Source organism: Pieris brassicae, chromosome 10 (genome assembly GCF_905147105.1).
Source record: "Pieris brassicae chromosome 10, ilPieBrab1.1, whole genome shotgun sequence".
NCBI classification, from domain to species: domain Eukaryota; kingdom Metazoa; phylum Arthropoda; class Insecta; order Lepidoptera; family Pieridae; genus Pieris; species Pieris brassicae.
The window spans coordinates 14,200,839-14,272,927 of NC_059674.1; the positions used below are offsets into that span (position 1 = coordinate 14,200,839).

General features: G+C 33.4%; 4 protein-coding genes across 5 annotated transcripts; 1 reads left to right on the plus strand and 3 right to left on the minus strand.

Annotated features, from left to right (window-relative positions):
* Positions 1-2,349: 2,349 nt before the first annotated feature.
* Positions 2,350-26,946, minus strand: LOC123715424 (Fanconi anemia group I protein homolog). Its single transcript, XM_045670419.1, has 25 exons — positions 26,636-26,946; positions 26,331-26,441; positions 25,839-26,011; positions 25,166-25,333; positions 24,599-24,709; positions 23,920-24,050; positions 23,206-23,405; positions 19,581-19,708; positions 18,779-18,993; positions 17,935-18,136; positions 16,344-16,517; positions 14,514-14,617; positions 13,037-13,191; positions 12,406-12,576; positions 11,580-11,765; positions 11,199-11,392; positions 10,648-10,824; positions 10,255-10,382; positions 8,892-9,088; positions 8,415-8,570; positions 7,323-7,521; positions 6,029-6,224; positions 5,176-5,368; positions 2,729-2,837; positions 2,350-2,472 (listed from the first exon to the last, which is right to left on the minus strand). Exons 1-25 carry the CDS (start codon positions 26,732-26,734, stop codon positions 2,369-2,371), a joined length of 3,981 nt encoding a protein of 1,326 aa, XP_045526375.1. The 5' UTR covers positions 26,735-26,946; the 3' UTR covers positions 2,350-2,368.
* Positions 26,947-28,272: 1,326 nt separating this feature from the next.
* LOC123714843 lies at positions 28,273-51,111 on the plus strand. Its single transcript, XM_045669436.1, has 12 exons — positions 28,273-28,807; positions 30,267-30,444; positions 34,899-35,002; positions 36,243-36,398; positions 39,281-39,476; positions 40,493-40,682; positions 41,609-41,715; positions 42,445-42,562; positions 44,998-45,591; positions 46,130-46,300; positions 47,137-47,249; positions 47,725-51,111. Exons 1-12 carry the CDS (start codon positions 28,650-28,652, stop codon positions 48,001-48,003), a joined length of 2,364 nt encoding a protein of 787 aa, XP_045525392.1. The 5' UTR covers positions 28,273-28,649; the 3' UTR covers positions 48,004-51,111.
* A 717-nt stretch (positions 51,112-51,828) lies between these two features.
* Positions 51,829-54,568, minus strand: LOC123715440 (actin-5C). 2 transcript variants are annotated; one of them, XM_045670442.1, is made up of 3 exons: positions 54,415-54,568; positions 53,021-53,381; positions 51,829-52,939 (listed from the first exon to the last, which is right to left on the minus strand). In XM_045670442.1, exons 2-3 carry the CDS (start codon positions 53,368-53,370, stop codon positions 52,159-52,161), a joined length of 1,131 nt encoding a protein of 376 aa, XP_045526398.1. In that variant the 5' UTR covers positions 53,371-53,381; positions 54,415-54,568; the 3' UTR covers positions 51,829-52,158. The 2 variants fall into 2 exon arrangements, with proteins under 2 accessions (XP_045526398.1, XP_045526397.1); XM_045670441.1 differs by lacking the exon at positions 54,415-54,568 and adding an exon at positions 53,811-53,961.
* A 7,294-nt stretch (positions 54,569-61,862) lies between these two features.
* Positions 61,863-63,973, minus strand: LOC123715420 (actin, cytoplasmic A3a). The gene is made up of 3 exons (XM_045670414.1): positions 63,839-63,973; positions 62,943-63,303; positions 61,863-62,861 (listed from the first exon to the last, which is right to left on the minus strand). Exons 2-3 carry the CDS (start codon positions 63,290-63,292, stop codon positions 62,081-62,083), a joined length of 1,131 nt encoding a protein of 376 aa, XP_045526370.1. The 5' UTR covers positions 63,293-63,303; positions 63,839-63,973; the 3' UTR covers positions 61,863-62,080.
* Between the last annotated feature and the right edge of the window lie 8,116 nt (positions 63,974-72,089).

A 72,089-nucleotide genomic window follows, 5' to 3' on the forward strand; every position in this document is an offset into this window, starting at 1 on the left:
CTAACTTAAGCATGTTTACGATATCATGATAGGCAAATTAAAATATTTTGCGTTGTTTAAAATAACTAACCGTAACCCAATAGGGATCGACTTTGTTTTATTCCATCTAAAGATAATCCTACCGAAGTATATCCAAACCGACAATAGAATTTAAAACTTGGTAATCAGCTTATATTTACAAACTCAAAGAAAACATATAATTGTGACTATTCTTTTAAAACTTAGCAAAAACACGTGCCACTTTCCCAAGAAATTGCTTTAGAGTAATTGTGGATGTTTCTTAGTAATAACCACTTTCTGACATTTCGAAGAAATTGTCCACTGCAAATCGTTTAATTATAAAATTAGCTGTTATAGAGAACGTTCCTGTGAATAACGGGAACCGATTTCAATTTGAATTTCCGCGAATGTCCATCATTCGCCCCTCATTCCGCGAAATCTTGCTAGCTGGTATATAATTTCTAATATACGTGCTAATAGAGGTGTTATTGAAGGTACTCGTATTTAGTTTTATAAAAAACGTAAGAACTTGTTCTGAAGTCTATTAGACATTTTTTTTAAAGAGAATTGGTATTAAAGCGTTTGTCTTTATATTCAAAAAAAAAATTCAAAATTCTTTATTTGTTCAGATATATGTACAATACAATTCAGATAGAGGCCTCCCTAGTAAGTCAGAGACCTGTGACAGGGAAGCTTCGCTCTTCTTTAAATCAACCAACACAATTGGTTTAAAAAAAAAGAAAATAAATAAATAAAAATAAACAAATATATGAATATATTATGATGACTATGTAATGTGTTTGTGAAAGACGAAACAAATGTGTGCGCGTGTTGCATGAAAAGATGGATTAATAAAAAAATTATATTAGATGATTTAACAATGCTTCTGTTTTGTTGTAGTTAAGTGTACCGAGCCAATGGTTTAAAGTTGTTTTACATTTATGGTATGTAAGATTATGAAAGCTAAGGGTTTTATTTAAACTATTATAGAGATAAGCTGAGCGATTGTTATATTGATTACGTGCAAAGATAGTCTTGCAAATTGTGTAGCTGATTATATTATGTTGGGTCCTTTTTTGAGGTGTGTCTGTTTTATGTGGAGAGGTTACATGTCTCCTAAGGACACAATGGAGAATATAGAGTTGGCGTATGGTCAGTAGTTTGCAAGACTTGTACAACTCTTCAGTTGGAAAACTTTTATTTTTTAGTAACATTATTTTTATAATTGCTCTCTGAGCTCTTTCAAGTGCTAGAACTTTGGTTTTCGCACAACCACCCCACACTGTGATACAGTAGGTGATAACAGATTGAACTAATGCTTTATACACGGTATATATGATGTTTGGTTCCGCTACATGACGTAGATTGCAAAAAATCCAGCTTAACCTACGTATCCTTTTTATTACTGCATCAACATGGGCGTGCCAGTTTAGATTTTGGTCAATAATCACACCTAAGTATTTAATCTGTTTCACCCTAAGCAGCGTGTCACAGCCGCAGTCTTCACTACAATTGCAATTTAGTTTGTGTAATTTTATGTTAAGATTGGAGGGGGGTTGGCTCTTATCACGTATAGCAAAAGTTATGAAGTTAGTTTTAGATGGATTAATAGTTAGCTGACTGCTGGTTAAGTGCGCGTTAAGTTTGTGAAGATCCGCTTCAGCGTTTTTATAAGTTTCCTCCCATGTATCCCCATAAAAAGTTAGTGCCATGTCATCAGCATAACAAGTGATGATACCTTTATTGATTTTGGTATTGCACATTTCATTGACATATATCAAGAACAGCGTTGGCCCTAAAACCGAACCCTGAGGGACGCCGAAAGAAATCGGGTTTTCATTTACGTTACTAATTAAGTTACCTAGCTTAACTCTTTGAGTCCTATCTGTCAGATAGCTGGTCAAGAGGCTGAGAAAGACTCCTCTAATGCCAATATTATCCAGGCGCTTAATCAGAGTTGAAACACAAACAGTATCAAATGCCTTTTTGAGGTCGATAAATAGTGTAAGACACTTTTGTTTCCGGTCAAGGCGTTCAACTAGGTAATTTATAATATATATTATTTATTTAATGACCAATTAGTACGCCTCTAAAGGAGTTATTCTACAAAACCAAATTTGTGTCATAATATTTGTACTTGTTGTACCTAAACCATATTCGAACTTAAAATAATGAATACGTTATCATTTCACAATTTTTTTTAGTAAGTTTCCAGCTTATTAGAACTAAAATTCGAAACTAATTTTTAAATTAGTTTAAAATTAATCTTGAACGAAGACATTTTAATGGCAAATAATTAAATGGAAAGGTTGGAAAACCACATTATAAGTATAACACTTTATTGAAACTATCATTTATTATACATTAATCATGAAATTCTCCTTCGTTTCCTTGTATCTTCATCATCACTTTGTCCACTATCACTGCCGACTGGTGATAAAATTTCCGTAGCAGCATCATTTATGTCTTCACCTGGGAATTTGAAATTGTAAAATGTATACCAAAACAAACATACAAATAAGGAATATATATATATTAATTTGGCGTTTGGCGTTTATATATATATAAAGATTACACAAACAATAATAACGGGCTAAACTAAAGGATATAACTAAATAAAACTAAATAAAATGTATGGAATTATTAAATAATATTTTTTACACTGTATACCAAAATAAATTAACTAACTGGAAGACTGAAACATTTACAAATATATGTAAATATATACCTGGATCGTTATTTTTTTCCATTTCAGCGTTGAGCGCTTCCATTAGAACGGGAGCCTTGATCCTGAAATCTCTTGCCGTTCCGAGGGAAAGATATTGTTGGAAATTCAGCTGAAAACGAATGTCAAATAAAATGTTTACTTGATATAGTATTACGGCCATACAATCTATAATATAATTAATTATGAGAATATCGATATTTTCCACTTCACCAAAGAGGATGCGACGAAATACTTGAAGAGGCGGGTAGACTTTGATTTTGTTTTATTTATTTTACATATTTTTGTCTAATAATGTAAAATAATACTTATGTTTTGGCCTTATATATTGTCTATTTTTTTGTTTTATAATATTAGGTCCTTGCATATGAAATTGGCGTTTTGTTTTGGAGGAACAAAAAGTCGAATATTTTTAAATATAATATATTCAATTAATCAAAGTATGAACCATTGTTTTCTATGAACTTTTGGCATCTCATAGGTAGTTCATTGATCCCTTTACTAAAAAAACCAGTCGGACGGGAATCAATAAAATCTGTGAAGGCGATTTGGACTGATCCCCCATCAGAGTTAAATTTTTTCCCTTGCAAGAAGTTGTCCAAATTTCGAAAAAAATGGTAATCTGATGGAACAAGGTCCGGGGAGTACGGAGGATGTCTTAGACATTCCAATTGAAGCTCCTCTAATTTGGTAGCCGTCTGTTGTGCAGTGTGTGGTCTAGCGTTATCGTGAAGTAGCAGTGGCGTGGAGCGATTGACCAGACTAGCCTTTTCCATCATGGTTTGCAATTGCTGACAATAGACATCAGCCGTATTAGTCTGGCCAGATTTGAGAAAACTGCAATGAACAATACCGGCACTAGTCCACCAAACGCTCACAAGTAACTTTTTTGGGGTTAATTTTCGCTTGGGGCAGGATTTGGCTGGCTGGCCAGGATCCAACCATTGCGCTGAGCGCTTCCGATTATCGTAAAGAATCCATTTTTCATCACAGATAATGATTCGGTTTAAAATACCTTCATTATTGTGCCGGTTCAGTAATGTAACGCAGCAGTCGACGCGCGTTTGCCGGTTTGCTTCAGTCAATTCACCTTTCAAGCTTTTTAATCTTCCCAATTTGCTTCAAGTGAATTAAAACAGTTTTATCACTAACACCGCAGCCTGCAGCTAACTCGGACGTGGTTTGCGATGGATCCGCTTCCACAATAGCCTTCAATACTTCATTATCAACTTGGGTCTCAGGCCGTCCACGGGGCTTGTTCTGCAGGTCGAAATTTCCAGAACGAAAAGGTTGGAACCAAAAACGAACTGTGTTTTCTTTTGCAACATGACCGCCATACACACCAGCACGTTGTCGTTTCCGCAGCACTAGTGCCACGGCGGAACTCGTACTCGTAAATAAGGCGATACTTTAAGTTTTCCATTTTGTAAAATGAGTGACGCAAACAGAAAAAAGCAGAAGAAAAAAACAAATGAAAGACGGTCATCGAAGCACAAATACATGAGTAAATAGCTATACAAATTTGAATTTGAAATTAACCTAACCTAACCTAACCTAACCTAACCAAAGAGGTTAGGTTAGGAGGTATTTGAGGTTAAAGTGGGCAGTACGACAAAACGCCAATTTCATATGTAAGGACCTAATATGTATGTTAGCTGTACTTATAAATAAATGATATTTAATGACCGATTAGTTAACGACTCATTTGATATATTTAGTTGTTACTATTAACTTTTATATACTCTGAGTACCTTCAGCTAGTAAATGAAACTGAATTAATAACCGTCATCGATAATAAATGGGTAATTTAATACGATAGACGAGACGAAAGCACGTTTCGGATCGTGTCGCGTGTTGGTCTAAACGTTGTTAACCAATCACACACAAACAAAACGTGCCACCGTTTCGTCGTTACAGATGTTTTGTACAATTAATGAATGGATTCTTGAATTTCCACATACATTTTAATAGACAATTCATTTATTGTAATTAATATTTTTTTCTTGGTACAAAAAGTAATAAATAGCTAAGGCGCCGTTAAAGTATTACATAAGCAGATTTACAGCAATTTCCCCCCCCCCCTTTCTTCCTCATGTCAGCAAAAGTAAGCGAAGCTCTTAAAAATAATAGTACACAAACGTATAAATTATTTGTAGGAATCCTAGGAAATGCATTTCGTTTTCAAGCATAAACAATGTGTGGGTATCTGTCAAAAAATAAATAATTACTGTTGACGTAATCACCGAAGAAGAAAATCAAAGACCCCCCCACACTCTATAGTGAAAAACGTAATACGTGAACCCAATTAGTCCTTTATAAGGGAATATAAAAAGTATTCTTTTACATTGTATGTCCATTGTAAAATAGACTTTAACAACAACACATTTACAATTATTAACTGAAACTCATAGTAAATGTTTGTTCATAGGATATCTATTTGAAAATTATACCTTAACTTTATTTCCCAATAATATAGCGTGTTTGCTGAACTGTTCGGCTTCTAAGACGAGTCGAGGTATTAGCTTTGTATCGCGTAGGACTTTGCTTGCCTTCTGGTGCTCCTGCGACGCCTCCAAATATGTGATAAGACAGTCTGTTACTGATGAGAGCTTCTTACCGCAAATCTTTAGGAGGCGCTCTAGCCTACAATAATAAGATATAATATAATAATTTATTTAAAATTATATCTTTAATACTATCGTAACAAGTATTAATGATATAATTTTGAAAGATGATGTTACGGTAAGAATGTACACGTACAGGGAAGGGCATAAATACATTTTACAAAGATATCGATAGAACAGTGTTGGTCTAGTGGCTTCAGCGTGCGACTCATCTCTGAGGTCGTAGTGTTGTGCACTGTGCACCAATGGAATTTCCTTTTATATGCGCATTTAACATTCGCTGTAACGGTGAAGAAAATTATCGTGAGGCTTGCTTTAGACCCAAAAAGTCGACGGCGTGTACAGAAGGTCACATACTTGCCTATTAGATTGACAACTGATCATGAACAGATACAGAAATCTGAGGCCTAGACCTAAAAAGCGTTGTAGCGCCACCGATTTATTATTATTTTTATTGGTGTAACATTTAATGTATAATATTCACGTTAATTAAAAATAACTTGAATTAAATTTCCTTATATTTTTGTTTGTTGTTTCTTAATTGGCTTAAAAAAAGCTGTTGATGTTGATGACTGATTTTTAAATTAAAATTCGTGTGTGTCAAGGAACTGTACGAAAGTACTGTCTCTTTCATTCATTATCAATCTCTGCCTCTTTCATTATCAATTTGCAATCTTACCTCAACATAGGCACCATATCAATATACGAAGTCAGCCGTTTTAGTAGAGACGCGAGCAAAGTATATAAACGCGTACACGCACTAAGTACGCGTTCGCTACCGACTCCCACGCAGCAACGTAAAGAACAGATACGCGCTATCCATGCTCCTACGCCGCATAGTTGGATTACTATTGATTTGTATAGTTCTAAAAGTTCTGAAAGAAATTAAGATATTTTGTACTGAGCTATGCAAAATCAAATAGCTATCGTGATAGTTAAATCTATAAAGAATTTATGGAAAGTCCTAATTAAACTGTCAAAAACTGAAATTATCCTATTCATGTATAAGAATTCTTGACTAAAAATGTCCGTTTAAACCTCTAGTACCCATTGAGTTAATCAACGATATCATATGGATATAACATGTCCGATAAATTTACAGCTTAGGACGCGCATTGCGCGATGTTATGTCGTCCTTCTGCTCCTCTGGACGATGACAAAGACTATGTCCAAAAAACTGGAAGCGTTCCAGATCTCGGTTTATCGACGTATACATAAAATGTCTTGGAACTTGTATACGAAATACAACTGGACTCAATGGAGAAGAACAAAGAAGTGCTTATGACGGTTAAAAAGGAAAAATTAGTATTCCGGACACGTTTTACGTAACATTAAAAAATACGGGCTTTAACTAATCATACAAGGCAAAGTGGCAGAAGGAGACCTGGCCGCAGAAGCACTTCTTAGTTTAAAAACCTTAGACACTGGTTTGGCTAAAGTACCAAGTCAGTGTTTAGAAGCGCGGCATCCAAAATTAAACTAGCGACCTTAGCAAGAACATTGCACAATTAGAAGATCATATGGATACTGATACGTTAGTAAAAATACTAAACTACAAGTTAAAAAACTACAAAGGTTTCTCTATCCACTATTGTACCTTAACTGTGTTTAGTACATACTTAAATAATAATATTTTATTGATTAAATCGTACAATTATAAGTCTGATTATTATTGTGTTAGTCACAACGGACAAGACAAATTCCTAATTATTATATTTCTAAGTTAGCTTTAAAGAATATTCAATAATTCAATATTTCTGCTATTATAATAAAGCCTTTACTTGCGTGAATAAAGTTTTCATTTCAGTGTTAAAGTTAAATGAAAAGTAACTTGCATGTTTACTTACGACTCTGATCTAATAGGCTTCTAGCGTTTGGAATTTGTTAAAGCCGTACAAATTCCGATTAAAGATTAAAGAAGCTAGTTAAGGGACTTCCTAAGCTATCAAACAATTGATTAAAATTAGACCTACCTTTACTTATCCTTTGTTCGTGCGAATGTGTTGTATTATTCAAAGCTACAGCGAGATCTCGACTCCTATTCAGCAAATGCTCTGTACATTTGTACCGACTGTTCAAATGTATACAAATTGTACTGAGCACTGTGTGCCCCGTGCGTGAATCTATTGAAGGAAAATCATCTGAATCCTCATTGGATGATGATTCTTCCTCCTAAAACATTGACAAAATTGTGTTTAACGCGGTCAATTCCTAACATTTTTCAAATTTTCTCTTATCCCAAAGCCATAGCCAAGGCCAATTAGGTCCATATCGATTTGGAAATTACAGAATTAGAGCACAGACATACCAGTCAACACTACCTAATTGGCCTTTGTATATAGAAATTTCACCCTACCCACACACTAAGTACAACAATTTGATCATGCGCTAACCCCAATAAATTAATTTTTTTTTTACTTTTTTTTATAAAATACAAACGGACAGGAGGCTCACCCGATGTTAAGTATAAGATACCGCCGCCCATGAACACTCTCAATGCCAGAGGGCTCGCGAGTACGTTGCCGGCCTTTTAAGAATTTGTACGCTTTTTTCGTGAAAGACCCTAAGTCGAATTGGTTAGGAAATACTTCAGTGGGCAGCTGGTTCCACATAGCGGTGGTGCGCGGCAAACATTGCCTTGAAAAACGCTCAGTCATCGAACGTCGGACGTCGAGGTGATACGGGTGGAATTTTGTATTCTGCCTCGACGTCCGATGATGAAACTCAGCTGCAGGTATTAATCCGAACAACTCCTCTGAACACTCCATGGTAAATACGGTAGAAGATGCAGAGTGACCCCACATCTCTACGCAACGCCAAAGGATCGAGCCGCCCGGAGAGGGATTGGTCATCGACGATTCGAACCGCCCTTCGTTGGATACGGTCAAGTGGAAGGAGCTGGTACTGGGGAGACCCCGCCCAGAGGTGAGAACAGTATTCCATGTGGGGCCGTATTTGCGCTTTATAGAGTTGCAAGCGGTGGCTCGGAGTGAAGTACCGTCTCGCCTTGCTGAGCACTCCAAACTTTTTGTAAGTTAATATATTTAAAAAAAGGTAAAACTTACATCAATTTTTCCGAGTACCCGCGTAAGTTTTGTAAGCAGTTGGTCCAATAAAGGCGCTTCCCTATGTTCCCTATGTGAGGCGGTTAGCAACGGCCCAATTAACTGTATGCAATCTTGTTTGCATGTGTGTACGTAGTCCTCCAGCTTCGATATCACCTGTATAAAAACGTTAATATTTTTTGTATATACAGTCTATCTCTTCTTTTTGTGGTCATCCCAAAAGGCTTCACCGATGTTTTTGTTTTCTTCTATTTCGTAGGCATACAAATGGGCCATAACGATGAATCTTCAAAATACAGAAGATTTTTTTCTTTTTTTGACAAATAAGCTATCACTGTACGTAATGCGTGTGAATATCCAAGCACGCTATATACGATTTAAATAGAAAAATCTTAAAAATAACAAATATAACAAAGGCAAGACGGAAAGCCCCGTCGTTTATGACATTGTGGAACTGCGAATAACATATTTTAGTACCATATGAAGAGCTGCACATGCAACTACTGGAGTTTCCAAAAGTAGATGAGCAATTTGAATAAGCATTGCAGTGTGCTTCTTTAGTAGTACATCTCGTTCCTCCATTGACCCTTCAGCCTCGAGTTGCACTAACGCCGTGTGTATATGTCGTAATATGTTTGACATATTAATAGATGCCGTTACGTCTGCTTCACCAGCTAAAAGCAAATTTATAAAAAAAATATAACAACCTCCTGTATCTTTGCGTAAAATACGATTTTTATATTTAAAAAAAACTTCTTGTACGAAGAAGTGAAATATTTGACAGTATGAGGATATATGCAGCTCAAATACACAAAATAAACGCAATTTACAACATTTTCTATGCTTAAAATACAAAAAGATCCTACACAACGAAGGTAAAAATATAAGAATCGAAAACTTTCCATTATGAGCTCTATTAAAAAGAAGGTACCATTTAGTAAATTCATAAATTTTAAACTGATTATAAATACTAGATAATACAAGCTGTATTCATCGCAAATTATCGCTTAAAATATCTTGGTATATTAAAGGTTAAATCACAGTTGAGTTTAGTTTTTGAAGTGAAACTTCTTTATCGGCGTTGTAAAAATATTTACCGTCACATTTTTCGTTTACGCGTCACATTTTTCCGTTACGCGCCATATTTTTCTTGTCCCTACCACGGTTGATTCGAAGCCATTAATAATAAAAATATATAATAACGATAACAATGATAGTAATAAATCTATTCCAATTAATGAAATTCTGTAATAATCTTAGTAGGAATAAGGTAAAATGAGTTAATTGTAATATTTGTATTTATGTCTATGATAATAAAAGCCTTTTGTTAAACTTTACCTAATTTTATTTTATTTAACCAATTTCTGTAAAGTTCCATATAGTAGATAATTTTTCGAAAAATAAGGTCATAAAGAAGCTTCACTTCTTACGTGTGTACACTACTACACGCACACATTTTTTTACATTAATACTACTTAAATTGGAAAACTAAAAACAATGTTTGAATTTCTAAATTTAACCACAATAATTAAAATTATATCAATAATGACAATAAGGCGATAGTTTCAGTGTTTGCAATCGTACAATAATGTAATAATTTTATAATGTACGTACGTGTGACTGAGTGTGTACGTTGGTTGACTACTATCGTACGCAGATACGATTTTTTTAATATATACAAAAAACTGGTTAACACGATTAATTCATTCAAAACAACCAAATACGATAATTTGAAGAACTCAAGATAGGATCGTATCCTGGAACGATTGCTGGTTTCATTATTGAACACTGGTTAGTTTTACTATTTTTAAAAAATAATATTCATTAAATATTTACTTACTAATTCCTGATAAGACGCTCTCAATTTTAAAAGAATATTGTGTAGACAGAAGTAGCGTAACACAAGTCTTGAACACTTCTAAGCAGCCCAGCGCCGTAGTATCATCAAATTCAGAAAGTTCTTGAAATCTATTAGCCGAAAGAAAAGGTTAAAACAGACGGAAATTGATAAGCCCTAGATAGATACATAACATATCAATTGTGTGTATGATACATATTTTAGGACACAAAAAAGTCGTCTAGAGGATTGTGGAATATGGATAATTGGTATTATAGAAATGAAATCCAGGACAAACGTCTGTTCTCTGGTGTGGTCATCCTATGATAACAATAAGGTTTCTTTAATCAGATTACCGAGCCAGTTAAATTTTAAGTGTAATAAGATTATACATACCTACACAAACACCGTTTATAAAGCAAAGCAGCGATGTGAAACACATGTGTCGCAACCAGGTGTTTCTCGAGTTTCTCATTCAATACACTCTGTATACAACGTAGTGTAAAGTGATGGAAGTCCCTCTTACTCCGGACTAGGTTGCGTTGCTCCAAAGACGACCAAGTTACTTCATCACTAAAAATATTTATTTATTTATTAACACTTCGTTACATTACAATATAAAAAAATTTAACATAATTAAATCAAAAGGAGGGCAATTGGCGGCCTTATCGCTTTCGAGCGATTTCTTCCAGGCAACCACCGAGTAAAGAAAAAAAAATGTTTTAAAAAAATATTAGTGTTTCAGAAGTGACGAAGAGCGTCAAAATGACTACACAGTGATCTGTGCAGATAGTGATTTGTGATCTATGGAGACGGTGCTTTATATAGAAGGCGCTCCATAGACAATAAAAAAAATAAAGTATTTTAAATAAGCTTAAAACAAACAGTAAATCTGACAAGGAAACACGAAATTATAAGTGCAAAATTCTAATATTCATTATAATCACCTATAAAGCAAATCCAAAATTCTATAGCATAACTCTAGATCCCACAAACACGGCAATGGCTTAAAGGGTCCTGCCCTATCTTTTACTAAAGCTGCCAACTTTAAGGGAGCTTTGCTCTTCTGTGACTTCTGACTTTGCGATTTGACAGTTTCCTTTGTGTCATTCAATTTACTCTTTTTGCCTTTTGGTGTCGCCTAAAAATTTAAGTTCAAATGTATATGTTTATGTAAATATGGAATTTGTCTAAGCTAGTCGTGATTTCGAGTAAGATTTCCGGTTAAAACGCTGGAAAAGTTTATTATTTTTAAAATTCTCGTCAAAAAATTTTACTCAATATACAATTTCACAGTGAAATATATAACTTTTAGAACAACAAGTTACCTTTGTATTATCGAGTAATTGCGTATATATTTTATAAAAATTATAAACAGAGTTAGCGTGACTTGTGTGCGGTGTCCATTGCATTATCTTATGAGCTATTATTGTCTCGTAGCACTGCAATGCTTGTTGAACTTTTAACTTTTTAGCCTTTGATTCCGGCGTCAAGTCTGAAACTCCAATATCATCCTAAAAGTAATAAAAAATTAAAACTACAGCGCCTCAACTTAGATTTCATTTTTCAAGTCATCTTAAATTAAATGTTTTTAATATCTTAACTTAAATGTTCTTAATATCTTAAATGAAGTGTTCTTAATATCTTAATTTAAATGTTCTTAATATCATAACTTAAATGTTCTTAATATCTTAAATTAAATGTTTTTAATGTCTTCACGTAAATGTTATCTTAAATTAAATGTTTAGCAAGTCATGTCTACTCAAAACTAATTCACTATGGTGAATAACTTTAGCCAATAGTTTTTATTCTAAGATTACTTGTCCATTAACTAAGTAACTGTAAATTGCTTTGATCGAACCTTAAAAATAAAAATAAAATATTTTCAATAATGTGAAAGTACCCTCATGACTTATGTTAAAAAGTGATGGTATTCCTTCGCATATATTTTGTTGCGAATTTTGTGTTTTTTTTTATATCGATTGTAGACAAGCTTTTGATTGTAATGAAATTGTAATGTTTCACAAAACAATTTCACAAATGTCAGTCCAGATTTAACGATATAAACACGACATATTTTAATTAAATTAAAATAAATAATTTATTAAAATGCAATAAATATTCAAGGAAATCTTTAAAAAAAAAGATATTTACCAATTCCAAGTTAAACAAGGTTTCACAGTCCATTCTGTTCATAACTTCAACCAGTTTAGTGCGTAAATAAATGACGCTACTATCGCCTGGACTTCCTAAAATATCGTCTGATTCATCTTCCGTAGGCTGTAGGAATTGGGCGATCGCATATAAAAGACGGCCTATAGGTTCCTGAAAATTTTATTAATATTTTAATTAGCATTTACTTTTGTTAAAATCAATTCTATCACACTTGGGGTACCACTTGTTTTGAATCCCAACCAAAAAAATATGGTCTTCATATAATACGAGTGTGTAGATGTGAATCCAGGGCGCAAAAGTGGGTAGCTAAAAATTATAAAAGTTTATTTTAATATATATACCTACTTGACAAGAAAAATTATGAATGGAACCAACGCAGTGGCAGCGCCAATTATTTATTAAAATATACTTATTACAATAATTATTATTTTATAAAATTCATTTAATTTAAAACTAATGTGTATATCCTATAAAGGTACTTAATAATATATACATTTGTCTCTAAGCCGTAGTTACGTAGGATTAGCAAGAATTGCGCAGGAGTAGTCTAATCTACTACTAAAAGTACACCTTTAATCTAAACTGAATAATTTCGTTTTTCTTTACTCACAATCAAATTCGCTGTAACTGGTCCAGTTTGCACGCATTTATCCCACAATATAGGATTCTCACCATCTTCAGCCAAAAATTTACAAACATGTTCATAGAACAACTCTAGTATTGACTCGTGTAAGGCAGGTTTCTCTTTCGCGCATTCGTACATTTCTGTAAAAGTAACATTATAAATATCTAAATATTTCTGTGTAACAATATTTTGTATTATATGTACATATATTTAAGTAAGTTAAGTTATGTACGTTTAGCTGGGATAAAATGTTGTTGAATAGCGATTGACAGACAGATATTCAGATATTCAGAGGAGAGATTAACTCAAACTCAATATAACTTAATTCAGTAAATGTTAAATTGATTCTAAATTTATATTTACAATCGCAAGTCAACGGCGTAGAGCGGGAAGAAGAATGATTATCAAGAGATTTGATGTTCGAAGTCGGGTTGACTGAAGTGTTACTCGATTTTTCCACAAGTTAGTGACCTTTTCAAGCAGAAATATGATTAAGGGCCGAGAGAGACTATCACAAACCATATTACAAATACGTATTTTTAAAACAATTGTTCCTATAAAATTAAAATCATACTATAAAGAGATACTACATTTTTTTATCTCTCATTCTTTTTTATTTATTTTTGATTATTGTTGTTTTACGTGTTTATGTGTGTGTTTTGTTAGTAATAAATGTTACGTCTATGTACAGAAAGTTATTTGCATTTTTCAAACTCATAATTTATGACATAAATCAAACAATTATAAATGATGCATAACAAAAATTATGATAATCAGACTTCATCGTCAATTAATACGTCCTCTATTCGAATGAGAATTCTCGTCAAGAACATATTTCTTGCATCGGCTATCTATGGAGCGTCAATGTTTCAATTGGTTTATAACGTTATAATGTTATAGTGTATATGTCACTGGCCTCAGTATAACAGTTAATTATTTAAATCTGTTCGACGTCCTGGTGGACAAACAAACTGTGTCCAGTTTTTTCTACCACACCAACTTCTTTTCTATTTCTGATTATCTATACTATAAATAAATACAATTGGAATTTTATAAAGTTCCCTCGTTTTCAGGGTTGCCTATAAAGATTAAATAGTGTTGCTATAATTAAGGGTTACTGAGGAAAAATCTTCAATTAAATCTCTTAATTTTAATTAGCGTCATTGTAACTTAGATAAAAATAAATCAATGGCGCTAAAAGCTTTTTAGGTCTTGGCCTCAGGTTTCTGTATCTGTTTCATGATCATTTGTAAATTTAATAGGCAAATAGGTGATCAGCCTTCTGTGCCTGACACACACCGTCGACTTTTTGGGTCTGAGGCAAGCCGGTCTCCTCACAATGTTTTCCTTCACCGATCGAGCTAATGTTAAATGCGCACATAGAAGGAAAGACTGTAACTTAGATAACTCTATCAAATAAACTGAGTTACTGTACTTATCGTAGTTTTAAATAGATTCTCACCTGTATAAAGCAATTGCTTAACTAACGCGTCTTGAACCAAACATCTCCGTAGTATGGAGACCACCTCCAAACAGATTGCTTCATTGCGTACTCGCGATGTAACTCTAAAAAAATAATTTTAAAATTCAAAATTACGCATTGCAATGCATATCATCTAGAAAATATTCAGAAAAAAATACAGTATATAATACTTTTTAACTTCGTTTATACTTTTCCTGTCTTTCAAAGTTACTGAAGTATACGTTAAAAAACGGCCTCTTTAGCTAATTCCGATCGGCTAATGCAAATTCGCGTACATGACACTCACAACGTAATGACCGCAGTAAAGCGCGAAGGAGCGAAAATTAAAAAAGAAAGATCACCCTTTAAATCGCTTAACTTTAGATGTCCCGATTTCTATGAAAAAACAACATATAATTATAATGCACGGGAACGCGCTTTATACATATAGTACTATTTTTATCACACGAATTAATGAGAAACTCACTGCTTCTATCGTGTTAGTACTAGCTCTCGCTGACAAAAATTCTATTAGGTCCTTACATATGTAATTGGCGTTTTGTCATACTGACCACTTTGACCTCAAATACCTCCTCTTTGGTTAGGAATTCCAAATTCAAATTTGTACAGCTATTTACTCATGTATTTGTGCTTCGATGATCGTCATTCATTTGTTTTTTTCTGTTTGCGTCACTCATTTTACAAAATGGAAAACTTAAAGTATCGGATTATTTGCGAGTACGAGTTCCGCCGTGGCACTAGTGCTGCGGAAACTACTCGAAGGGTGAATGATGTGTATGGCGGTCATGTTGCAAAAGAAAACACAGTTCGTTTTTTGTTCCAACGTTTTCGTTCTGGAAATTTCGACCTGCAGAACAAGCCCCGTGGACGGCCTGAGACCCAAGTTGATAATGAAGTATTGAAGGCTATTGGGGAAGCGTATCCATCGCAAACCACGTCCGAGTTAGCTGCAGGCTGCGGTGTTAGTGATAAAACTGTTTTAATTCACTTGAAGCAAATTGGGAAGATTAAAAAGCTTAAAAGGTGGGGACCTCACAAATTGACTGAAGCAAACCGGCAAACGCGCGTCGACTGCTGCGTGACATTACTGAACCGGCACAATAATGAAGGTATTTTAAACCGAATCATTATCTGTGATGAAAAATGGATTCTTTACGATATTCGGAAGCGCTCAGCGCAATGGTTGGATCCTGGCCAGCCAGCCAAATCCTGCCCCAAGCGAAAATTAACCCCAAAAAAGTTACTTGTAAGCGTTTGGTGGACTAGTGCCGGTATTGTTCATTGCAGTTTTCTCAAGTCTGGCCAGACTGATGTCTATCGTCAGCAATTGCAAACCATGATGGAAAAGCTAAACAACCTAGGCTGGTCAATCGCTCCACGCCACTGCTACTTCACGACAACGCTAGACCACACACTGCACAACAGACGGCTACCAAATTAGAAGCTTCAATTGGAATGTCTAAGACATCCTCCGTACTCCCCGGACCTTGTTCCAACAGATTACCATTTTTTTCGAAATTTGGACAACTTCTTGCAAGGGAAAAAATTTAACTATGATGGGCATTCCAAATCGCCTTCACAGATATTATTGATTCCCGTCCGACTGGTTTTTTTAGTAAAGGGATCAATGAACTACCTATGAGATGGCAAAAGTGCATAGAAAACAATGGTTCATACTTTGATTAATTAAATATATTATATTTAAAAATATTCGACTTTTTGTTTCTCCCATATTTTGTATGGCCAATATAATTCGAAACGTCACACTAATAAATTTCTTAATCTTTATTTCAACATATATATATATACCTAGAACCTTGTTGCGTAGCATGTAGATCAACAGTCAGTTGAGTGAGGTAGGAATGCGCACTGAACTGTTCACTACAGCCACTCTGACTGCTGCTCAGCGAGTATGAAGACAGCTTCATATGCTTCAACACTGTCAGGAAGCCCAGAAGTGACAAGCATCGGTATTGGGAGTCCCTGGAAATATTGAATTATGAGTTAGAAAACTTAGTTTGTTATGGTTTTTAAATTTGTTCTTAAGCAAATGCCTTAGAACTTGTTAACCGATAACAATGATCTAATACATTGAACTGGATTGAAACACACGAAATTATTTTGAATTTATAATAGTAAAACATTAATATGTGTATAAATAAATTGATTTTGAATTAATTTTTTTATGAAATATTTCCATACATTAAGAAAAACACTTTTTGAACGGATTCAAGTTATGTATAATTATAAAATTAAAAAAAGACTAACGGTGTCCTCTATTTTTTTACTTTTGCAAAAACCCGTAATCTTTTAGTCGATATCAACACCGGGGAAATAAATACAGATAACACAACTTTCTCTACAGCTGTGATACTTTTGACATTCAACACCTTTTGTCTTCAGTCACCGTGACCACGCACGCTGAGAAGCACGCGAAACGTCGGAAAAATTTAAAATTTAGAATTATGTAAATAATTATAAGTTTTTAATAATAATACATAGCTTCAATCCGTTTAAAAAATGTTTTCTTAATGTGTAAAAGCTATGTTAACAAAAGACAATACTATTTCCATACATTTGAACCCGCATAGTTAAGTTTAAAATAGGCCCACGAATCTCTGCTCAAATACGAACTATTCGATTGTAAATATCTTTTTAATACAGTTGCTCAAAAAGTGGCGTATTGCAGGAACGTAAATAATGTCTATTAAAGCGAAAAAACCAACCACGAAGTTTTACAAAAAAAAAATCATAGAAGTTTTTATGATTTATGCAAAATATTTCTAATAAGAAGCTACTAATTTGTTTCAATATCAGATTTAATGATTGATTGCTGCACGAGAATGGGTGAAGAAAACAAAAACAAAATCTTTGCTTGTATTATTTTACAGTTGACGACATTTTCCAAAAGTTGCGAATGCGAATTTAGTTTCTTCCACAAAATGAGTAATTTTGACGATAATTTATTTGAATTAACACCACCGGAACTCAGTATAATTGCACAAAATGCTTCGGAGATCATTTAACCGGAAAAGTCAAAAATTTGCTATTTACATACGATAAATTTATTACGTGGAGAGAAGAGAAAAAAGCAAATAGTTGTTCAGTACACGTGCGGTACCGTCATTGCAACTTGTTCCGCAGTCAACCCTCAGATTTGACTGCGCCTTGTCTCGGGTAAACATTTGTCGGAACTCTTTGCAATGACAGGCTTTTCGCACTCGTAATTAAATATACTAATTACTTTTAATATATTTTATTATTGAAACAATATAAGCATAGCATTTTCTTTAAACAATTATTTTGTAACTATGTGTGATAATATATTTGTTTACAAATACCTTTCAACACAGGTTTAAAGTTATTATGAAATAATTTTAAAATTAAATCAAATAATTACCGAGAGTACAGCCCCTTTCTGCAGACCATAACTAACGTATCCCTCGTTCGCGTACTGAACGTTATCAAGGGATGTACGGCTGCGTACACGGCCGCCGCATGTGTGAAGTCACTCCCAGGTTGGCAGTTCTCGAGTATTGTACTCAATTGTGTACAAGACTCAACGGATACAGGCGTTAATTTGCATAAGACATATAGACAATCTGAAAACAATTATAATAACTTAAATAATGGATAAATATTTGTTTTCTGTATTGTTACATACATTAAATAGTCACCGTGACCACGCACGCTGTAAAGCACGCGAAACGTCGAAAAAAATTAAATTTAAAATTATGTAAATAATTATAAGTTAATAATACATAGAATCAATCCGATTAAAAAGTGTTTTCTTAAATTAAATAGTATTATTTATAAATAAGATAGAAGAGTAACTTCCTACAAAATCAATCATTTATTCGTTATAAATCGAAGCTAGATATGTACTTTATTAACTTGAGAAATTATTTTTATTATATATTAAATTAAGATATAAACTTTATCAACCTGAGCAATAAACTTTATTAACTTGACATATAAACTTTATTAACTTGAGCAATAAACTTTATCAACTTGAGAAAAAACAATTTTTTTTTTCGGAAATCTGGTGGCCAATGGCCAGGAGGCTCACCTGATGTTAAGTGATAGCGCCCATGTACACTCATTGCCAGAAGGCTCGCAAGTTCAAACCTTTATCTCATTTAATATTCTGATTCGTATTTTTTATGAATATTTTTTATAAAATACCATTTAGATTTATGTATATAAATAATTTCTAAAACAATTATGTTTAATGTCATTCATACCTGAATACTGCCTTTGGCTGGAGTCCCCAGAAAGCCTATCAGCCAACTGGGCCAATATGTGCTGAGCTGTGTTAGGCTGAGACTTGCATAACCTAACCAGTATTAGCTTCCCGTGAGACCAACAAGCGTGTGATACCGCCTTAACACGAGATACTGATAGGAGAGAAAACGCTAAGTTGATAAGACCCCGTACTGTCAGCTCTCGGTGATTAGCACTGGAAATACATTTTAACTGTTTACAAAACAATTTAATAATATTAATACACAATCATAATAAAAATAAATGAAATTTCGGAAACAACTTGAGGTTCCTTCGATAAAAAGTGTACCACTTGGCAGAGCAAGTGTCTATGGACCGCAATTTTAATTAATATCAGATAAGTTTGTATCGTTCTATAAAAAAACAGATTTTCGTTTTAAAATTATATCGAATCAAGACGAGTCTAAGAATGTACAAAAATACCAAGACACAAATTTCGAAAGTCGGAAGTTATACTGACTTTAACAAGTATTTTGATTAAAAAAATGATTACTTGGTGTTTTGGTACAACTTTGGTTTAACTTGTAGATAAGGTCATTGATTGACATGTGCTAGACAATAGTTAATTATAAGTGTTTAATAGACATGCGTATTTTATTATTACAACTACTCGTTAATATATACGTACAAGAAAGGTTGGTCCTTCGAGCCGTACAAGATTTCCCATATGGATTTTCCGTTAACGTTGTCACAATCTTGAGGTCTACTGCCGTAAATCATTTCATATCGAGTTATTATTAAAAGTTTTCTTAAATATATTACCTTTCTGTGGTCAGAACTTTGAGCACATTAGCAACATCTACGTCGGGTGGGAGTACCGATCTAACCCAGGCAGACTCTTTACTTCTCTGATCATCTAAATTACGCTGTTCTATAGCTGACTTTATAACCTGTAAAAACAGACATTATGACGATTTTACATAAAAATAAAACCGATATTATGTGCCGAGAAGGAAATACAGCATTGTATAATGGAAGAAGCAATGTATACTTAGCCATGAAGTGCGATACATATCGAGTGAAATAGTTCCTCTTAAATATGTAAGATGGGGCTGTAATCGCCTCGACTTCATACTTATCTTTATCAGCTAGGACGTAGTCATTTCCACAGTCAGAGTCTTCACCAAGAAAACCTTGCTACAATGCTCTATGTTTTCCTTCTCGGCACATAATATCGGTTTTATTTTTATGTAAATTGATGTGCCTCCGGAAAACATACAGCATTGTATAATGAAGATGTGTTTGTTATCTGCTGTTGAAAGTATAAAACACAATGCTATGATGAAGATGAAGAATTAAAAGGCTTCCCTGATGAAGCCCTTTAATTTAAACCTTAGCCCTTTAGTTAAAACCGTTATTGTTTACATAACTATTTTATTTACTTGCCAATATTCTTAATCAAAGCATAAGTACAACAATTATTTTTGGTTACGGTATAAATAAAACTATTATGATTTACAATTTATATAATAATATAAACTTCCTATAATCATAACAAAGTATTTCTATAATTACGATGGTGCAAATGTATTAAAGAAAGAGCCGCAGTTTTCACAGTAATGATTAAAGAATGTATTTGAAGATTTCCAATTACCCCGTGCTAAAATGTCATCTATTGGTTGATTTTCGACCCAACCCAAAGAAGCTACTGCAACTCTACAACTCCCTGGAGTGCATGCATAGATAGTGGAATCTATCTTTGAGAACCGTGCGCACGCAATTTCCGATCATGTTTTGCGAAGCAGATTTTATTTTGCTGTTGATAGATATAAAAAGATTGTTTAAATTTCTTACTTGAGATCTTCTCGTATTACTCATAGCTATTTGGAGTCTAACTAAAGTGAGAGGGAATATATTTTTATCGTGAAGATAGCTTCTATGTTGACTGGATTCTTGCGTGTGTGTCGGTCATAGATCCGAATGCTGGTGTTAAATAAATTTTATCACCATCATCCACGAAATGCTCGTCAGTAATTTTTAATAGTTAGAAACCCTGCGACCCAATGCTAAAAGCAATACAGTAGCTGTTCTGCGAGCCGTCTCAAATGATTTCACGACTTTTGGTTTAGCTACTCCTATTGCCCAGAGGGTGTGTTTAATAATTTGAAAATGTTTGTTGTTCTACATGGAGACCGCAAAAGGTTAAAACTGCCGATTTGCGAACAAGGATGGTTGCATAGGATAAATTTTCCTTTAGAAAAAGTGACATTAAACATTTTTCAATATCGGCTCGTTGAGGGGATTTGTGGACCTGTGTGGACCTGTGTGGACCTGTATGGACCTGTATGGACCAAGTCCTTTATTTGGGCACCCCAATTTTCCAGACATTTAGGGTCAATGCTTGTATTTGGAGGAGGAGGCAGTGCAGTTGTCATATATAGGAGTGTCTCCGATAGGTGTTGAATTTCGTGGGGGTGATCTAGAGATCTGGATTTCAGGTGCTAAAGCCAGAAACCTCGCCGCCAGTCTGGAGCAACTATCAGATAGGTTCCCGTCGCCCGGTTCATATGTGCTAAAACTCTGGGTAACACGCATGCTAGACGATAATGCCATGTTCTGGTGAAGGCACCTATGTAATTTGCAGATCGATCGATGCAATTTATCGATACGTAGTTTCTTACTACAGCAGTCTCCTTTGTTGCAAATAGGTCTATCTCCAGATGTCCCCACTTCCGAAATATCTCGGCTGTTGCTTGAGGAAGAAGGTGCCATTACGCAGGCTTTTTCCCCTTGATAATCTGTCTGCTATAATGTTGTATCTCCCTGGTACGTAATGTGCCGACAGAGTTATGTTGAATTTGTCCGTCAGGCGCAATCATTTGAAGGTTAGTGTAAGTAGTTAGTAACCCTACCGATTTTGTTCCACCTTTTTTGATGTATGCAATCATAATTCGGTTGTCGAATTTCGCCAGTCTACCAGGGCTTTTCTGTATCTAAAATGTTGAAATGATGCCAATGTTGGAGTTTTATAACCTGACGTAATCGTTTTCCATCGGCCGTTTTAATAATATTTTTATCCTCAATCTGTGCTACGTAACCCCAAGTCCAGAGATTTAGATTTTTTGGTAGACGGATTAATTAAAAAAATCGCTATCGTAGTTCGTCGGCCGGATTACGCACAGTGACATTTGGTACATATTGTTGATGCATTATAAAATTTGTGAGGAAACTCGCCTGATTATACAACGACCGTTACCTGTGGTACTCGTTTCCTTTTCTTTCGCGGCGGTTCCTCGCGCTCTGAGTCGCTATCAGATGCGCTGCTGGTGCAGATGGAGCCCTCTTTGCCTTATTCTTGACCATGCTCGACACTTTTTAGACTACCTGCTTGATCAACCCTGGCGGCAGCCTTATCGGCATCGTGAGTCGGCGCGGAGTCCATTACGCACGTGTAATGTATGTATAATGCGGTTCGAAAATAATTAACACTAAGTCTATAAGGTTTTAAGTTGACTATGCACTGATTTACTGTTAATATTGAGTCTTCGGTTTTGACCGCTCGTGGCGAAAGTACACAACGCTATGACTATGGAAATGACTACGTCCTAGTTGATAAAGATAAGTATGAAGTTGAGGCGATTACAGCCCAAGAAGCCCACATATTAAAGAGGAACTATTTCACTCGGTATGTATCGCACTTCAGAGCAGTGTTGGCCTAGTGGCTTCAGCGTGCGACTCTCATCCCTGAGACCTGGCTGTGCACCAATGGATTTTCTTTCTATGTGCGCTTCTAACATTAGTTCGAACAGTGAAGGAAAACATCGCGAGGAAACCGGCTTGCCTCAGACCCAAAAAGTCGACGGCGTGTGTCAGGCACAGAAGGCTGATCACCTACTTGCCTATTCGAATAACAAATGATCATGAAACAGATACAGAAATTTGAGGCCCAGACCTATAAAGGTTGTAGCGCCATTGACTTATTTATTTAGTTTTTAAGTATCGCACTTCATGGCTAAGTATACATTGCTTCTTCAATATACAATGCTGTATGTTTTCCGGAGGCACATCAATATATACATTATTCCAACAAATTCAACTAAATTTGTTTAGTGGTAGCATTAAAAAAACCAAGACTATTTCATATTATTGATATAACACGCTTCTAGAGCTATCAATAAAAGAGAAAAACATATTTCTACAGTTAACTGAGGCGTATACTATTGTTTATTCGACCCACGAGGGCCTTGGTTTGATTCCGGAGCAATATTAACTCTATAAGCATAGCAAAAAAAATATTTTATTTAAAATGTACTCAAAACAAGCATTAAATTTTGTAGATAATTAATTATAGGCCACGACTAAGCTAACTTAAATTTTTAAATATTTTGGATTTTCAATTTTGTTTTTATATTTAAATATACACTATCAAATATTAGACTAAACTCACCTCCAAGCAAACAGATCTGAACTCAGTTCCCTTATCTGACACAGCAAGGGCAAGGTCTAAAAGAAATGGTGCTCGTAGCAGCTGGGATTTTGGCCATTGCTTTATGTGTTTTCTTATCAATTCTGGTTCAGCCGCACCCTGCGTTATGTGATACAAGCTAGTTGAGAGACAACGACTGAGTTCCGCATGGCTGTGTTGTACTGAAAGAGAAAAATTATTTGTTTACTCTTATTTTATAACTCAAGCTTAGTAAACGTATCACGTGTGACTATGTTTTCATTTATAACTAATTTTTTTCATTGTTTCATCATCAGTGTACAAAACCTTATGAGCCTTAGACTCTGTCTGGGGCTCTGTCATTCTTCAGTAAAGCAAATACGCCAAACACCGTAAGTATTTAACAAATAAAAATTAGAATAAAATTGTGCAAATTGGGGGTTCTTATCTAAGTTATTAATTATTTTAATATACTTATATCCTTATGTTAATTATATTATCCCACCTATCTCTATACTGAAATCCATCAACTTACAAGAGGTATAACGACGATTTATTAATGTATAATTGAATAATTGTTTTTGTTGAGAGCAAACGCAGGTACAGAAAGAGACGCAGTAAAGTGTGTGACACATACAGAATAGTGATGGGACTAACTAGATCAAGTTATTTTTTTTAAATGTTACAGTTCAAAAAAAATACTTTATAGAAACATACCTATATCATCCATATCAACTGTAGTAGATTCTGAATCTTGTGGTGGAGGCTCCAATTTATTATACAAATGCAGGTTAAAATAGTGACTGAGGTGTGCTAAGACCACATCCATGTTATACACTTTACATAATCTGAAAAAATAAATATTTATATAATTGATTATATTAGAAATCTGAGGACAATCTGTAGCGCTATTTTTTTTAAATAAAATATCTGTAGACGAAATCAGCAAACTATTGAAGTGGTATATAATTTTCTCTGTGCTCTTACTGATGGAAAGCATCTGAAAGCAATATTTTGAAGCAACTGAAAGAGCAAATATGTGAATCTTAGAAGTTCTACGAACCAAAGTGAACTTCAAGGTTCAAGTACGTAGTAGTAAAAGAAAAGAAAGATAAAAATGCGTTTCATTTTGATTGTACAAATGGAACCTAATATCATGACGTATCAAGTCACGTGTACGCGTTGTACGCGTCTACATGCTGTTGACCAATCACAATCTAATGGCACGTTTCGTCTTTTACTTACCGCCACGGCATTAACAAGAATGCGTTTTTAACTACATTAACATTAGAAACTGTGTAATAAAAATAACTCAATGAGCTTTTCTAGAAAATTAAATTTAGAAGCAAGATATACAAATGATACCTTTAAATATAAATTTAGTGAAGGTACTTACTTAAGTAGTTGATGGACTAGAGGCGGCAATGCCTCTGGTGGAGTATCCGTTATATATGTACATATCTTGTTGACCACTTGCTTGTGGTCATTCTGAGATAGATGAATATCCCTGGAAAATAAGAAATAACTTAAAAGACGTAGAAGAGTTTTGCTTATAGGACCATAAAAAGCTTATGGGACTTCAAATTGTATATATATAATTTATATTATTTCTATTATATTATATATATATATGCTTTTTTAGGACCTTAATAATGTCTAAAGGTCTGTAGAAAGTGAAAAAAACTTACAATTAAAATTAAGTTAAGTTCATGAATTGTATGATTTTTTATAACTTTCATGACTCATAATATTAATCCTACTGGTAAACTTTAAAAAAGTTAATTAAAAGTAGTTACTTTTACATTAAGTTAAATATTGTGTCAATTTACTAATTAGACAAAAATAAATAAGAGCCTCTTGAAAACTTAGTAAATTACCCCATTAGATTTAAAATTGATAAAACAGTAATATTAGTTCACTTAAATGTTAATGTTTTGTTTGGATGGTTAAATTAATAACGAACTTAAACATTGCTGTAAGGGATACCAGTTGGCGTTCCTTCCACTGACACATGCATAAAATATGTATGCACTGGGCCTTATACTCCATGCCTGACATATCAGTTCCATGCTGCTTTATACTACTCTGTGATGATAATATGTTCAGGCATTCAGGAAGCACATCTCGCCAACTGGAAAAAGACATTTATTTTTGATGTAGTATTACAAAATATGGTTTACTTTATTAACATAGGATTTTATAGTTAATCTTGCAGTAAAAAAATTGACAAGCAGGCAAAAATGTTATACCGAAGAAGTTGCCTTTTGGTTGGTCAAAATCACAGATGTAGGTGTACAAAGAAATAGATTTCAAAACCATAATATACTCTATTATGGTTTTGATTAGAAGGTAAAGGCTGTTTCCATGTCCATAAAGAAAAATTGTAAACAATGATGCAAAACTCTGTATGCCCAATTGAAAACTTTGTATAAGCAATGTTGTTTATTAAGTAATGTTAGTTTTGTAGAGTATATAATAAATTTTGACAATTGAATTTATTTCAGTAAACATTGGTGAATTACCATCACAATTCTCGTATTTTTATCATAGTGTCATTTATTAAAGTTTCTAAAATTGGTTTATAGTTTATGGGTTGTGAACATGTAAACTATTTCATTAGGTGTCCTGTTACTTACATCATATTAACATCATTATCATCAACAATGCATTGAACACTATCATTATTCCAGCGTAACAAGTCTTCAATTGGCATCCTGGGAAGTTCCAGACACAGTCTGCTGATAACATCACCACAATGTGTCAATGATGTAGACTCTTTTCTCATTGTTTTTAATACTATGTCAATTACCTAAAAATTATATACTTTGCATAAAGAAAGGTTCTTTTAAAAAAAATAAGGTCTGCCAAATCAAGGCTCAATTAAAATACTTCTCTTAACATTATATACTTGGGCTTTTATTGACTTCAAGAATTCTGGACTTTACACAGTCACTAATATTAAAAAGGGATAAGACCATATACTTGAGTGATTTAGTTCGCCAAGATCCATGCATAGTAAACAAGCATATAAAAAGTTATATGTTTGCCACTGGAGTATAGGTCAGCCACTGAAGAAAAATATTTAAAGAACTTTTATTCAAATAAAAGCAACCATTTAACACAATTACCTTAATTTTATTTTTATAAGCATCCAGACTATCTGTTAATCCATCAAAAATACAATCAATAATGTCGGCCCCATCACTTTTTAATATACGGTAATTTAAGGAACTAATAATCTGCAACATAGAAATATATAAATATTTATTTGATTAAAATTCCTACTAAGTATGACAAATTTCATCCCTACAGAATAAGACCTGCGTTGACCCTGTGTTAACCCCCCTGTATAATTTTATACTGCAAATAAAATAAAGGGAAAAAGTTAAAATACATTTAACAAAAGCTTTTCATTTCCTTGCTTAAAACATACCTCACTAAATTTAATTTTACAATAATTTCGTAATTCAATTTTTTTACTATTGATGTGTCCAATCTCTTTTATCACGGAATATATTTTATTCGTATCCATATCTATTAGTAATACTCAAAACCTAACTAAAACTTTAGTTAAAAACATATGAACTAGTCAATATTAATTATTGTTTACTCGTTAACTTATGCCGAAAATCAAACAAATAATAATTGTTTAATCATGCAAAGGGGTTGAGAATTGAGATGATTTGAATTGACAATATTATTATTTTGTATTTATTGATTTAAAACTTTTGTGATACAAATTTAACAAAAAGATTTTTTTTAAATTAATAATTTTATGGCCTGGTAACGAGACCTTTAAGCCAAGTCTTATTTACAAAAACAATAGTTTTTATTTCAAAAGTTCCGACGTTTCCTTTAAATCTTAATCTATTATCTATACTTGCTAGTGATGTACGACTCGATGTTTATGTTTTTAGTTTATAGATTTTTATTTGGATATGGTTTGTATGTTACATATTATATACGATCGTGACGGATAATTAATTAAACGAAAATCGCAATCGCGATCCAAATTATAATAAATCAAAAGCCTAAAACTTTTATGATTATCTTAAAAGTTATCCTAAGTTCATTTGACATGTTATATGTTTTTATTATTTCAGACTATTTGAAATACTTCAACATATTGTGAGATAGTTTTTTGCTTAAAAATAGTTCTCCTGCTTTAGTTTCTGTTCCAATTTTTGTTAAGTTTTTTTTTTTTATATTATGGCAATAGTTTTAACTTTGTTCCAGTTTCAAGTAAAAGGTTGGGAAACTACACGCGATAAATAATAAACAAAGACATCAAAAGAAAACAAAGGGATAAGCTAGTTAAAAACAAAATATGTACATAAACATATAACATTTTAATATTATTATTGATTATGAAAGAAGATAATACATTAAGAAAAACACTTTTTGAACGGCTTAAAGCTATGTATTATTATTAAAACTTATAGTTATTTACATAATTCTAAATTTTAATTTGTTTTTCCGACGTTTCGCGTACTTTTCAGTGTGCGTGGTGTGATGGTGACAATTCTTTTTTAACAAAAGACAATTTATTGTACTATAATGTATTAAACATTACAGTACAATAAAGCATGATGTTAAGTTTACCGCTCTATTTTTCTTATTTAGTTGTCACGTAAATGTCAAATTTTAATATCAAAAATTACGATTACGAATTATTGCGGATGCATTACGATTTACAAATTGTGATCGGCCTTAAAAATTCCTATTAATTTCATGTTCCGTAATCTGTGGTCCTAGCAGCAGTGTAAGTTACTCGATCACCAGTTCCACTTATAATATAAACCACACTATCATTTTATGTCGAAGAAAAGATTCTTGTTTTTCTATATGAAGATACTAATCTAGAAACTGCTAAAACATTTTTTTCTGGCTCCCCAACTTCCAGAGTTAAACAAAGATTTACTAATCGTTATTCTGTAAAATAAAGACTTAGACTTAAAAACCTACTATATTTATGATAATGTTATTATAAATATAGTTATAAAAATCGCAAACATATTCAGAATATTGACCTGGCAACATTATTGTATAACCCATTTCGTGCGTCGTCATTTTCAATACAATTGCGAAATTACTAATACCGTCATACATATTACATGCGCGGCCGTCAGTTGGCTTCTGTTTTGTGTATAATTTGTTTAAAAACTATTTGACAAATGGCAAAATACTTTAATTTTAATATTTAGATATTAATATTAGATTATGTGTACATAAGAATTATGTAATATTATTTATGAAAAAGTTAATACTGCACTGTGTTATGTTTTGGCGGCATTACTATAAAGCTACCAAAATAGATCTCCTTGTGTTTTAATATATAAATGTTCTAGTGCATAAATAAATGCTCCAGTAAAATTCAAGGTTTCTCATAGGAAATATGTTGAAGTGATAACTTGTGTTTATAGTGATTTTAAACCAATGCACTAATAATGGAGAATCCGACCGTTAGTGAATTGCGGTCAAGGTCCCGGTCTAAAACACCCTTCCTAAGATCGAGCTGTGATCGTGAAAACTGCATAGAAAGTGAGGAGCATACTCATCAAAAAACAGGACGCAGAACACCTATCAAAAGAAGCACACCTATCAAGTAATTATTGCTTATATTTTATTTTTACCATTTCTGTTAAAGCTAATATCAAGTGTACTATTTTTTATACCATTATATATAATAATATAAACAAATACATTTCCTCAATTGATAAGGAATTGTTATCAATTACAATCAACATATATGACTAATATCAATAATTTGTTTTGTGTAATGTTACTCATATATAAAAGTAAAATAATTATCATAGATTTCTTTACATAAATTCATGTCAATACTTTAGGTGTTGAACAGATCCAACAAGTATATGAAGTCTGTTCAAAACTTGTTGCTTAACCCCTTTTGTTGGTATTTGATGATGACAGCATTACTAAAATAGTTAAAAATCTACATCATATGTTAAAATTTCGTAAGGCTATTTACCACAATGATGTCATGAACATTGAAGGCCAATGTAAGGCCATTCATGGTGTAATACTTGTATATTGGTAACTATCTGTAAAGACTTGATTATCTAGAAGAAACAATGAAATGGCTGAAGTTTCTTATTCTAAAAATTACAATTTTTTAGTGTTATCATTATTGATTACATTTCAAATTTATCAGCTATTTTAGTAGATAAAATGTAATTAACACTGGATTTGAATTTAATTCATGTTTCAGAATAAACACATTAAATCATATTATGTAGGATAATTTTTATAATGAAATGTAATTGGTTTTACATGTTAATAATATACTATTTATGTGTATATTAAGTTGGCTAGAAAATCTATTAAAATACATAATGGAAGTTATTAAATACAGTCCAAGTTATATAGCAATGCTGTATGAACAAACATAGTTGTATAGAAAACAAAGCATATTAACCAAAGTTAAGTAAATTCACAGAGTTTTACCTTATATCAAGTAATGTTATATAGAGTTTACTCTGTAATTGAATAATTGTTTTAATGTAGTTTAAGTTGTTTTGTTGAGTTTCCCTTTAGGTATAACATTTAAAGAGGTGTTGTTAATCAGCAGGTTAATTTGTTGCTGATAAGCTGTTATCAAAGCTAATTATACTTTCATTGCCATTTTGCATACAGCATTTACATTTAAATTAAATGACTATTCATGTTGAAATAAATTTGCAAGTTTGATATTTTTTTGATAAAACTAGTTTGGAGAAATGTTACTACTAGTAGCCATTTATGTCCTAAATTATTCATTTATTTAATACAGATATATATCATAACAGCAGTAATACTTTATTAGTGTATATGCATTCATATAACAAATTCTGTAGGAAATAAATTACTGTTGTCTTTGCTTTACCAATAGTTATCAAATCAACCAAAACTTCAAGGTTTATGCTTAGAATGATATTCATATACTATAGACCTCTTCCAAATTATTTGTTGTTTTGCAATTAATACTAGCAATTAGTAATCTATGTTATACAAACATAAGCCATGGCAACCAGAAGGTAACATTTTATCCAAGTAATTGTTTATAGGCAGCTACAGCCCCCATCAAAAAAAGGCAGCATAGAAACAGTGCAAGAACAAGATGAAACCCCACCAGCCCATCGCACAAGACTGTCTACTAAAACGGAAAAACTTGTCAAAACATCAGACTATTCTTCTGAAGAGAGTCTGGATAGACTTAAGGCCCATAAGAAAGAGATTTATCAGGTAAAGGTATTTATTCATAGTGAAATAAATTTTGGTTAATTACTTCAAACCCAAGAAAACGCTGCCAATTTTTAAAAAAAAACTCTGACTAAGAGCTTTGCATAAGCCAAGACCAGGACTTGACTATCTGCTATACTGAGCTATGTTAATATAATCTACATAGTTCAGGTAGCTTAATAGAACTGCATTACTTGATTTGTAAGTAATACTTCGTGCCTATTTTAGTATATTAGTTATATTCTAGGTGTACATTGTCTTCACATATAATTATTAAACTAATGTGTACATTGTACAATTAATTTTAAAAGAGTAAATGTGGAGTGTGCCCCATTTCTCCACACTAAACCACCTTTTGGAAAGTGGCAACTAGAATCACCTTTATATTTTAGTGCCATTTTAGGTGGTCTAATTGGAATAAATGATTTGACTTGACTTGAAACACAAATTAAATATGAGAATGTATTGGTCATTTAACAGATGAACCAATTTTGATGATTAGACTAACAAAGTTACTTTGCAAAAATATTATTTCATAGTACTGACAATACCGCATAATCAAATAAAACTTTTGTCACATTAATAATATATATTTATAACTAAATTCATAATACCGATCTGTATTATTATCACTTCTTTCTTCAAGAAAATTCAGTAGACACTGTTAATTTTCTTGAGTTATATTAAAAAAATAACTAGGTCGTTTACTCAGCAAAAATGTAACAAAACAAAATTAAACAAGCAGGTGCTTACTAGCTGGTAACTTGATATACTATTCAAAATTCAAGGTTAATGTCAATGAAACTGCATATTATTCTCCGATGTCCTTATAAGTCGTAGATGTCAATTCATTGAGTCGTTAATTCTATAATTTACCTCTTTGCGTGCTTATAATCAAATATGTTACTTCACTAGGTTTTAAACTATTAACACATACTCATCAAGAAAAACATTGTCAGCAAACCGTCACACCTAAGACCCAAAGTCGACGATAAGTCACAGACTTAAACCAATAAAACTAGATCAATGAAATAGATGCTAAAATGTGTCTGAACCCTGCCCGATTGAGTTACGGATTCATACACCTAAGTTTCAAAGTCTCGATAAATATTTACGAATTACGGTTCGTATTTAACGATTGTTGTGTAACTAAGCTAATGTATGTATAGAACGGTTTTATTACGGTTCTCATAGACTAGCTGAACTGCGTAGAATACTAATTAAACGAATGAAATGTCTTATGGATATAAATATGTGTTCGCAGGCTTTAGTTTTTAAATAAAAAAATGTGTTATCTCTATTGTTGGTTACAAGTTATAGACAGTTATCTAAGCTACTTGTCAAATCAAGCAATTTCTTAATCTGAATATTTAAAAGATAATGATAATTATAAACGATCATTTTATTGTTACATAAAAAATACGTAATTTAAAGAAACTATAATTTTAGTTTGAAAAAGCTTTGACTTCACGTTAGGTAAAGTAAAATCAAACTATAACTCCATAACAATTATACTTTACCATAAATATCAATTCAGATATTGGATTTAACAGACGCCCACTAACAGATTTGTGTACTTAAATACCCAATTAAATGAAAGTGGCCCTTATAAGTTACCCATTTAAGTCCATATCGCATTCGTAGTTTAATAACGAGTGTGTTATTTCATATTCAATCTAAACTAACCATGCGGTCAAGAAATTGTTCCTCCCGGGATTCAACCGCTTTCAGTTCGAGTATTATTGTAGGCAGCTGTATATTCTTTCCTATCTGCAGCAGACATTTTCGATTGTCACCTGTTTCTTCAAATGTGAAACGTTTTACTAATTAATAATATTTTCGAGTATGAGGTGGCTTTCAATCACCCTTGTTCGAATGTAAATTAGGTTCCAACGGATGTTGGAATTGTTATCAATTATGCTCTTATCTATTAGTTTTTGTTTGTGAAGATAATAGATCACGTTTTAAACTTTCAAAGACGTTCGTTTTCTTGCTATACAGTACAAAAACACGATTTTAGACTAGTCAAAATTCGGGAAATATTCTTCAAAATATGTCGAAACTAGATTAGGTCAAGGTACGACTTTGAAACACGTTCTTAGATATCTTTGGATTAGATGGCTTTAGTTTTCTTTTTTATTTGATGCTCAATTGGTAAAAGTAAGTCCTGATACCCAGGGTTTTTTTTTGTATTTATAGAAGAATAAGTAGAGCGGCGGAAGAAAATCGCCATACTCAGTAATAAATATATTAACACTAGTTATTTTGCGTATAGCAGGAAAATATGTGCAGGAAAAGACCGAATATAGCTTCGATCTCCCACTTGGGTTATTTTTAAATCACTCAGCCGCATATGGACATTATTTCAAAGCAACAGTTGAGTGTAGTCGCAGTTTTATAGTGAATTTTTGATCATTACCAAACTGTACGAATCTTGACCCAGTTTTATTTTTACTTGAAGGATCAAAGGTACGTCAGTTGCTATAGTGATGAGTGAAGGAAAGCGCACGCTTTAGTCGATATGTTTCGGTACAAGGTCGGTTTTGTATAGCATTAGTAATTCGTATGAATTGGGTGGGACTTGTTTGTGTAATTAAATACATTTAGTAGCAATTATGACCATTGGAATTTAGTTTGGTAGTTCGTGCATAATTTGGACGGGACTGGTAGACTGTACTTTAAATTGTTATAGTTTTTTGTAGTCACAACACAGTAGATTAATAGCCGCACTGAGACTTGTTCATTATCTCTTTTAAATTAATTATTATAATTATAGACATGTCATAAAGTTATATGATTACAGTAACCATGTACTTATTTCTATATGATACGATTGGATAATTAATGACCTTTAATATACTACTTAAGTAAATAACTCGAGTATAAATTGAGAGCAATTTTTTTACAAGAATTGATAATATGCATAAGAACACTTTATATTATTTTAAAGACATTCCAATTACAAACTTTTATTTTAAAAAATCTATTCGTACTTATACTACTTAATAACTATTTATTACCTATTATAAATGAACGCTTTCAACATAATATAGTTCAGCCGTATATAACAAGCAAGACATTTACATAATATTTGTTATAAAGTTGAACAAGATCGTTGCACTGTGCTTTAGAAAGGTTAGCATAGATCACATTATGACTCGAATCTACAGCCATGCCTGCGGTTAAAATATCGAATGGACAATAATTTATGATTATTGTGTATTCTACTTGTACCTCGAAAGATTTCATAATATTGCATTCCAAATCACATAGTTTCATGACATTTTTAACATTTTTCAATAAAATTTTTCTATATTCTTCACTAACGCGCAATGATATAGTTTCATAGATATATTATCTAGTTAGTTGTATAAGTTATGTGAAAAGTGCAAACTTTTGATTGTTGATGTGGCATGTAACGGAGGTCTGGGAATCCGGTGAAATAAAAGTCATTCCCTGTGAAGTAAATTGTATAACACCGAACTATAGAACTTATTAGATTATTTATTTTTATTGGATTAAATACTTCTTGCAACATATGTCGACTTTGTCAATGAATGAATACCGTATACTTCCGGAGTGTTATCTACGGTAAATATTAACAAACCTCAATTAACACGGAAGATCTCATGGTTTTTTTTATCTGTATAGATCAAGGCAAAAGTGTTCATGTGTAGCTTGTATTCTTATATACATATTTTTCTAATATATAGATTGGAAACAAACCTTTAATACTAAATTATACATTGCATTCAACACTTGAACGTAATTAACTTCCTCTTCTAATCTATTTATACACATCCTTAATCGCTACCATTATGCTGGGTGTGCATGTTGTACCGGAGATTATAGATGTTTGGATATTTTTTTTTATTAGCTTCGTTTATTTTATACTAAAAATTCTCGTCATTTTTGGGTGAAAAAATCGTTAAGATTCAACACCAAGTATTGTTTTATCAGATGAATTAATATAAATTCGATTATGAAATAAATTCATGTAAATATTTTACGATTCGACCTAACTAATCGTATCTTTAAGCTGTTTCTACGTAGCGTACTATAGACTAACTTACTGAATAATGGACACTCGTTTTTATTAAATGAGTCATCGTCACACAAGAGCGCAGTTCAAATAAGAAATTGACCGTTATAAATGACATCACCGAAGCCTGGTCTTTGCTTCGCATTTAACTCCCCGAATTTTAGCATGTTTAATCATTTTTTTACTTAATCATTAGGGTGATTGAAATGTAAAGCTTGTCAACGATATGAAAGTTTACTATGAAATTGTCACTTAATTATTTTAGTATTTTATACAACTATATCTTCACATAACATCTAAACGTCTTATTTTAATTTTGTTGCTATTAATGAAATCGTTGACATGAAATTGGATATGCCGCTGAATATATTATATTTGTTTTAGTATGTAATTCTAATATGTGTTATGTTAACAGAACGAACTCAACAGCCAGTATGAGAGTGTTTCAAGTTCACGTCACTACAGAACGCTCGCTGACGTCACCCTTAGCCCCATATCACATAATTTGACGCATGACAGGTGAGCATAGTATGCACGTGTTAAAGATCATACTTCAAAATAGATGAATTCTTAGTCTTAAAGAGAAAAGCCGTTCAAGCCTCTTGTTGGAGGTTCGGCTTGTTTGCCTCCTGATAAAAAAGCATGGAACAGTTGTTGGCACCGCAAGAATGTGCGACATGTTTCATAGAACACTGTGAAACATTAAGAAAAACACTTTTTGAACGCATTGAACGCGTTTGTATTATTGTTAAAAACTTATAATTAGTCACCGTGACCACGCACGCTGAAAAGCACGCGAAATGTCGGAAAAAAATTAAAATTTAAAATTATGTAAATAATTATAAGTTTTTAATAATAATACATAGCGTCAATCCGTTCAATAACTGTTTCTCTTAATGTGTAAAAGCTATGTTAACAAAAGACAATACTATGAAACATGTCGCACATTCTATATCTGGATATTTTTTTTATATTTACGAATGTGTACACGACGGAACTATCTCTAAAGATCCTTCCATCCTTATAGATTTATTCCGTGTTGGTTGATTTATGAACTTGGAGATTCGATGAGTAACAATAGTTATCGGGGCTCACCTATCTTAAATATTTCATGTAAAGGTAGAACTGTGTCTTCTCGTTGTAATTAAATATCCTTGAGTTTATTTATAAAACAGCTGATAGTCTATAATGATCTTTATTTATACAAAACTGGCCTTTTAATTGAACAATATTCGAAAAAATAGCTAAGCATAATTTCATACATCTGCCTTCAACCATCAACAAATTATTGTACCGCAGCTGCCAAAAGTCCAAGGGTGTTCACAGAACTGGTTTTACATCAGACATAAACATCTTATTTCACACAACAATGGGTTGCAGACATAACATTGTTGACAATCGGGTTGCATTTAAAAAATAAATTTGCTTCTTTGCCAAAATTTTATTAATTTGTTGGCATAATTCCAATTTACTATGTGAGTACAATCTGGCGAGGTGTTTCAAATGTCATACCTCATACCAGTTGCCTCTATCCCATTAATTTAGATTTCTATGTTACAAAAAAACATGACGCGTTTATTGTACTTATTATTAGGAATTTATCGATTGTTATCATTCACAGAAATTGTTAATCTATAAGCTTAAGAATGTAGGTTTCTAAATTTCTGAATTAAGACTAAATAGTGCCTGTTAATTCGCTCTTTTCATTATGTATATGAAAATTTTGATATTTTTTGTTTATGTATCCTATGTTTTCTAGGTCGTCCCGTATTGGAAGTCCTACCTACAGTGCCTGTTCAACAGACAGCTCCTTCGCAGAACAAGCACTGGCCGACGCTAGTGCTCTTTTAGACAAGGAACCGAACCACGACCATCTACCTTATCGGCTTTATAAAATGGCGGGAGAGTACTGGAAGTGAGCATTATTTCAATCTTTGCGATAATCAAAGCCACGGAGGCCTTTATTTCCTCAATTTGAACGCAGGGGTCAATATGTCTTGCTTGCCCTATGTTTTATTAACTAGCTCAAATACAATATAAATATTATCACATCACCATACATTTGACTAATACCTTATTTATCCAACACTACAGTCTATGTTAATGTTTAACTGAGTGTGGCTGCACCACCTTTGTGTGGCAGCTCCCCATTGAAGTATTTCCGAACCAATTCGACTTAGGGTCCATCAAGAAAAGAGCGTACCAATTCGTAAAAGTCCGTCAACGCACTCGCGAGAACCATCTCCAATTAAGAATGTCTATGGGCTGTATCTTTTTATATCAGGTGAGGCTGAGCCTGTTGCCCGTCTGCCTTCTGTTCTATAAAAAAAAATATGTATCCTTTGAAAGACGTCTGCTTATTTCCTTCAAAAAAAGCATTCTAAAGTGTTAAATCTGCTCATATCTGCTCAAATCTGCTGACATACGAGCGGAATATATGATCGGTTTATATACGTAACAATTAAACCAACAAAACATACGTTTACATAATAGATTTAATATATTTTAACAAAATTTTAGATTAGACAACGATTTTGGGTATCCTGAAACTATGTTTATGATAGGTAATTGGAATTTAAAAACTAAGAAATGTATTATAACTTTATCGGTATATATTATATTAAATACCTACCTTATATTCAAACCTGTGTGGCAAGGGGCTTAAGTTTTTTATAGACAAGTTATATTGTAAAAGATTACTACGTATGGAAACTTGTTCGTTTGACATCGCTGAATTTATGTAGCTGCGATGTTTTTTTCCTTATACATGATTCCAATTGAAACAAACCAATTCTTAACATTTAAGGTCTTCAAGTTTTATTTTATTAAAATATGCAATTATGTACCCGCATTATACGCAGTACTTAATATTACTATCTACCTTCCGAATCGATTTGTTTCGCCGGTATTTTTACCCAACACGCTGCGCATGCGTTTGCGCATTATGCGTTTCCACAAGAGTTGTTGTTGATTCACAAGAGTTGTTTTGCACAAATAGTCTTCCTTTTTTTAAATCACGCAATATCATATATTGCTTATGAGATTAAATATTTTGGGGGTAGATTACAAATTTACAGACACATTTTAGTTTGGCAGCCCATGTGAACGATGGCAGTGAAAAAGATATAAAAATCGTTAAAAAATTTAAGTGAGATTTTAAGTTAAAATTACACAATGGACATAGTTAAAGAGATGGAAGTTATTGAGGAGACTGTGACGTTTGGGTAAATATTACCTATTCAATTTAAGCTTTAAAAATACCTTTGTTATTGGTTATCAGACTAATAATTTTAAAATGAAAACTTTTGAATTAAGTGAAATTAAACAAAAACTTAGATATATTTCTATTTTATTAATAGATAGGGAAACGTAGAGAGAACCCTATAAATAAGATATATATTTGTTATTATAATTCGTTAATTTTATTTGGTATTATATTTATAATAACGTTTTATTATTATAAATAATAAGTATAATACAATACTTTAAAATAATCCCACCAGCCTACCGATAAGTTAGCTGGACGCAGCTTAATGCTATTGTACAAAGGAATGCATTATATTATTACTTCGATCATTTTGTTACTTAATTTTTACGTGATATGTGTTAAGTGAAAAAGAAAACAACACTAGAACAAAGACTTCGCTTTAAAATATATAAAAAACTGTGACGAGAAACTTTCTTATTTATTATTTGTCTTTGAAAGTCTCTAAGAAAGATTAGTCAAGAGATGTTGAAAAAAAGTATGTTACACCCGTGTCAAACAGAACTACCCGCATATCAGGTATTGACCGAATAACACAACATAAAATAAGCCTTATGAGGGTGGCATTATCCTTAGGGATAATGATCCTTCTATCGAACCCGGGATAAACAAATAAATTAGAATAATATATAGACTATCCTATACTAATATTATAAATAAGAATTTTGTATTTATATTTGTATATGTTCGTAACAAATAAACTCAAGCTGCTTGAGTTATATACGTACGCTATTTTAAAATTTTGTTGACCGTCATAATGCTTCACACACAGTCTATGTTTCTCAGGGATACTGTGCTGTTTCTAAAATATAAAAAGAAATGCAGCCATGGAAAGGGACACACCGCTATTTTAAAATAACAATTCGTATAAATTTCAAAGCAATTTTCCATTTCTTTAATCAAAATAACACTAACGACTCGTCGAATTGGAAACCTATATGTTGTGACAAACTGTTTTTACTTGTTCTAAATCGGGAGTTAGAAATGCCGAGTGGTAAGAATAACGTCGAGTCGTGCCTAACGTAACTTTGATAGCTTATTGTGCTCACGTAAACAATAATTGTACAAGTAGTATTTAATAGTTGTTACGGTGTGATGTGAAATCTGAATTGTCACTTCCGTACATATACTGAAATTACATATATTGCTTCGGGCTCTTTACGAAGGTTTGTTCGTTCAATTATTGTGTAGATTTTGACTAATATAAAAGTTAGGTTATGATAATAGTTAACCATTTCATATAAACAAAGATCTACGCGTTTCAATATCAGTTTTATTTTAAGTAAAATTAGATTTTTTACAATAAAAATTACGAAACTGCATTAAATATACGTTCCGAACGAATGGGTACACAGCTAATGTCCCAGGTTACGAGCGGTTAAATAAAGAGATTTGAGTGTATAAAGTAACAACATGGACAAAATAATAAATATGTCTAAAAGGATAGGGTAATATGATAGGAAATGTAACAATCGCTTAACCAAACCAAAAAAAAAACTTAATATAACTTTATAAAATGTTATCAATTTCAGCAAATACCCCAAAACAGACTACACATATTCCCCAATGTCTCGGGATCGCGTGGAGCTGGCTCCGGGGCAAGTGGCCGTCCCAAATATGTCTCGTCGCTCTCTGTCCCAATTCCGGGTGCAAGGTCCTAACACAGTGGACGAACCGGACAAGATTGTGTCCACTTGGACAAGTACAACTACGAGGAAACGTTTCACGGTAGGACTTTATACACTATATGGTTTTAAATTGTATTATTATTATATGAAACTATATGAACATTTACCAAAATCCCCCGCGGTGTAACAAAATACGCATCATAACTGGTACGTTCGTTTAGGTGCTTCGATGCGACAGACATCCACTTATAGCATGATGTTATAAGTAAGAAGTTTATCATTACAATCAATGCGGAAATTGTCTAAATTCATGCAATCCTGTAGGAGAAAATATTATATCTAGTCTAGATAGATTTTGAGAAAGTAACTTAAAAATCAATTTCTCCCACTAAAAGTTTAACAGTCAAGCTCATCTGATGTTGAGTGATACCATGGACACTCTCCTAAGTCGGATATTAGTTCGGAAATACGTGGACGGGCAACTGGTTCTACATAGAGTTGGTGCGCCGTAAAAAAGGCTTTAAAAAACGCTCAGTTGTAGAACGACAGCCGTTCGGGTGTAATTCACATTCTACCTTGACGACGTCATAAATATTTAGATGAACAGATTCTGTATTTTATTGACATTTGAAAAAAATGCTTTTTACCGGTGTTTATTGCGTCGTAGGGTGAATTACGCCTCAAAATATGGACTATATATATTTCTCAAAAAAAAGTTTATATTATTAGTATAGAAATTATATTAACTATTGAAAAAAACACTATTATTAACCGGATTAAAGCTATTTGTATTATTATAAACTTATAATTATTTTACATAATTTAAAATTTAAAATTTCCGACGTTTCGCGTGCCTTACAGCGTACGTGGTCACGGTGACTGAAGACAAAAGGTGTTGAATGTCAAAAGTATCGCAGCTGTAGAGAAAGTTGTGTTATCTGTATTTATTTCTCCGGAGTTGATATCGGCTATTATACTACTATGTAGCTGATAGCTTTAATGCGGTTAAAAAAGTGTTTTCTTTCAATGTGTAAAAGCTATGTTAACAAAAGACAATACTATTAAATTAACTAATTTTTGTTATAATTTAAAGAAATATAATTATTTTCATTTCAGACGGTAGAGAGTTCTGACGATGAGAGCCCGTATATTCATAACGGTTATGGCGCGAGAGAGGAAAAATTGTGGTTTACTCAACTATTGGCAACAATACTAACTACGATCCGTACAAGCACCCGTAACGCTTATAGGAAAGTGGTTGGCCCGTCCCATAGATATCCTTATACTGACAGGAGGCCCGCTAAAGGTAAGAAGAAATTTTTTTTTAAACAAGGTCAAATTTCAGCTTATTTTTGAGGCTAGAAAAAAATACACATTTATTTATTATACAATTAAATTATCAGATCGTAATTTTTATATATTCTGTAACAATGTTGGTGTTCTTGGCGTGACAATGTATGGGTCGGTGATGTCATGACGTCATTAAATTTCGTTGTTTACCAGGGTTAAGTTAAACGGTGTCTAAATTTATAATCTAATTAACTGCTTAAGCGATAGATGGCGTTGTGCATGTGAAGAAAGGCGATGGCATAACGACAATAATCTCTCTTATAATAATAAATACTTCAGAAGTTTAATTTGTGGTGTGTCATTGCGTGATAGGTTGTTTTGTTCAAACGGTATACTAACGATGGTGTAATAAGCATATTTAAATATTCCACACACTTTATCAAAATCACAAATAGGGGAGATAATAAGAAGAAACAGATCCAACTGCATAGTTCAGGAGGAGGCTTTTACCCAACATGGGTAGTATAGCCCAATACGAGCATGCAAGACACCAAAACATAAAATTTCAAAAACTAACTTAGACTGAAAACTAACACCCATTTGATATGTATATTGTAAGCAATATGGAATTAAAGTGGCTTTAGTGTTATTATTTTATTACCACAAATACAATAATAACTAATTTAGTTTTCTGTTAGTAATATGTTAGTTACAATATTGTCCCAAATATTAGTTGGTTGTTGGATTATTCTTAAAGGCTTTAGAGGTTCAAGCGCACAGGCGCCAATAAGACGCGCTCGGTCATCTAATAAGTATATCGCATCGCATTTAAATTTATTTTAGCTTTCTATTTATCCTTTTTTAATTATTTCTATGTAGGTAAAAGTGTTGGTTAGTGTCAAAGTGAATATACTTAAAGTGCAAATTAATCTAAATTTTCAGCTGGCGTTATATCACAAGCTGCAAGCGTCGTTACGGCGCCTTTCTACTGGATATACACTCTCATCACTTCCGTCATCACCACAACGGTGACTACTGTCACTGAAACGGTAATTATTAATTTACGGTGTTTGAACACCTCGAATTACATGAACATTATTATACAACATGTATTATTGTATAATAATTCGTGTGTGTATACAAATTATATGAAAAAGCCTCTAGATATCGCGATGTGACGGATTTCCGTCACATAGTAGTATAGTTGTGGAATAGAGGTTTCATTTGTTTCTGCATTTACTTAAACCCTATAATATCCTGCATAATTGGCAAGTCTCTATAGAGATGACCATGGCTACAAGGGCCTATTATAATTCTATTGTAAAAATAAGGCCATAAACTTCCTTTCTACTGTCAAATTTGTCCACGTGACTAATACAGTGTTTCACAACGTATGGCCCTCGCTCGAAAATTTATTATAATTATTTGTAATTTGAATTTCATCCTAAATACGAAGTTTCTTAAGTGATAAATTTAATTTCTAATTTTACATATAGCATAGAAATTTTAGAAAGACTACGGGGGGAGGGCATGGCTCAAATAAGGTTGGAAAATAATGTAATTAAACATTTTGTTTAATTACCCGCAATCCGGCAATGCGTATTACTGATATTTTTTATAAAGACGGTATTTCGCGATCAGCCCATACCAATTATTGTTTTACCGAAATTAATCTCTCAACACCATGCACTCAAGAAATTTTGGTAATTTTGCTGAACTGTCAAAATATTTATACCAAATTTCCTGTCTGATGACTTAATATTTTAAATGCGTTATAGATTTCCCCGAGTAAAGCAATTCCAACTGAAAAACATCGAGCTGTATATAATAAGCATGAGGGTGGGAAATGGAAGCTGTGGCCACTTTTGCTTTTATTACCGGCTGTTGGATATGGATGTAAGTATATTATTTAATATAGAAGACAAGGAAAATTTAATTACTGGCAACACAAACAATTTATTTAAAAGGTTACCTGTATTTGCTTCTTGTCTATCTTCATAGATTTTTTGTTGCAGACTTACTGCCAAATCATTCATCTCATAAAACTCGCAAAAACTATTTTGGTCGACTGTTGCATATATTTATGTTGTTCTGTACACACGTCTTACATAAAAATAAACTAATAATGTAAATTATACTCGACTCCACTTTTCATCATAATCTGTCCAGCCGATAAGGAGTTTAACTACCAACGCATGCACAGAAGATATATAAAGATATATAACACCTTGGCTTATATGACACAAAAGGCGTATAAATTGAGGTCCGTATTTAATTTACTGCAAACGTAATAATAAAAGGCTTATCTATGAAAATGATTAATTTGTAATTTTCATCATTCCCTGGTTGGGCGTCAATTGTCGAATTCAAAAAAATGCTTTAACAGAACTATTCAGTGCAGGGTGTTGGCCTTAAGACAGGTAGAGGTAGATAAATCTCACTAAATAAATCTCTTTCAGCGTACTACACATACGAGAACTTGGATCACCTGGCTCTGCCAAACTTTTCAGATTTCTATATAGATTTAACGGACTTCACAGCGAAAACTCTCCAGAACTTGTCAATGCCAAGTCTCCCTGTCTTACCTAACATCAATTTGACAATGCCAAATGTTAGTTTGGCACAAATCGATGTGTCAAAAAAATATACAGTGTACAAAGAAGTTGTACAAAATAGGTTAAGCGACGCCTCAGACTACTTACAAGTTGTTGCTGAGAGCTGCTGGGAAGAGATACGGAGATTCTGGCGTGGAGTGGTCGGTTGATGTTCTTGGCATATAAAAATGCCCACTAAAAACTTTTAAGGGAAATTATTTTATGTTCGAGTGTTGTCATGACAAATTATACGATTTTTTATTGTGATTATGTTGACATTAATCTTAATGCTATTTTATCGGACATAATTTCCGACCGATTATAGAAATAATTACCTGATGTGTGTTTATGAGAGTACAAACTTTTTAAATCTAGCTTAAAAAAGGGATTTAAACGGAAAATCTTCACAACTGGATGTCCCGTTGATAAAGACAATTTTAAAACTGAGTTTTTAAAAAGGTTTCGTAAATCTATAGGCATATGATTTAAACAATATGGCGCAGTTTTGTGTCACAGTTTCAGGAAATTGTCAGCCTCATCGTGAAATAATAAATTTTACGATCGAGCCATGACATATTTATTTGTGTTTTAATTTTGCTCTGGCAATACGTAAGGTTAATACACTTATTTGATTTGAACGTGATTAAGATACAAGTACGACGTACTGGATTAATTCATTCCCTGTCTATAACCGCTTTTTGAAAGGTATTTCTTAAATTTAAATGAAAAAGATCAATCCTTTTAGAATGCGGTTATTACAAATGATTAATATTTTTATATTTAGAGTATTTTTATACCATATAATCACAATTATATTTATTTTTATACCTGAAGAGGTAAATTTTATTTTAACACAATGTGTGTTATTTATTAAATGTTAAGATTAATTTAATTATATTAATACGTCTTTAACAGTCCCTAAAACAATTATATGAATGAAGGGAAACTATTTTTAGAGATCCATTATCATGTTTCAAAAAGACTTTCTTGATAGTCAAAGAGATTTTACCATAAACTATTTTCTTACTTTCTAATTAAATATATAGTCAGTTACGTTTCAATTTCGGTCACGTGACCAAATGTTTTTAACCAATCAAACAATGGCTACCACCGCATGTTATAATAGAAATACAAATTATGGAAAAATGTACCTAAAATAATTGTGGCCATATTAATTGGGTTAAACCAAATCTAGTCCTATAGTTGATTTTTGAAACAATTATTATTTTTAATTCTTCATTTTTGGCTTTAATTTACTTAATTTGAATATTAGTATGAAAATTAGTTGCTTTAAGTACAAATGTCACAATTTAATGTTTCAATGTTCTGTGCTCTTTGTGTATGTACCTGCTGATTCTAGTTAAGAAATCCGAACTAATATATTCGTTATCTTAATTTAAATTAAGAATAACAAATTTGAAATTATGTAATACAATAACTATTTATTTCTGGTGTGGCAATCTTTAATTATAAATTGTTTAATGTACTAACTGGGTTATTCAATTAAAATTTTATTATGAAAATTGTGTTATCCTTTCCCTTCCCACATTCCCCCTTACCAGGGAAGGATAGAGGTATTATCACCTATACAAAGTGCTCGCTGGACGCTCTTTTAGGTGAGTTATAACATTATCTTTGTTAAATATCAATCTCTGTCCTTCCCTGAACCTAAAAACCTTAAAATGTTGGGAAGGACAGAGTATCAACACAATAGTAATTTATTTTATTCTATTACAGATTATAAATACAATGATCGAGTACTGGATACGTATGCGCCCCCGATAATCGATCAAGACGCGGACTTGACCAAACGAGTTGCGGCGCTCGAAACGTGGGCCCTAAACGTCGATAATCGATTTAAACATGTCGATGAAAAACTATCGAAAATCGATAACTTCGAAGCCCAAATCGAGCACTATTCGTTTAAGAATTTGCAACAGAATTTGATACAGATTTTAAGCATGGACGATAATAGTGAAGCTATTGCCAGTAAACTTAAGGAACACTTCGATAAAAATTACATTTCGAAGGATGAAATGCAAATACTGAGTCAGCAGATACACGAGAGATTGATCAGTTCGTGGAAACCAGATATGAGTGAAGATGATATTAGGAGATTAGTTCAGGAGTATCTGTTGACTGTGGAGAAACGGCAGATGGCGGTAATAGTTGAAAAGGTTAAGGAGTATGTAGGAAATATGGCGGCACCTGGAGGTGGAGATGACCCAAGCCATTATGACTCTGAGGAGATCCAAAAACTGGTGATGAGTATGCTGGAGATCTACGATGCAGATAAGACCGGATTGGTGGATTACGCGTTGGAGTCGGCAGGTAAGAATTTTTACCCAATTTTTTGGCATTAAATAAAATTTAATAATTACATATACAGGAATGATATACACTATACCTATCTAAAAAATGTTATCAAAACCAGAATCCATTAGTAATTAAAATTACACTCAAAATTAGCATAATTATGGCAGAGGTGCCGCGCCGCTTCTGTAAAATAATATTGAAGAGGCAAAAAGCTTAAATTTACCATATTTTTATGAAAGTATTTCAAATGTAGTAAGTATAATTCAGAAAATAATTATATAATTATTATTTAATAAACGTATATAATCTATAAGCCTCGTCCAACCTCTATGTCTTTCTCCTTTCCCCAACAAACAAAAAACCCACTACACTATAGAAAGAATTTTTCCATAGTAGATGTTTCTTTTTTATTGTTCCATTAAGGGTTGCCTGGAAGAAATCGCTTGTTAGCGATAAGGCCGCCCGTTGCCTAATTACTTATGTAACCTGATTTTTTTGTAACGAAGTGTAAATAAATAAAAATATTATTGTTAATTAAATTTTTAAATTCCAGGCGGTCAAGTTATATCGACGCGCTGTACCGAACTATACCAGATCAAGACGAAGCAGTACTCGATCCTCGGTTTGCCAATTTGGTGGGTTTACACGTCGCCACGTTACGCTCTAACGCCAGGGAATATGCCCGCTGAATGCTGGGCTTTCCAGGGTTTCCCAGGATACCTGGGTAAGTGACAAAAAATTGTATTTTTTTTTGTACTCTTGTGGCCTTATCATAAAACTTGTACTTACCGTATTGGTAAGTAAATTTACATTTAAAAAAAACACTTTTTGTCACCGTGACCACGCACGCTGAAAAGCACGCGAAACGTCGGAAAAAATTTAAAATTATGTAAATAATTATAAGTTTTGAATAATAATACATATTTTCAATCCGTTCAAAAAGTGTTTTTCTTAATGTGTAAAAGCTATGTTAACAAAAGACAATACTAAGTAACTTTATATCTTAAGTTTACACAGTACAACTAGTTTAAGGTATTTTTCCTGTTTAGAACAGGATTATGAATACTAATATGAAGATACACTATACAATAATGTCAGTTAGTGGCAGCTGGCGATAATGCTTAATAAATGTACAATCCCTGTTTTTTTTTCAGAAATTCATATACAAATCGGGCTAAACACTTGAACCTAGAAAAGTTACATAAATCCTTTACTTATACTGGGTTAGAAACATCCAAGCTAGCATTCGCATTATTTTTTTAATGCATTGTACATAGTCATTTTATTCTTGAATAATATAAGGAATGTTTTTATTAAGATCCTTCTTTTAGTAGAAGACTTGTGACAAACACATCCTTGTGATTTTTTTATAATTTTGTCTAAGACTAACATGACCAAAAATCATTCACAAATGTTATAGATACAAAATTGTAAGCAAACAGTACACAATGCAAAAGATACCACAACAATTTACGAATTAAAATAAAGTATTGCTAACACTAGTCATTGTTAAATAAAACTAATTTATTAACCATGTATATACTTTCATACTTTTTTCAGTAATTCGTACATACGCAATCATCGAAGTAACGGGTTTTTCATTGGAGCACATGTCTCGTTTGCTGGCTGCTGAAGGGAAGATTGAATCCGCCCCTAAATACTTCTCAGTTTATGTAAGTTAATTACAAGTGTATTACAGCGCTGAATATGGGAATGATTCCTATATACTTATACCTATTTCGTGATATTTGTACATACGGCCTATTAAAAAACGCACACTAAAAATGTAAAAAACATTAAGAAAACACTTTTTAAACGGATTGAAGCTATGTATTATTATTAAAAACTTATAATTATTTACATAATTTTAAAGACGTTTCGCGTGCTTTTCAGCCTGGTCACGGTGACACGGTGAACATTTAAAATTATGTAAATAATTATAAGTATTTAATAATAATACATAGCTTCAATCCGTTTAAAAAGTTTTTTCTTAATGTGTAAAAGCTATGTTAACAAAAGACAATACTATGTAAAAAACATGTCACTACTATGTAACAAGGTTTTATTTGAAAAAAAAAAGACAGGATTGGGTAAAAACTTGAAATGTATGAAAATGTTTTTTTTAAATTCCTATATTTTGCATTGCAGGGACTGCATGGTGAATTGGACCCAGAGCCACATTTATTCGGCAACTACGTGTACGATGCTAATAGCACGGCCATACAACACTTCCCTGTTCAATACCCCAAGACCACCAACATTGGGGGTATAGAATACCCAGTCGCTTACGACATTGTCGAACTGCGGGTCGAGAGTAACCATGGCAACCCTACATACACCTGTGTTTATAGATTTAGGGTTCATGGCAACCCTTTGAATGATATAAGACAAGCCACGGATGATAGTATTAGAGACAGTGAAACATAGTAGTGGCCTTATAACTTTAGTACAAAGTGACTTAATGTGTTCCGATTTAGCGTTAGTGTGACCATTTAACGGTGAGGAGTTTCCTCGCTTTGTGAAAAAAATTGGTAGAATTTTAAAAATATACATTCTTGATTGTAACATTTTAATTCAATTATCAAAGGTGTTGCAATAACTCAAATCCCTAATCTCAATACCGCACAAGGCATACGCTTAGTTCGTTATATAAGGTAGATTAAGTTTTATATTTTAACTATTCAATGTACTAGTAAGCGCTGCGCGTTAAGTACAAAGTCAGCTTTTATCACTTGACGAGGTCATCGACCCTTAATGGCAACAGCTGATTATTGTTAAGTTTTTACCCAATCACAGCATGTTTACTAGACTCATCTTATACAAACAAGTACGTTGGCCCTAGACATAAATACTTAGTGACCCATTCGTAATTGGTCACGTGACCACGCGTGAGTGATGTCATTCCCATACAATTTTATTTTAGGATTTGTCTAAAGCCGATTTCCATAAGTATATTGTTCCATTTCGCGCATTGCATTAGAGTAGAATTTTGTACAAAAAACAAACATACACCACAAGAACGTGATATTAAGCCTCGAATCTACTGTTAAGCGCAGGAGTCCTTGATAAGAATTTTTAAACTATTCTTTAGGACTTTAATTTATTGAAAAAAAAATTGTATTCAGTTAATAGTTGAATAGGAATAAAATCTAAGTTAGTATATTGAGTTCTTTCAAAAGGTTCTTATATACCTAGTCTTGCCATAAATACTGAAATAAAGAAAAACAAAATTTATTGCAAATAACATTTATTACTTTTACAGTGTGTTAGTTTAATACATAAATATAAAAAGCTTATTCGAAGTGGTCTTCATTGACTGCAATACAGTCCTTTCAATGTTGAGGCCAGATATCAATAGAAGCACGCACTCTTTCCATGGGAAAATTCTTCACTGTCAATCGTACGGATTGTTTTAGGGACTCCAAATTTTCATGGCGTCTATAGAATGCCGTACTCTCTAAAACTGAATATAAATTAATCCACCTGACCAGAACTTCAGCTCTGAATAGACCGAGCTTTATGACCCGGCGCCCAGTCTTGCTGGAAGGACCATTCTTGGTTATTAAACATGGTGTTGTAAAGGGGCTTCAATACCTTCTCAAGAATGGTATCTTGATACACTTGTGGCAATGTTTTGATACCTTTTTCACTAAAGTAGGGCTCAGTCACTCCTTCATAGCTAACACCCCACCAAACCATCACTGAAGTCAGATAGTGCCCACGTTACAGCCTCTTTAGAGTTTTGAGCATAAATACGGTCATTTTGTTTGTTAAAATGTTGCTAAATTGTAAAAAAATCTCTTCCCTAAACAAAATTTCTCAGCGACTGAAGCTTACCGCTTCAGTAGTTGTTTCGATTTTACCACCTCTTTTTTAAATTATCAGTTAAGAAATGACCAATACGTCACTTATAGGCTACAAATCTTAAGTGCTATCTTCATCTTCCGAGATACAGTCGTTTGCTTTCAGACAGGATTTCATCGAATTCTTTTCCAACTGTTTAGACCACCCTTTTCGTACGAACACTACATGGACGGCCAGATCTTTTTCTGTCACAAACAGAGGAGGTCTCGTTGTACCTATTAATAGCCTGGTACACCAACATTTTACTAAAACCAAGCATATGGAGAGTTTTAAAAATGGAATTTGGCTCCATACCTACTTTGAGTAATGCGATCACAGCGATTCGGTTCTCTTTATCACCCCACTCCATTTTAATATCGCAAAATATTGTATAATTTATTGGCGCCAAAATGAGAAAACCCAATAAATAATCGTATAAAAATGACAGATTCCAAATTCAAATTTATTATTTTTAATTGCAACAGTATTTATGGCCAGACTAAGTGGACAACATAAAATTATGTATTTACGCATTGGTATTTCTAACTAACGAACGGGCAGTCCATTTACTATTATGATAACGCTCCGTAAGTCGTATGTTAGGTATAGCAAGTCCGAGCAATAATTTTAAATTAGTTTTAGTGAAGGAACTAGTCCAATTTAGTTAATAATTTTTATGCCAATTATATTGAATTACGTTTTAATCGTTATCATCATGTTTTCGTATATATTGAGGAAGTACACAAGTAACACATATGTATTAAACTCACTTTATAAAAACTTAATTTGACATTAAGTTTGAATACTATCTTTATATAGCTTTACCAATTTCCGGTCAGACACAATTCGGCGGTCAGAGTTAAATGTTTTAGTTAAAAAAGTGTAAACAGACTGTTTTAGTTTTTATAAATGACAGTTTTAGAATTGCAAGAAAACATATTTATACATTTAACAGAACCAGTACAAAAGCATAGAAATTCAAGTTTTTAGCAATTATTGTTTGTTGATTGGCTATTTAATAATTAATAGTTAAAAAATAAACGATACAAATGAGGCAGCTCGAATTCTTGAAGTTACATTAATCAAAATAACGACGCATAACGAAAATAATATCTTTTACAATAAAAATTGAATGATCTATATATGTAATGTGGCATGTTGAAGACTTTGATCTGCTTTTTCTCAGAATAGAGCAAGTATAAAGCATCTAGACCCTGATCTTAATAGAAAATTTTAGCAAGGAGAATAATACCTTTAATATACTTCTTTGTGGTGTTTTTATATAAAAATACTGTGTTTATTACTGTATAATATGATTGTTGTTCATTATGTATTATAATACCAAGTTTCCTCACAGTGTCTTATTGGATTGTTAATATATAGTACTATTTATTAATAACGACAATAAATTCCAGTAATCATATAAATTATTACTAATTGAATAACTAAAACTTCGAGAATATCGTACAAAAATACTACAATATATTTTCGTAATATGTATATAAAAATTAAATTTTCTACAGTTTTATATACGTGTAATGCCTGATTGTATGAATTTATAAAATGTTTCAGTGTATTTTAACTTATTTCTTTGCTGTGTGAATTCTTTTATAAGCTAAGGTTAGTGTTTTACCATAATGCTTCACCGAAATTGTATAAATGTGTTGTTCCAATTAAAGTTTTAATAAAATATGTTTTTTTTTTACTACATCCCCATTTGCATATGTATTTTTAAAATTTGAGAATGTGAACACCGAATTCTGAAAATACCCCCTACCAAGACTAAGTATTTTTAGATCCACGACTAGTTCACGTAATAATGTTCGTTATGTGTTAATGCTCGGTTTGCAGCCATAAGTTCATAATCGTCTTAGCTATCAAAAGCTAGAAAATCGAGGATGTATGTTTATAACTCCGTTTCGTGGATATTTTTTTATGACTTACATTTGAAAAATGTTACCCAATATCAATATAAATAATCAACTCGATTCTAATCAGCAATACCATAATTGCCGTATTTTATCTAAGTCATGTTAGCTTGAAACATTACTAAGCACCGGTGCATTGTTGTCTTACGTTGGGCACATGTATCGTACATGTTACTACTATTTAAATGTTTCTTTATTAAAGCATCATTAATAAATCGTATCTCTTACCACCTACGTATTGACCGTGCATCCTTAGAAAATAAGTCGACTTTCTTAAACGATTATAGTAGGGCATCTGTGCAACAGATTTACTGATAGTGGGTAACGAGATCAAAGAATAGTTTATTTATAAACGCGTTGCTCCCCCACACAGCTTCTATTTTTCCCTAGGTCAATGTCGAACATTGGTCCTACACGTTGCATGCAAGTGCAATGAATTGTTTGGGTTCTATAATATCAGGGCGGTAAAATCAAAGGCAGGTTAAATTTTACGAATTTTTTTCATGTATTTTTTTCTTTTATAATTTATAAATGACCTAGTAAGAAAGTAGTCTTATCCGTTTCAGCACATACAATCATCATTCATGAGATTACAAAAAGATCCTTTGGCGAGTGCAGTACCGAGGCCGGCGGTCGAGGCGCGCCCGCGGCGCCGCGCTCCGTCCTGCCGTCACTATTACGATTTAATTACAATAATATCTTACGTACAATTAAATTAACGGAGATTACAAGCCTGAGTTGAGCAGCCGGCCGCGGGACCGGCCGTGCCGCGGGCCGCTTCTGGTGGCAGCAGTGCGCTATTATTATGCGCTTAGAAGCACTTCCTGTGCACGATAGAGGGACCGGACTCGTCGTACTCCTGTTTCGAGATCCACATCTGCTGGAAGGTCGACAGGGACGCAAGAATGGAACCTCCGATCCATACGGAGTATTTCCTCTCAGGGGGTGCGATGATTTTAATTTTCATGGTGGATGGCGCCAGCGCTGTAATTTCCTTCTGCATACGGTCGGCGATTCCTGGGTACATAGTGGTACCACCAGATAATACTGTGTTGGCGTACAAGTCCTTACGGATATCGACGTCACACTTCATGATGGAGTTGTATGTGGTTTCATGGATACCACAGGCTTCCATACCCAAGAATGAGGGTTGGAAGAGGGCCTCGGGACAACGGAATCTCTCGTTTCCGATGGTGATGACCTGTCCGTCGGGAAGTTCGTAGGACTTCTCGAGTGAGCTGCTAGAGGCGGCGGTGGCCATCTCCTGCTCGAAATCAAGAGCCACGTAGCAGAGCTTCTCCTTGATGTCTCTTACAATTTCACGCTCAGCGGTGGTGGTGAATGAGTATCCACGCTCGGTGAGGATCTTCATTAGGTAGTCGGTAAGGTCACGACCGGCCAAGTCCAGACGCAGGATAGCGTGGGGCAAGGCGTAACCCTCGTAGATGGGGACTGTGTGGGAGACACCATCACCGGAGTCGAGCACGATACCGGTGGTACGACCGGAGGCGTACAGCGATAGCACGGCCTGGATGGCTACGTACATAGCGGGGGTGTTGAAGGTCTCGAACATGATCTGGGTCATCTTCTCTCTGAAACGAAAATGGCACCATTAGACGCTGAAGATCCCTAATCTAAAATCCTGTAAATGTTTTGAAAGTGGTGATATGTACCTGTTAGCCTTAGGGTTGAGGGGAGCCTCTGTGAGCAGAACGGGGTGTTCCTCAGGAGCTACACGCAGCTCGTTGTAGAAGGTGTGGTGCCAGATCTTCTCCATGTCATCCCAGTTGGTAACGATACCGTGCTCAATGGGGTATTTGAGGGTGAGGATACCTCTCTTGCTCTGGGCCTCGTCACCTACGTACGAGTCCTTCTGTCCCATACCGACCATCACTCCCTGATGACGAGGCCTGCCCACGATAGAGGGGAATACGGCCCGGGGAGCGTCGTCACCCGCGAAACCGGCCTTGCACATACCGGATCCATTGTCTACTACCAACGCGGCTACTTCTTCGTCGCACATTTTGAATTAGTCTGAAATAATTAAAAATTGTTAGTAAAATAATAGTAATTGATTAGAAGCATCAGTAATAATAACTTATTATACTAGAAAACTAATAAAGTGATGTAAGAACTAAATTAATATCGCCCACACTGTCTAGAGTGGGCGGTGGAAACGTGCTGACCATAAAAGGTATCTAACATGACGCGAAGACGTGGCATTGAAAGTAGGCCTGTGACACGGGAATTTCAAAGCTTTTGCATGCTACACATTCGTCTTTTCCAATAATCCATTCACAATCAGTTGAGTGTTCCGACCACACCCTACCGCAACCGGCGTTCCCAAGTCCCGGACGCCGGCGCGGCATCATGCGGTGTCACCCCGTGTCACTGACCTAACATTCTTTGCACTTAAAATTAACACTACACAAATATGCACTATACACTTGCACGTCAACTTACTTTAATTAAATAGTCCTATTAAATAAATAAATTACTATTGCTATTGCACAGCCACAGATATGCTGCACAACGCCACTACTCGAGTACACTTCGTGGAATGTTGGCTTTCGAGGCTCGCGGAGTATTTAAGTGAGGCTCGATATCGGGGCGCCCCGACCCGCGAGCCCGCAACGGCGGGGACCTCTCGACCAATCAGAACAATTCTGAGTTTTCGTTACCATATATGGTATTGCGCTGCAGGGAGCCTGCGCGCCCCCTCGCCCCTCTGTCGCAGCATCGCCGTTGATATCGCGCCGGGCGACGGGCTCTTGATACGACTTACGAGGTCTTACAACGTTAAAATAAATCGAGTTTTAACTCTATGTTACTAGACTTATTTAGATATGAATTCCAAGATAAAGCCAATTGATGATACGACACCATCTTACAATAAAATAAATTTTCATAACTACCTAATTTATATGTTAGTTAGTTATACCTTTCTGTATAGGTACTTATTGAACAATTTTATAGTATTCATTCTTAGGGAGATAAATTAAAAATTTGTTATAGATGTAGATATTCGACTCATTCTTCATGATAAGTATTATAATTATGCATGTACCTAAATTTTGTTTCCACCAGATTGCTGAATAAAGCAGGGCGTGCTATATGTCAGCCGATCAACCGTTCACTCTTTCGAGTTACGACTTGATTTCTTTCTACAGCCCACTTGGCTCTTCCCAATCAATTCGCGATGGTCTTATTATCGAGTGAGAATCTTTAAACCTTGAGAAATTTAAATATTTGAAACCATCTAAACTTCTAAATAACCACTCATTTAAAACGAAACATATGTATTTTCTTCTGTAAAACAAAATGTCATGTTGACTTGACAAAACTGAAATCGAAATTAGAATGCCATTTTTAATATTTTAAATCGAGTTTTTATTGATTTAGGATTTGATGGTATATCAGTTGGCGTTAGTTACTACGCCCATTCAATTTTACCTTATATGGCGAAAGGGAAGTGATTGCCCTTTGTCTGCTCCTGTCTTTTCACTATTCCTTAGAAGATTATTATTTAAAATAGAGATTCAATTATATTGTTCTATAGACGAATAACTCATTAAGATGATAGAAATTATACTTTCCACTTCAGCTGTTCAATAGCTGATTATTGTGTACGGGTACATGAAAAGGGGATCTAAAATTGTACTCCATACAACGTAGGAACCTGTACACTTAATAAACTATGAAGATTATCAGTGTAAGTTTGTAATTTGGACTCAGCTAGTCCTTATCAGAATCAAAGAATGGTTTTGTGTTCTTGTTCGTATTTGGTAGGTTATCAACTGACAACCTGGTTAAGACTATTTTTTGAATTGAGGAGCTAGCTAGACAATAAAATAATGACTGTTTATATTGAAAGCAATTGAATTGAGTTTGATGACTTCGCCTGCACACACATAATTAAGAAGATGGTTCTAACTTGTAGTTTATGGACCCAATTTTAGTTAGCGTAATTAACATTTATGAGTATTTAAATTAATTATATTTTCTTTCAAACTATGTGTAGTGAAACTTATTTAACGAAAATCAGAACTTTCATAACTTTCACTTAGCAGAAAAATTAATATAGTAGAACATGATATTCATATTCACGTAAATATTTATGCTAATTTAATAAATGCATACGTTACTCTACTTAGTGGAAGATGAACGAATAATCTTAATTTTGATGAATTTCTATGGTACAGACAGCAAACATATACATTATGTGATTATTTAAAAATCAAATTGCTTTAAACTGATTGTTGGATCAAACATCGGACACCATGCTTCAGTTACGTATATTGATATCTAGTGATATATATCAATTCATTGTAAAACACATAATTATGTTCAATACCTTCCTTCTTGAATGCGTTTTAAGTAAATAAATATGATTCATACTAAGAATTCAATAAAATGTTCAGAAATTAGTCATGAGTCAGAATGTGTACTACGTTGAGTCAGCTCTCGTCACCAATTCTTGTAGACCTCCGGGAGCGTCACACGGGGTCATTACAGAGGGGCCAAGGACAATTTTATAGAATCTTATCGGAAATATGCATGTTCAATACTACAAATATTGGCTTCGTAAGCACAATCATCGTTTAGTTTGTAATACATATTATCTCTTAGAATGCTTTGCATTTGTCATTTATTTAATGTATTTAATAAATAATAAATGAAGCTACTACTACTATAAGTCAGGTACTTGAAAATGTATTATCAATTTAGATTCCTTCAAAACCAGGGTCTGTAAAGATTTAAAGTCGAGATGTATCTAAGTATTGAATTTAACATACCAGAACTACCTAGATTTTCTCAAGCTAAGTCAATATATTGTGTAAAAAGAGCAGAAAATAAACTTTGAAATAATCCCGGTCCAACGAGTGCAGAAGCTCAACCGGTTTTTCCACATAAAACGCCACTCACGAATACCCAGGATCATGGTTAACGCGAAAGTAATGGAACAAATCATTAGAAAAATATCTTAGTTTAGTAAAAGTTAGAATAATGTACTTCAAATTTAAATTACAAAACAATGATTTGTATTAAATTATTTATTTTACAACTTATTTGTTTAAAAAAATCTACTGATTTGTAATCCAAGACGTTTTAAAAAAAACTCTATTATATGGGCAATTCAAACAAGACACAGTTATCGTAGCTGTTAAGGTAATAGGAAGAATGATAGAAATGAGTCAACAAATGAATAAAGTACATAACTTACATAAATTGATTTACAAGAAATGATGACACACATAGTGTTCGTATCGATAAATGTATAGCAAACGTTGTTATTATATAGCCTTCCGCAATCAATGAAGAAATATTTTTAAATTTTAATCCATAGTTTCTGATAGCGGGAGTGGATTCAGTCAAAAACAATCCGAAAACATCTTAACGGAAAATATTTTTTCCGGTTTTTGCAATATTATTCATTGACGCTCTGCTTTTATTGATCGTATGTGATGTTACTAGCTGTGAATCTAGCTTTATATTGGTGAAAGAATTTTTAAAATCAGTTTATAGTTTTAGAGTTACAAACAATGTAATCTTTCGCCTCCATAGTGCAGAAGGTCACTTTTTATCGACGATATCCTAAACGTCTTTTCACGATGACATCTCTTACGCTTCCGTTTGGACAAGGATCAATCATGTGAGTCAATTAAGTAACTAAAACACGTAGAAACAGTATTGTCTGGTTATTATTCAATATGGTACAACTTTATAAGGTCTGAGTGTAAATTCTAAAGACCATTGGAACTTTTCAAACTATCTAGGCATAGTAAAATAACGTAAAATATATTACGTACTATTCTTGGAACTGGTTTTATTTCCGTTAGAACATACCTTACAACCATTATACCAAATCCAAAATATTGGCAATTTTAAGTAAAGTATAGAAGCTATAATATCAAAAATTTAAAAGTTATTTGTTTCGATATAAATTCCATCAACTAATCCATCGTTGTCCATGTTTTATGTATTTATTTCGTTATATTTATGTCTATAGACTAAAAATCTTGAGAACTAACTAATACTTAATTCTTTTCCACACTCTTCAATAGTTCACAGACCATAAACGATATTGTACCACAGTAAATATTATTCGAGCGTAGAATAATAAAACTATCGTGTACTTGTATGAGTCATGCGTCTGTTGATTCGCGTCGCCTTGAGGGGGACATGCTAAAATTTAGCAACGCGACGAAATATCGACTCCGGAGGTACTAATAAAATTAACGTTTAACACATGAAATGTATTAAACACATTTAACTTTTAATAAACTTGCCAATGAAAAATTTATAAGTTATTTTTGGTTTTGGATAACCTTTTTTTCGTAAATCCACATTAGATATCGGATTATTGTGGTAAACTTGACTTATAAATACCTTTATTATTGGTATGATAAATATCGTTAAGCAGTGATGTTGAAGCAAAGAACATCGCACATGAACGCTTCATTTCACGTTAAACAAGTTGCCCTACATACTAAAAATATACGGCGTAATATAACTAATTATCTATTTTGTTACCATGACATAAGGTTCATTTTAAATTAATAATGAAAATGCAATAACATTCTTATTAAAGAGCTGTCGGACAAGCAAGGGTAGGTTTTTTACCAACCTGCAGCAGGTTTTAACAGAAGAACACAATGGCTATGCCTCTATAGATTGATATAAGGATTTAGAGTCGAATTGGGTTGAACATTAAAATTGGCTATAACTTTTACACAGAGTTATATTGAACTCAGTCCTGTACTGGTATTGCTTGTTGAAAGAAAGTAACGAATTTTTAATATTTACACACTTTTTGAATTACATGGCTTATGGCTAATCTCGGATTCGCCGTGTGTAAATTCTAAGTTATTTAATTAAGGAATCGCAACTTATAAGATAAATAATAATAGTCAAAAACAGTTAGCCACTTGCGCTGTTCGAAAATTATTTTAATAGATACCAATATCTGCCAACGCAAAATAATATGTTCTTCATGAAGTAAGAATTATGAAGTTTCATAAAAAAAACGCAAGATTGTTTATTTTGTGTCTTTTATTTGAAAACTAACTATGTATGGAAAAGTATTTGAATGAACGTGTTCGTATATATAAACAAAGAATTATTTATTAGAGATTTGATTTGTGTTATAGTTATCTATATTCCAATTAGAATGGTCACGTGGATATAGCAAAATTTGCTTTCAAGTAATGCTTTCAGGCTACAAGGCAATTCTCATCAATATGCCATCACCAGTAGGGTGTGCCCATACGCCACAAACCTACGAGACTTTATAGTGATTATATGAAACGTTCTAGCGTGGTGGCGTTCCGCGGGTGAGTCGTATCGATCGTCCCGCCCTTGACATTCGTTGGACTGGGGTGGCGAGGATACGCTGAACACATAGGGCTGCCCGCCTGCACGCCAGATAGCTTCTATAAGCAATTATTTATAGTTTGTAAGTACGAAAACACGTACGTAATACCGACATCGATTTTGTTCAAGCTAAAATTACAGTATTGTTACGTATGTGGAAAAAACTACAGTGTTTCATCGTTAGACGATGCCATCAAGAGTTTTTATTAATCATCATCATACCATTTATTAGAAATAGTCATCAGTCATATATATATATGCTTATGATCTATTTACAATTTTTTTATAAAATTAAAACAAATTTAAAAAGTTTGGTACCTTTATTTCTGGCATCAATAATCACACAGGTACATTTTTAATTACATTTTAGATTACTACTATGTAGGTAAAGATAGACCCTACAATTAAGTTAACTTAGGGTAAATTATGTCAAAGTTATTGATAATTATTTTCATCAATATAAAAACGAATTAAATTTAAGATAAGGTTCGCTTATTCAGAATAAAAATACTAAAATCTCAACCCTACCCTTAAAGAACAAAGCTTCATTAATATTACGAGTCGCAGTGTTAGTAGTGTCTTATTGTTAGACGACATCCGTCTTAGTTTCCTCTATTAAAATGCCATATGTTTCTGAACTAAACTCCAGAACCAATAGAAACGTAAGGCTTTGCCGTACGTGTATATACTTCGTTTTGTGGACCGATTAACCAACATACTGTAGTTTGTATAAATGTCAAGAAAACGAAGATTTTTGCTTCGCAGAAACCGGTGCGAATCTGGAGGGTCAATCGATAAAAGGAAATGGAATCCTATTATATTTGTTTAGCCTACCTTTAGTAATATAACAGTGTCGGATAAAGAGGACTGGAGGCTTCGGGGCAACAAAGGAGTGGAGGCCTCCTGGCCCCAAATAAAATGAAAAAAAAAAATCTGTCCAATTGTTTTAATCAATAATTTATTGTGAAACCAAGTATTTAACAAACTTATAAAAATGTATCAAAAAGTTGTTTACTTGTCGGAATTTAATACATTTTTATTACGGAGTCTCTAATGTTTGGCCCCTCTTTTGTGGAGCTGGGCCTCCAGTTGCCCTCCCCTAAATCGGGTCCTGTACAGTAAAGCCTTACCTACTTTGTTATTTAGATCATGCAACGATAGCCTAACTCGACATCAGACAGTCGGCGAGACAATGAACGTGTCTTGTCTGGCTTCTTTGCAAATAATGTCTTAACTGCAAACACATACTGCATCGCTCACTATAAAATGGCATGGTTTTACGGGTGCAACTTGTCAAAGTTGGTACTTTATTAAGAAACTTTTATATTACTAAGTAATTCATAGAGTAAAGACACCTTGGGCCGTCGGGTTCAATTTCAGGCGCCAATTAAAGATTTAACATGGCGCCTAGTAATAGGCAACAACCCCCGAAATGGTGCTTGCCACGCTCAACGAATATGTATCGCAATACTTCTAGGAATCTATGCCAGCATTGAATGTGCATTGCCACAGGAAAAAAAGTTTAAATTTATTTTAATTATCTATTTATCATTTTTTAATTATTATTATTATTACTATGTAGGTTAAGTATATTGTAAAAGCTGTATATTTATTAACTAATATTAAGAACCTACCAAACACCATAAATATTAGAAAACAAATCTATATCATTATTCTATACTCTTTGACAACAACAACAATGGCAGTCTATAAAATATTAAATGCTCTAAGAATTTATTTTTGAATTTAATTGTTGCCATTTGAGTGTTACAGATTATCAACAACAAGAATGATCAACATCACCAATAGACAACATACTATGCTTTTACTACGTCCAGGAATAATCTTTCTCTGACGTCACATGCAGACGAAACGCAGACGCATGGTGGGTGTGTTCTCTAATTATAAACTATCTACACTAGGTCAGGTAAAAATAACCGAATTTACTTACCACGCAGCACTGGTGTTTATTCTAATTTGGTAAAGGTAAGCAACTGATAAAAATCAATGTTTTATTTGTATATTCGTTAATAGTGACTCATTATATTAACGGATTGATTGTTAACATTAGAGTCCATTCAAAAACATTTTTCTTTATTGGACCAGCAATTTCTGCCCAGTCTGGGTAAGATTTTAAGTGTACTAATAAGTATGATTCCGGTGTGCCAAAAATGTTGGCATGTCATTTTGCAGCCATCAGTGCCGAGCCGATACTATAGAAGTATTTGTAGTAATTAGAGTATTAAACCTTTTGTGTTAATACATAATATGACAAAGGCATTGGTCTCATGCTCCCCCGTAAAGAAAACATACACGACGGTATGAAGACTTGTTTTTTAAAATTTTAACGTGAGCGAAATCAATTAAATAAATAAAATATATGTGTAATAATATTGTATTATAGTTTTATAATATTTTTAATTACAATAAAACTATTGACTTATATAAAAATAAATATACAGAAAAAAAAATTGACATAAGACCAATGACTATAACATGTTAAGGATAACTAAAATATATTTGCCATTTGCTAATTACAATTATTTCCCTACTTTATCACCCCACCGCAAAATACTAATTTAGATTTTCCTGTCAATACGTTATTCCCGCTGTTTGTTAACAACTAAGTACATTTGTCCTTTCAAAATTCTTAAAGTTAGCACTTAGGGTTATGCTTTGTTTTTCATTTAATTGAGAGAACCTTATCTATTGTCGCGAGAAATCTAAATCAGAATCACTTCCATACTGTTTGTTACCAAGCTGAGGCAGAGTAATTATTATATTTTATCAGAAGCACGTGGTAAGTCAGGTAATTGACCTTTCTTATGGACGATTGCCTCGCCCATGTTATTCAAGAATTCCATTAGTAAGATTAGGTGCACTAATCGAGCTGACACGCCCTTACTGGTACTAAACTTTAACTATTAATTTCATAGTCTGGCCGGCCGCCGGGGATCGAATAGAATAAGAATCGAATAATGTTCAATTACTGAAATTAATTTTAATTAAATTGACAAACCAACAGGTTTCAGAATATTTATACATCCGGATATACTAACAGAAATTCGTTTTAGTAAAGTAGAAATATTTGGGGCATGTAGTTCAAGATCTTAAAGTGAAAGATAAAGGAAACGACATATCTATACCGGTATAATAAATTATTTTATTACAAATGTTAGTTGCAATAAATAAATTAAAAATCTTTGTCAAAAAGTTTTTACGTAATATGCATATTACGATACCTTACAACCTATTTAAATACTGTACTTAAATAATAGATCACAAGCGTAGTTTGAGCCGCCCAGTTGGGGTCTCGGTGTAGGGCATCATATGTTACTGTTATTAGTCTCATTAGGCATTTAGAAGCACTTCCTGTGTACAATGGAGGGGCCAGATTCATCGTATTCCTGTTTCGAGATCCACATCTGCTGGAAGGTCGACAGCGAGGCCAGGATAGATCCTCCGATCCATACGGAGTATTTCCTCTCAGGGGGAGCGATGATCTTGATCTTCATCGTGGATGGCGCCAGTGCTGTAATTTCCTTCTGCATACGGTCGGCGATTCCTGGGTACATTGTGGTACCACCAGATAATACTGTGTTGGCGTACAAGTCCTTACGGATGTCAACGTCACACTTCATGATGGAGTTGTATGTGGTTTCATGGATACCGTTGGCTTCCATACCCAAGAATGAGGGTTGGAAGAGGGCCTCGGGACAACGGAATCTCTCGTTTCCGATGGTGATGACCTGTCCGTCGGGAAGTTCGTAGGACTTCTCGAGTGAGCTGCTAGAGGCGGCGGTGGCCATCTCCTGCTCGAAATCAAGAGCCACGTAGCAGAGCTTCTCCTTGATGTCTCTTACAATTTCACGCTCAGCGGTGGTGGTGAATGAGTATCCACGCTCGGTTAGGATCTTCATTAGGTAGTCGGTAAGGTCACGACCGGCCAAGTCCAGACGCAGGATAGCGTGGGGCAAGGCGTAACCCTCGTAGATGGGGACTGTGTGGGAGACACCATCACCGGAGTCGAGCACGATACCGGTGGTACGACCGGAGGCGTACAGCGATAGCACGGCCTGGATGGCTACGTACATAGCGGGGGTGTTGAAGGTCTCGAACATGATCTGGGTCATCTTCTCTCTGAAACAAAAATGGCACCATTAGACGCTGAAGATCCCTAATCTAAAATCCTGTAAATGTTTTGAAAGTGGTGATATGTACCTGTTAGCCTTAGGGTTGAGGGGAGCCTCTGTGAGCAGAACGGGGTGTTCCTCAGGAGCTACACGCAGCTCGTTGTAGAAGGTGTGGTGCCAGATCTTCTCCATGTCATCCCAGTTGGTAACGATACCGTGCTCAATGGGGTATTTGAGGGTGAGGATACCTCTCTTGCTCTGTGCCTCGTCACCTACGTACGAGTCCTTCTGTCCCATACCGACCATCACTCCCTGATGACGGGGCCTGCCCACGATAGAGGGGAATACGGCCCGGGGAGCGTCGTCACCCGCGAAACCGGCCTTGCACATACCGGATCCATTGTCTACTACCAACGCGGCTACTTCTTCGTCGCACATTTTGAATTAGTCTGAAATAATTATTATCATATTAATTTGCCTTATTCCTTTAGAACCACCTCTTATCGCTTAATCATAATCTTTTTATTGGTACAATCGTTATCATGTCCGCATATAGTCATCGCTACGTGAGCTACCACTGATAAGGAAATGACGTTATTAAAATTACACAACGAATGACACGTAAGTAGAAATGTTTAAAATGTTATGAGTTTATTTCCAACATACTAAAACAACCTCTTATGCTCCACGAATCGCTAATAAATTCAATGCCAAACTCAATAACAACTTAAATATTTCATGGAAAATGTTTGAATTTAAAAATTTCATATACATACTGTATCAATTTGTTTTTTTTTGTAATATACTAATTGTGGTGTAATTTGGTTGTATAATAAATTTCTCTATGGAATCTGATAAGAAATTACATAACCAACTACCACGAAACACGTATTATTTATGTACACAGACATTCCAGCTAACACTGCACAATTATACATATTAATATGAACCCGTTATAAACACTATAAAATAAAATGAACTTACATTTAATAAATTATTTTATAAAATTCGTACGACTGCCGCACAAGCCAGCACTTTACTAAATGAGAGTCGAATGCAGAGGATAATGTATATAAAACGCAGCTTATCACACAGAGTACTATCTGTTACTTTTCCACCAATCAGAATTTACGTTACCATATTTGGTGATGGAGCTGTGTTTCCATATGTAACGTTGCCTTGATAAGCCGTAGTGGTAATAACATTTTATCAATGATAAAACTCCGTAAATCGTATTTAACTGGTAACAGAGGCATTGTATTGATGTAACCGCTAACAAATACAAGTGGAAGTACGGGACTAAATTCCATTGGAATATGAAATGAGTGTTCGAAGTTAGTCATTCTGTTATAATGTTTACGATGATTAGAGAACCGATGCGAACAGGAATTTACATAATGGCTGGTTATAACTTATACTGAAAGTACCTCTGTCGATACAACGCCTAAACTTCTCAATAAAAAAAATCATGACGCCCTATAGTCGATTTAATTTTCTCAAATATTAATAATTAGATTGAAAATTTGTCTTAACAACACTGCAACACAACTACAAAATTCATTTGCCAATGTATCGACTGGCGTAAACATAGGTGAAAGATTTTCTTAGCTTTTAATTGGATTGTGAAAGAAGTAAGTAAATAGTTAAAGTTACCTCTCCATAAAGGACTTTAAGTACATAGGTAGACCAAAGGTGCAAATGTAATATATGTAACATCATCGAAAGGATTTTGCTTTGATTTAAATCGATTACCACATTAAAACTAATTAGTAAATGTTTAGTATTGTCTTTTGTTAACATAGCTTTAAAGCACGCAAAACGTCGGAAAATTTTAAATTATGTAAATAATTACAAGTTTATAATAATACATAGCTTCAATCCGTTTAAAAGTGTTTTCTTAGTAAATATTTGCGAAAATAGACTATACCATTCCAATTTAAATAAGTGTTAGATATATCGAAAAATATATAAAATTCATTGTTATTAATTGCTTTATGAATTACCAAATAAATATTTCCTCAATCCATATATTACTAAATATTCTAAGAATAATTTATTATTAATTTATGACGTGTTTAATCATCAACCGCTTTACTCGAAACATTATTTTATCACACTGATATCGCATTTCGATTATTAATATTATATCAATCCTATTATTCATTACATACATACATTTAAATAGTTTTAAATTGTATATTAAAAATGGCGTCTCTTCTGTGGTGATCAAATACGTCTTACACATTTTCTAGTATATTTATTTGGTTGTTAGAAATAAAACAGTGCTTATAATTTCTCTTTTTTATAACAAATGTTTTAGTCAATTTTCGCGATTTAAATAACCTTGTATCATAGCCTTGGGTCAGAGATGAATGACCGCATTGCACTGAGGATAATCCGATGTTTACAATACCAATAAAATTAAAATTTCTCCAGGGTTTTTTTTATGATTCAGTCTCGACTTACGAAATTGAGATAGATTTAAAATTCGCTTTAATTAAGTTATGGTCTTGGTGCGTGAAACAATTAATTGGGCGTAAAATATTATATTACAGTTACATTTTTGTATATTTTAAGCTAATGACCGTCGCTTAGAAAATTGTTATAAAATTCTCCCTTTACTTCTCAATTGACACTATTTTTTAAGACTACTGTACTTATACACCTCATTAATATTACACAGTATAAGTAATTTCAAAGCTTCATATCATAATCGGAACGAATAACGAGTCGTTACAATGACGGGTGGTTAAGTAGATTGTTTTAGAAGCTTAATTAATATATATAATAATCAAATGTTCTTCGTTGAATCAGTCGTGCCAATTTCGTAGACTCGAGTTCAATAGCTTTCCATATCTATTACCTCAAAATAAGTGAATAAATCTTGAGATATTCTTTATTATCACGCTTTATTACTGGGCTAATTGGTATTATATTTCACCGCATCTCATACGGAATGATAAATACATGGACTTTCACCCTGACTTTGCATTTTTCTGTCTACTTTTACTGTAAACTTGACCGTTACTATTTCGCTTATCCACATTAGTTTTAATTTTAAAAAAATATTGTTGCCTAATTATTTAGTGCCATGCTGACGAACCTGGGGCAAATGGAATCTGGGAAATAATTACTTTATTACGAGGAACTCGCCCAACTTAGTCGTGTGTTGTTTTCATGAATTATAAGCAAAATATTGGTTCATCTAAGCTTTTTCACCTTTCTAGTGTTGAGTTCGAATAATAAGAATGGTATTAGGTATACCTAATACCATTCCAAACACCATCCACACAGTTTGCTTTTGAAACGTGGCGAAGACATTTCACTCCCGTGGTATTTGCTGCACACTCCCTCGAAGGGGTGAGCTTTGACCCGTTCGGGTGGTGTATGTGTTCGCGTCCTGCTAATACAGGTCGATACGGGGGCGGGCTATATAGCCCTTGATGGGGGCTGCAGCGCGCGGGGAGACGCGATCTCTACTCGCTGCGTGCAGCCGATGGGGTCGAGTCCTAGGTGTCAATCCGGTGGTGAGGGGCCAAGATGTCATCTCAACTTGGCCCTGGTGTCATGGCTTCGCGGCTGGCGGTCAAGCTCGGCCGGGTGAGGCAGGTGGTCTTCTCGTTCCTCCCCAGGGTTAACCCGGTCCCCGGTCGAAGCCGTGGTGACATTTCACTGCGTGCTGCGGCTGCTATTTCGAGAATGAACCCTATTGAGCCACAAAGGCGGTAAAACGTAGTACCTTGTTTAAAAAAAGTGAATAGTTAACAAACAGTGTAGCAAACAAATGACCTCGTCCGTCAATATTTAAATCCATAAGAAAATTTGCTGAATTTTAGGCGGACGTAGATTCAAACTATATACAAAAGAGAAGCCGTGGAAATACGGTAAATAAGGAAATAATAACTGTACAAAAGAATACATACATAACGAAAGTAACATAAATAATGTTACCATTTTCAGTAATTTGTTAGTATTATACGAACTTATCGATTTTGGAACAACTGCCCAGAGACTTGGGTCTTGTGAAGGGAGACCAAACCCAAAATAAATCAATAACGCACCCTTCAGCTTAAGCTATGTCTAATGTTTTTAGTCCTGTTATCCATATACGGCATGCAACAACGATAACTTTATTTTCTAAATAGCAAAGGAAAAAAACGTCAAATTTTTGCAATGGGGCAATGATATACTGGCTGGCAAGGCCCGGAGGTGTTAATTGTTAATGTATCATGACAGCTAACGTCACATCTTCACACACACATATATATACCAATATCTGAACTATTGATATGGATATTTATAATTTGCTGACTTTCCTGTATCGTACTTAAATTATGTTTAATTTAGGGATTTTCAGTTAGAAAATATTGGATGTTTTGTCTCGGAAACATATATTTTATTTTGTATTATTGTAAAATTTAGTTTATATTTTTTTAATTGCTTAAGTCAGTTTATTGTGTACAGATATCAATAATTAATTGCTGAAATGTCTGTATGATATTTTTCTTATAAAATATATCGTTAAAGGGTTATCAATGTCATGCCTATAAATATTTGTGACGTGTTAAGTTTAAATTGTGATATTGACCTTTCGATATTTTTTTAATCAATGAGTCATTTCAAAAACAATTCTCGAGAAGCTCAATCAGTTGTTTCATATAAAATAAATATCTGTCTACGAGGGGCATATTGAATGCCAATAACCTAATGCTGTAATTTGAAATAATAATTCACACAAATTCTTAAGTAAAAAATAAAGTAATATTTATGCTAATAATTATAGATTTAAATGCAGACAGCGTTTGGTGGATCACGAACTTTATTGCACTTTCAATGTATATGTACAGATAGTAAATTGTTTTTGCACTTGTCTGCGCGTATTGATCGGACTACAGTAGGTAATGTGAAAGTAGACGAAAGAGTAAGATTCAACGGCTAACGCAAACATACTAATACGCATGTTTCATTGGCTTACAAAAATAAAAGAGAAAATTCAACTGTTTTTAATTTACGCAAATATATAAATAAATCTTCTTTAACGGATAATAATAAAAATCCAGTGGGGCGACGACCCTATTTAGGTCTTAGCCTCAGATTGCATCCGTTTCTTTGACCATTTTTGTTTTTTCAGAAGATGAACAGCCTTCTATCTGACAATTGTCATCGATTTTTGGATTTGAGATGCTCGTTTCTTCATGAGGTAGGTATTCCTTATCGTACGAGTAAGTGTGTTAGAAAAGTGAATTTGTAAATAACTGAACTTTAAAATCTTCTCTACTTGGTTTGTTTGCCTTTACATTGATGTTAATTTTATATATGTATATGGCGTATTTCTTAGAATTGTATGTACTAATTTCCAAATTAAACAATGGGTACTAATGCCCTGTCGAATTAATCCTTTTTCGTGCATACGCTGGTAATGGCCAGTAAGTTTAAAAAAACAGGATTAATTCGACAAAAACATCCATAAAATGATATCGGCCATATTCCGCAATGCATTCATATTATAAAAAGTGACTGCAATAATCAAATTATCAGGTCAGAATATAATTTCGTCACCAGTCTGGAATTTAATCTAAATAATTCTTTATCAGGGCGTGGTACGATTATAATTTGTCGCGATCGTAAAATCTTTGCGTACGTTTCCTGGTGCACATATAGAACTTATACCTAATATGTGGAATATTGCTTTGAAATAAATGATATAGTACTGGTGAAAATCGTATTTTATTGATTGCACCAAACTGGACGTATGTTTTTTATTTAGACAGGTACCATAGTAATAAATCTAAAGGCTTTTTTGTTTATAAACGATTTCATCCATGTAACGTACTAACTGAGACCTAAGAGTAACACAGAGAAGTGCAAAAAAACTAAAAATAATAATAAATTGTAATCTAAATTATTTAAAAAACACTATAAACAATTTTGTGTTTGTGACTTGGCCATGTCTATAAATTTCATAAACACGCACTGAATTGTTTCTCTGTATCATACAATGTGAAAAGTGAGTGAGTGAATAAGACAGAAGTCTGTATAGTACCAAACTAACTCATAGTCTATTCCCGGGACGCTAAACTATCATTACGCTACGAAGTTCGATATTTAAACGCGGCAATAGAAACCATAACAGTATATAGTTATATCATTGTATGGTATAGGTTAGTAGTATAGTGTATCAATCCATGAACGTCCATAATTACCATGCAAACAGAAGTCATTGTTATATTTCCAATGAAACCAAACAGCACATTGTCGTACTGACTATTCTTTTCCATTATATTTTTTATGGTCGTTATGGATAGTGCGGACCGACCAGACATGCCAGGACATTCAGGAATCATTGCAATGAAAAGGATCGCTCCTGAACATTTTAATATTTCAGTCGCTTTCAGGGACAATTCAGAATTGTTCTTTTATATGATATCCTGACAATAAGGCTGTTTTTTTGTGTGCAACATTTTAAGTACAGTCAACATTATCACATAAAGCTGAAAAGCGAGACGCGTTGTAAACATCACAGAACATAATAAAAAGAGAACATTTACTTAAAACCTTTTAGTAAGTTTAGTATTCTGTGATGTAAATAGTTGAAAAAGTATCTTGCTTCAAATAACCCTGTGCCGTATGCGATTGGACTACGATATACAATTCTAAATCAGAACTTGAGGAGTTAAACATATTTTACACTCTTAAAATAACATCTTGCGAAATATAACTTTAGTTAATCAGGCAGGCCTATTGTTTGTTGATGACGTGATAGGTAAGAAGAAAATCAGTTCGTGTGTTCCTTCCAAGACTTTCGTATTTGTTTATAGGGAATTGAACTACCCGTTATATTATCAAATTCTACGAAGACGGTTATAATTTGCTTATTAAATTAACTTAATTCCTTAAAGCCCGACGTGAGTCAGGCCTTAATTTAATAGAATTATTCAATAAATAGAAGTGTTTACAAGAAAATTATAGGACGGAAATAGGAATATACAATTATGGTATTTATAATATGGAAATACTGCGATACAATTTAAATCAAGTTTCTATTGAAGTTATGAATATATACAGAGCTATGTATTTGTTATAATATTATAAAAAGTTATTTTTTAAACAAATGGGTGTCTTATTAAAAAGTTTAGGTTATTTAAGGTCCGATCTGGTCGCCAAACTCCAAAAATATACGTTGTTTGAAGTTGGAAAAAATGGAAGAAATATATGGTGGAGTTGAGTTTATTTATCCATTTTGAAACATCGATACACGATTTAAATAACTTCACTTCATAGACAAAAATCTAACATAGCCAAATTTATTTTATGACGAAATTCAAATACCTACAATCGTAATATTTTTGTAATTACTTTGATATTTATATGGCCCCGTTTTGTGTACCTCTTCCATATATGATTTAGAGTTGGTACTGAAGAGGAACAAGTAATAAAAGTTCCGTGAGTTATTGAAACAATTAAACCGTAATGTATAGGTGAAACTATGAGAAACAGGTCAATACAAAAACCAATACTACTATTGTTTGATTCATTCTATAGTTGATACTTACGTACATATAGAGGTCAGGGTGATAGAAGTAAAAAGCAATACCTTTTAGGCTAAATTTACTTGCAAAATGTTTTGTCTTTTCTAACCCTTTAATCGCTAATATGGCAGATAATATGTAATGGGATGGATATGGATGAAATATGTATGGATTTAAACCCCTTTTATAAAGGTTTTCCTTTTTTTTAGAAATGGCAACCTGATTAAATTTTAATTTACAAAATGTAGCACCACCTCTTATAGAACAAATATTTTTTTTCCATGATCATACTTTAATTTATATACTTTACTTTACTATACTTTAAATTTATTAACCGATTTTTATTAGAACCTACCATACATCAGGTATTCGACCATTTCGACCAAAAAGACAGTTCCTAAAAGGCCGCTAACGCACTCGCGAGCCTTCATTTTTTATGTAATAGGAGGCAAACGAGCAGGAGGTTCATTATTGCCAGTTATTATTGCACGTTCTTGCCAGAAGGCTCGCAAGTGCGTTGCCGGCATTTCAAGAATTGGTACGCTCTTTTCTTGAAGGACCCTAAGTCGAATTGGTTCGGAAATACTCGTTTTTTAAAAAAGTACAGGTTTTAATGTTTAAGACTTACAAACACACAGTGATAGAAACTTTTGTATTGATTATATTAATTAAGAGAAGTGAATATTATAAATTAAATCTACCCAAAACCGTAGTATAAGTAGTAAAAGTATAATATTACAAAACAAAAATATGCGAATTCGATCTTTAAGGAGCACCAATCGGCAATCAGTTTTGAATTTGGAATGTTAATCTTGTCTTGTATGTTGCTAGGCAACGGGATATTATAAACTAATACTTATTTACAAGTAATTAATATTTTATAAATCTTAGTATAAATATTAAATTATGTTGTCAGAATTGTTCAAATGAAACTCCAAATTATCCACGATAAACTGTGGTAATAATAAAACTTTATTATAGTTTCATCGCCCTCACATGTCTGAAAGAAATAAGCATGTCATTGACCTCAGAATTTGCGACGTGTGTGAACTTAGATCAAATTTTATGATGGCGTCTTGAATTAATTTGAAAATTTTAATATGTGGAGATGAATTTATTTTATCAAAAAGAAATATTTATTTCATATATTTTGCGAATTACTCTTTTTTTGTTGAAATCTTTTTTTTTCGTCGATCGGTCGACTGTGCCCGACACATGCATGATTTCAAACAAAAAATACCCTTTCACCGTTATTTATGTTCTTATATTTGTTCAATGAGTCACACTGGTTAGAAAATTTTACGGTTTTTGGCTCAAAGCAATTAAGGAAGGAAATTTCATCCGTGAAAAGCTAAATAGAGAAGATACCTTTACCTTTTAGAAGTGGGTTGAACACATGCCTACATAATTATAATTGAATTTGCCCGCAACTTGTCTGCAAAAATAAGCCCTTAGTATTTATAAAAAAAATTGCATTTTAAAAAGGAAAAAAGAATGTTTTATCGATTCACTTTTTCAGCGATAACGCCTTACGTATAAAATATATTTAAAAGATATATTACCAAGATACATTAGAATCGTGTAACTCTTACTGTATTTGCAAGAATAGCTCGCAAAGGGGAAACTTCTTATCTTTTGGATAATTTACACAATCTCTGTATAAATAATCATCTCTATAGCTGATGTATGACCTTATTAATTTAATT

Bases quoted from the DNA above. Each gene is read 5' to 3' on its own strand.
- LOC123715420 (XM_045670414.1), bottom strand. From the start codon at position 63,292: ATGTGCGACGAAGAAGTAGCCGCGTTGGTAGTAGACAATGGATCCGGT. The intron at 62,862-62,942 runs GTACATATCACC...TTTTTGTTTCAG, and splicing joins CTCAACCCTAAGGCTAACAG to AGAGAAGATGACCCAGATCA.
- LOC123715424 (XM_045670419.1), bottom strand. From the start codon at position 26,734: ATGGATACGAATAAAATATATTCCGTGATAAAAGAGATTGGACACATC. The intron at 13,192-14,513 runs GTGAGAATCTAT...TTACTTTTACAG, and splicing joins TAAGCAATTGCTTTATACAG to AAATGTACGAATGCGCGAAA. The intron at 12,577-13,036 runs GTGAGTAAAGAA...TAAAATTTTCAG, and splicing joins CAGTTACAGCGAATTTGATT to GAACCTATAGGCCGTCTTTT.
- LOC123714843 (XM_045669436.1), top strand. From the start codon at position 28,650: ATGGAGAATCCGACCGTTAGTGAATTGCGGTCAAGGTCCCGGTCTAAA. The intron at 41,716-42,444 runs GTAATTATTAAT...AATGCGTTATAG, and splicing joins TGACTACTGTCACTGAAACG to ATTTCCCCGAGTAAAGCAAT. The intron at 42,563-44,997 runs GTAAGTATATTA...ATTCTATTACAG, and splicing joins ACCGGCTGTTGGATATGGAT to ATTATAAATACAATGATCGA.
- LOC123715440 (XM_045670442.1), bottom strand. From the start codon at position 53,370: ATGTGCGACGAAGAAGTAGCCGCGTTGGTAGTAGACAATGGATCCGGT. The intron at 52,940-53,020 runs GTACATATCACC...TTTTCGTTTCAG, and splicing joins CTCAACCCTAAGGCTAACAG to AGAGAAGATGACCCAGATCA.